This window comes from Typopeltis vanoorti, chromosome 25 (genome assembly GCF_054136105.1).
Source record: "Typopeltis vanoorti isolate ZY-2024b chromosome 25, IOZ_Tvanoo_1.0, whole genome shotgun sequence".
Lineage (NCBI taxonomy): Eukaryota > Metazoa > Arthropoda > Arachnida > Uropygi > Thelyphonidae > Typopeltis > Typopeltis vanoorti.
The window spans coordinates 72,587,617-72,650,185 of NC_143573.1; the positions used below are offsets into that span (position 1 = coordinate 72,587,617).

The 62,569-nt window shown below is 36.6% G+C and overlaps 1 protein-coding gene across 1 annotated transcript; it reads left to right on the forward strand.

Moving 5' to 3' along the window:
* The first annotated feature begins 10,518 nt into the window (after window positions 1–10,518).
* Window positions 10,519–43,341, forward strand: LOC150092846 (LIM domain only protein 3-like). The gene is made up of 4 exons (XM_090414675.1): window positions 10,519–10,762; window positions 36,499–36,760; window positions 40,532–40,657; window positions 42,351–43,341. The coding sequence occupies exons 2-4, from the start codon at window positions 36,504–36,506 to the stop codon at window positions 42,556–42,558; spliced, it is 591 nt and encodes a 196-aa protein (XP_090270801.1). The 5' UTR covers window positions 10,519–10,762; window positions 36,499–36,503; the 3' UTR covers window positions 42,559–43,341.
* The last annotated feature ends 19,228 nt before the right edge of the window (window positions 43,342–62,569 follow it).

Here is a 62,569-nt window from a genome sequence, read left to right on the forward strand (position 1 = left end):
AGGATTTCACACCCTTTCATTATTTGTATATGAGATATATATGGTTGCTTCATTATATTAACTTATATATTTGTATTTGATTATTTTCATATATACTGATGATTTTAAGGATATTGTTTGGTATTTTTCTTTCTTTTAATATGTTAAATAAAATGCTTCTTTAAACTTTGTCAAATGCTTTTTCAAAGTCAATAAATGCAATATGTGTTGCTAAATTGTATTCTCTTCTTTTCTAATTAATTATTTTCTCTTCTTAATAAAACCAGTCCCGGTCTTGGATACTAAGGCAATTACTATGAAGTAATTATCTTCGATAGAGAAACAGCCTGTTCGTGAATAAACTTTTAGGACAAACTTTGTTTGCTTACACTTGGATAAAACTAGAATATAATTTTCTGATTTTAGTACTAAGTACTTGTATTTCTAAGGTCAGTTTTCGTTCTGATTTGGAGAATGTAGAACTGAGACAGAAGTAACCATGGCTATGAGGACAGTATTACCGTGCGATTATGTTCTCTTGTCCAGCTGGTTAGCGATGAAAATCCTGGAAGGAAATATTATCCTATGAGACTGTGTACTTCACTTGAAAATACCACAAATGAAGAGCAGATGTAGCGACATAATTGTGGCTACAGAGGCACTGGATTTTAGCAAGGATTGTAGTGGTAATTTGTCAAATTATTGTCCTTCCTATTAATTTCACTTCAATTATTTTTTTTAAAATCATGAATTTTTGCTTGGTTGTAATTACCGCGCAAATAACTTGCTCTGAATGCATAATTCTCTTGCTGGTTAGGCAGAATAAAAAAACTCGACTTCACAGAGGAAGTAATTTGCACCTGCGTATGACATCGATTATAACCCATGCCATTGAAATCGAAACCTTTCTTACAAGTCACATGTCGTTCTTCCAAATGTGTTAAAAATACACCAGTTCAGCTGATGAGAGTAAGCTATGTGTTTCTACCATGTCAAAAACGTACTCTGAAGAATGTCTTCTTCCACCTTCGTATACTTTTTTCCAGAGTATTCGTCAGTAATGAGGATCAGGTCATGTGATTAATTTCAATGATGGTTGAACTTCATCGTATCATATTTCCACAAAAGAGCTTTCTCTTGCTTTTACCTAACTTGCCTGAAGGCAAACAAATATATTTCCTTCAGATAAGTTTAATATCCGTTTCTCATGAAATAAATTTAGTTTGTGGTTTCTGCCTTTGGCTACCAGCGTGATTAGCGAGGTGTCGAATAAATCCGAAACAGCTGTCTGTAAATCTTAATATGTACTTATGCTTAATGCTTGGCAATATTCGTCTTATTATGATCAGAACATATTTTAGATTAAAAAAATGACTCACTTTTTTTCAGGATTAAAATAGTTAAATAAAAGCGAATCTTAAATAGCAAACAAATTAAATATTCCGAAAACTTTATTTTAGAATTACAGAATGGATTTAGAAAAGGACGGTCATATATAGACCCGGCCTTTTGCCTAAAATTAATAATAGAGAAAAGAAGAGAATACAATTTAGAAACATACATTACATTTATTGACTTCGAAAAAGCATTTGACAAAGTTAAAAGAAACATTATTTAACATATTAAAAGAAAGACAAATACCAAATAATATCCTAAAAGCTATCACAAGTATATATGAAAATAATCAAATACAAATAAGATTAAATCACGAGCTATCATATACGAGAGAGATAAACCAAGGAGTCCGACAGAAATGTCCCCTCTCAGCAACTCTTTTTAATATTTACTTAAATGAAATAATAATAAAATGGAATAAAAGTTCACATCAAGGAATTAAACTTTCTCCTACAGTAAACTTAAACCCTCTCCTTTTTGCCGACGACCAAATAATAATTACAAATTCTGAAGATAACTTACCGAAAGCTATTTTAGATCTAAATGAGATAGCCAAAGATTATGGTATGATAATATCAACAGAAAAATAAAAAACTATGGCCTTTAAAGGACAAGATCCAGCAAGAACTAAAATAGTATTAGATAACAAGATCTTAGAACAGGTAATTCATTTAACTACCTAGGATGTATGATCACATATAAATGAAAAAGATATAAATGTAAAAATTGCAAAATATTTAAAAATAACAGGTGTAATTAACTCTATATTTAAACCAAACCTAGTTCAAAAACAAACCAGGCTAAAAGTATACAATACATTAGCCCTACCGGTCTTAATGTATGGAAGCGAAATCTGGACAATAAAACAAAAAGACAAACAAAGATTAATAACAGCAGAAATGAAGTTTATGAGAAAAACTGCAAAGTATACCCTATTTGATCACAAAAGAAACGAAGAAATTATGAAAGAATTAAACCAAGAACCAGTAATAGAAAAAATTAAAAAATATAAACACAAATGGAAAGAACACGTTCAAAGAATGAAAACAGAAAGATTACCAAAACAAGCCTTAAAGTACAAGCCATTAGGGAAAAGAAAACCAGGACGTCCTCTTAAACGATGACTTCTAAGGCCGGAACAGGCCATGGCTAGGCCTAAATCCTTGATATGCATGATGATGATGATGAAGAACTAAAAGCGAAGTATTGTTTCATTAATGTCACTCACTTTTTTCAGGAGTAAAAAAGTTAATTAACTAAAAGCTAACTAAGAATTATTGTTTTAGCCAAAAATGTTAAAACCAAGATTAAATCGTGCAGCTATTTTGAAGTTACATTAGGTTTTAGTCGGGAAAAAAAAAAAGAATTAGGTTAGCATTAAATCAAATTATTTAAATTAAACCTAATTCAATGAAGAAGACGTCGTGAAACGATCCCATCGGTTGGACAATTTTCACATGTGGCAGGGTGTTTTAAGATCAGACGCGAACTACATGACATTTTGGTTGAATGGCTTAAATGTCCGAAGCGAAACGTTTGGATGCTCGCTATGGCGTCATCAAGGACCACTCCGGGATACTGATGCCCACATGATTTTGTCAGCACATGCCTCCCTCACCCATTAAGAACCCACTTTATGCGGTTGCCAGTACTTTCCGACTGTAAATTCCCTGTAATTCCACACACTCGAGCACCACGGTCTGCATGATGCATTGCTAATTTCTGCTCAAAGTCCAAACCGCATTCAAACAGACTGCCGCGTCCATTCCGTGGTTCTGACTTAGTTATAAAGTCCTGTTGAACACAAAATATTCTGCTTCTTCATAGGGTTTAAGGCACTTTTGTAACTGTGATTATTCTCTCTGAGAGAATGTTTCAGTTAAACAGGATTTTAGTGATTCCAGGAGTACCTTCTTTTACACACGGGTGTAAAATGAAAACAGCGATTTAAAATAAACAGCTCATTAGTTTTTACTAACAGAGAAAACACATTTTACTTATGAATTAGCGAACACGGTTAGACCAACTGACTGAAATATACTCTTTTGTTGATAATAAATCATGAATTTTTTAATAGAATCAATTGCCACAGATTAACATTCTTATAAAGTCAAAAAGAAATAGTTTCTTTTTGAGCTATGATAAAACACAAAGGCTGATCAAAATAACAGATCCAGATTTGTTTTTTTTTGTATAAAAAGTAGTTACAGTAACCACGTACGATATTTGGAAACATCGGATGCTGCCTACTCAACGAAATAGTGGAATTTATACCTGGTTTAAATCAAATCTATTCTTACCACGCCTCACTTTTATATTATTTTCTAAAGTTTTTTTTTTCATACGGTAATGTTTTCTACATTTTTCAGTATGTGAATGAAATACTTATCTTTTCTGTAATACAATCAGTGAAAGGAAAGATTCGTTTGTAGGAATAAAAACTGATCTGAGAAAAGTAGGCTGACGTTACATATTGACTTCTCATAGCCTTTAAGTGGATTGCTTTTGTGCTAATTCCCTAACTTTAAAAAGTTTAGCCACTCAGAACATAACCAGTATTGTCCTAAGAGATCTATTATGATAAATATCCCACTTTCATTAGCCTTTCCAGCCATGATTTCTCTTGTGCTTCGATTTCTGACGTCCAAATTGCGACAATGGATAGGCGCCCATGCTGGAGTCGCTCTGTAATTATATTTTGCAACAAATTAAATTTCATGCTGAGCAAACTGAAAGTTGTCGCTGGACGAGAGATTTAAAGCTTGGTGCCATTTTTCTTTACTGTCAAAATCTGCAGTGGGCACTGGAACAATTTTTACTTTCTCTTGTAAAGCTTTAAAATATGTCGTCCTCCCTCGGCAAGTTTTAGAAATGGTTGGACAAACAAACTGTGAAAACCATAATACATTGAACTTCATTGAATTATTGTCCCAATTACGTTAAAATAAAAACAGCTTATTGTTTACCAAGTGTCCTAAATCTTTTAAGTGATTGTAGAACTGTCAGCATACAACAGTTAAAAGGAGACTTTTGTTTTAGAAACATGAACGATCTTCTGTCATCATCAGTTTCGCATTTGAAATTAGTTTTGAGGTCTACTAAAGCAGCAAGCCTTGACACAAGCTCTAATGTCAAATCAACACCATGTTGTCATTCCGTAGATGAATGATAACGCGTGCTAATTTCCATACTTTTAGTAAAATAAAATGCATCGAAATCAAGTGCGCAGAATTCATTCTATCTTCGGTATGATGATCTTACACAAATGGAAGGTGATCAGGTTGAAAATATTCTTTCGTTTCTTAAATCTTCTCACATCACTGATGAGAATCAAATTCAGATATTTTTCAAAAATGTATTTATTGACATTTTCCCCAATAAATACCTTTCTTTCGAAAACAGAAGTAAACATTCTGATATTCTTTGTTCATCAGATGATATAATCTGAGAAAAATGAAATTAGATTCTCAGAGAATGCTTGTTTGATTCTGAATGCTTTCTCCAAATGTTCTCATGGTTAATAAATATCCATGAGCTAATTTCTTTTTTTTTCCCTTTTCTAAAATGTCAACTCTTTTCGAAAAAAAAAACATTAAATATTCGGATCGTTTTAACATAAAAATCCATCTGCATTAATGTAAACCGTATCAAATGCTGAAAAACACTTGAGATAATCTAATGTTGTCAGAAAGAAATATGAATCGGAAGAATTAGGAGATTATTTTATCAATTTTTGTTTATTTTTTACTCCAAATTTAATTGCTTTGTTGAAAGAACCGCTCACATTATACAGTCAAGTTTTTAATGAGTTATTCTAATTAAAGATCCTAACAAGGGCGCATGGGAAACATAAAAAAATTCTTACAAATACAATCAATTTTTGTTTTGTATTGCAATTGCGTATACTGTTTCTGTTGAACTGAATTGAACATATAAGTACATATAACACTCGAAAACTCGCCCTTTTGCGGTTATTAAGGGTTTTATTTCGTCACACAGAAAAGTTAAAAGACACAGATATTCCGTGGCAACTTCTGCGTGTGTTCTGTAACGACTTGTGTGTTTTGTGATAACTTCTGTATATTCTGTGTCAATTTCTGTGTGCGTGACCACAGAGGTTATACATGCCTACACAGTATGGTGTTTGTTTTGTTTTATCCTTTAACGGAAGCATAATTTACTGAAAATAGCACAAGAATCTGACGTGGAAGGTACCGAAGTGTTTAAGAGATTCCGTCCATTTAAACAGATAATTCTATCAACACCAAAATAATTCGCACTTAATTGTATGGTATATTGCAGAAGATGATGAGGTTTCCGTAGGACCCTTCATACGATAACCTAAACTTCAATCATATTTATAACACCGCCACGTCAGATACGTGCTAAAACGGTCTGATACCTGTAACAGCCAACTCACACCTACTTCTCCAGCTGAAATGCATGACATTGTACAGAATTTAAAGAATAAAAAACCTCCTGGACTTGACGGCATAGCCAATAAAGTTATTAAACTGCTACCCCGAAAGGCCATTGTACATCTTACAACAATAATAAATTCCATGTTCAGATTCAAGTACTTTCCCTCTGCACATGGAAGTTGGCAGACATGATGCCTATTTATAAGCCTGGCAAGGATCCACAGCAGCTTCAAAGTTATCGTCCATTAAGTCTGATTTCTAATTTGGGAAAAATTGCAAGAAAAGTCATCCTTTCCAGAATTCAAGTCTCTGTAAACAAGTTAAATATCCTTCCTACAAAACAGGTTGGCTTTTGCCAGTTTCACAGCACTACCCAACAAATCCATAGACTAATTGAATTCATTACCACAAACTACAATTGGCACCAATTCGCCGGAGCAGTTTTTCTTGACTTAGAAAAGGCTTTTGACAAGCTATGGCACTTTGGACTACTATACAAGCTGATTTCAGCTGGCATTCCATTGGATCTAGTCCACCTTATAAAGTCATTTCTTAATGGCAGACGAATGCAAGTCAAACTAAATGAGATATTATCTACCCAGCGACGAATCTTGGCAGGAGTGCCTCAAGGGTCCCTCCTGGCACCGATACCTTTCTCATTTACATGGCGGACGTACCGCACAATCGAATGTCATCTATCATTGCCCTCTAAGTTGACGACACAGCTATACTAACCAGATCTATTAAACCACATCTTGTCACCAAGAAACTGCAAGAAAACTTGCTGAAACTAGAGCAGTGGTTCTCCAATTGGAGATTGCAAGTAAACCCTCAGAAGAGCACTGCCATGCTTTTCACTAAAAACTCAATATCTCCTAAAGAATACATCTTCCTATTTAATATGAAGATTCCCTGAAGAGCAGAAGCCAAATATCCCGGTGTATTGCTGGACAGAAAACTAACCTTCAGCCCACATACAAAAGCCTCATGTGCAAAGGCATCAACAGTCATCGCACAGCTCTACCCTCTTATCAATAGGAATAGTAAACTAGATACCAAAATCAAATTGCTGCTCTACCAGTTGAGGATTCGTCCCATTATTACTTATGCGTCCCCCGCCTGGAGCTACACTTCAAGCACAAATATCCCCAAACTGCAGAGAGTACAAAATAAATGCCTACGCATAATTTTAAATGCGCCATGGTACATCAGAGATGTTCAACTTCATCTGGACACAAATATCCCTTATATCTACTCTTTCCTGCAATCTCTAGCAGCAAAGTTCTTCTCAATATCGTCCTCACATCCAAATGAACTTGTACAACAAGCAGCAATTATGATGAATCAGATTTCTCCAAATATAGGAGACCTAAGGCCATCCTAATTCCTAACGAGGATCTATAATTCGCACCCACTCAGCCAGAGCACTTGGCTCATAAACTTTCCCTACACAGTAACCTTATCAGATAGCAGGGTTTATAAAAGCTTGCTTCACCCTTACAGACAGTAACGTTCTGCGTTTTGCATTTCCGTAGATATAGTTTTAATTTATTTTGAAGTGCTAACACTGAATATGGATTATTGGCTCTTACGCCTTTGAGAGTAATATTTTTAAATAAAAAGTTAATGAGATATTTAATCTTAAATTTCAGAATAATCCTAATTAGGAAACAAAATATTCTAAAATTTCAAAAGGATTTCAAATATTTCACATTCAGTAGAGTGGAATTAGATCAGACGTTCTTTATATTTATGAATTATATCAGACCATTGTGTGCATATTTGTAAAGATCATTTGAATAATAATAATAATAATAATAAACGACTTGAAATCATTATATTAACAGTAATCTTATCACAATATAGTACGTGTATTCTCTCAAAGCGCTTTCCAGTTTTGGGAACGTATAAGGTATAAAAAAGAGTGAATAAATAGTAAGCAAAGTGAAGTTATTCTTCACAATAGAATTTTTTTTTTACAGTCCAGTCTCATGGAAGAAGAGCACGCGCTGTAAGTTCTCTTATCAACATAATATACTCTGTAGTTGATGATTTCACCGCGAAAGAGACCCACTTGGCAAAGTAACGGTTACCACTGAAAATTACTGATATTGATTTATGTTTCAATATAAATACTTTAATAGCAGATAATCTCAGGTAATATGTACGGCGAAAATTTATTACTGTCGTAGAAGTGAAGAGCTCAATCATACTTCCTTCGGATTAATCGCAGCAATCAAAAATAGATTGCAGAAACTTTTAATTGAAGTGCAATTTTGGATCCACCCTAATCCTCACTCTTTCCTTTAGCATATTTAAACAAAAATACACTTTTCCCCCCCTAAATATAACTCCTAGTCTGGAAAGACTCTTCTTGAACACATAACTGTTCAAAGATCGCTTTATATTATGGGAGTTCTTCGAGGTTAAGAAAGTGTCGATATTTTGGATAAAAATATCTGCACTTAAAACCAAATAAACACCATACTGTGTTTGTATGGTTCACACAGACGTTGAGTCAAATGTTCTCCAACAATAGGACTACATCGATCGAGAACATCTGATCTAATTCCACTCGACTCAATGCGAAATATTTGAAATCCTTTTGAAATTTTAGAATATTTTGTTAACGCTAATTTTCCTGATTAGGATTATTCTGAAATTTGGACTGGTTAGATGGGCGAAGCAAGAATGCTTTTCATATTCCCGGTTATCTGTAGAGGACAATGTAAGGATAGGGTATAATTGAGCTATATAAAGCTCTGATCATGGCAGGAGGTAACAGCAATAGCCGACCCACAGTTAGAACTTCATTGGCTACAGCATTGCATCCATTACCCTCCCTGGGTACCCATTTTAGTCGCCTCGTACGACGTGTATGAACTACATTGGTGCTATTCTTATCCCGGCCACCACACCCAAGACCGGCTAACTTGGCTATGGCTGAGGAAGATCCTTCAGCCCCTCACGCCACCGACGGGATTCGAACCTGTGCCTAGAAAATAAAAACAGTCACTTGTTTCATACGTAAAAGTTACATTATTCATAACAGTTAATTCAACCATTTTTCGAGGAATGTTTGTTGTATTATTTGCAACAATACTGCAATTAATATGATCAAATACGATTCGCTTAAAATATTTTAGACAGTTTTCAATTTTAAACAATAGATGGAGACACTATCGCGCCAGCCTGTTTCTAGAACTCGAGGTGTAGAAGCAATGCAATTGAATTACTATAATGAGCTTAAAGTTACGAGATTTGTGCATCCTGATCCAATCAATAACGGCATTGGAATTAAGACCTTAAGGGGCCCATGACGATAAGTTAAGTATCCTAATTTCGGTAGGTTTATGAGCGTTGAATAAAACAAAAAAGAAACAGGAGATAACTTTCAGTCTAAACGAAGTTAATTCAAGATTTTTTATTTTTAATCTTTTTTTTTTTTTTTTTTTACAAAAATGCAGTTGCAAGTTAAGTATAGATTTCATTATTTAATTAGTTCACTCGCTAAAGAGGTTATAGATTAATATGTTAGTTGAAAAATCGAAAGAAATCGCAGAGAATAAATAAATAATTAAATAGATGATTTACTATTCCTAACTAAGATGCTTATTGACACTTTTTTACGTCCAGAAATTTTCTCCTTTTCTTTTTCTAAAATACTTTCTCCTCCTTCCAATGTAAAACATTTAAAGACTGAGTTTTATTGGTAAGATGTACGCACATGATTCCATCCATTCTTCTTGGAGAAAGGGGAAAACGAATGTTAGAATTTCTCTAAACGAAGAATAAACCTCTCCATACTAAGCCTACAAATAAATATTGGTTAATTTATTCGAGATGCTCCCATCAAGAACTGGAAATTGCCTATAAAGAACCACATTCCCTTTGGATTCATTTGGATGAGTGCAAGCTTGGAGCGACATCTTTTGGGAATTGCAGTTTCCTAAGAGATGCTGATTGGAAGTTCATACAGGGAACCGAGCGTGAATTCGGAAGGCACCATCCGGGAAATGATTTTAAGCACCGGAGTGTATTCTAATTTGTTCATTTACAGAACCCGTTACAGACTCGACGACTTCGTTTAGCGGAAACAGAAACCGGAAATTTAGCTACACACACACACACACACACACACAACCTCTCGTATTCGCATTTTATTGCTGCTTTTTTTTAAAAAAAGTAAATATTATCTCAAGCACAAATGTGTTAGGTTTTTGTTCTTAACGAAATGGAGATTGCATGAATAAGGGGTCGCTTATTATCTGGGTATAGCCAAGAGGGGGGGGGAGGAAGTACGCCAAATCTTCACCGAACGATTTAAAATGTCCGTAAACGCCGTATCCTTGCATTTAGTTCTTACGTGCAGCACTAAATTCTCCTTTCTTTTAGTGCCTCCCAAACAGCACTCATAACAATTGCACTTAAGCCTAACTCCATGTGCTGTACGCACGTAAACCTCTCCCGTATTCGAGTCGCAAAGAGCCATCCGTAATGCCACGAAATGCACTCCGGTTTCGGATAAAAGTGAAGCCAAAGGAGAACGTTTTCTCCTATGCGTGCACGCTGACGTCACACCCGCCTCGCTATCGATCGCGTTTCTCGAGAAGCGGGGGCACGTGACCGGCCGACGTCACCGTGACGTGTCGAACCCAAACAAGCGCCCAAGTGCGGCAGTTGGGAGGAGAAGGGGAAAGGATAGCAAAATCTCCGTCAGCGCGCCACTCGCTACGTAGTCGAAGGCCGAAGAGATCCAAGTGAGGACGGTGGAACGTTTTTTTGGAGGGTTGTGAGAGACGACGGAAAAGAGTGGATCGTGCTGCCAGCAGAAGATAACCTCTTGTTCGGATGTCGGCCCTGCGTACACTGTGACCTTTTTTTTTTTTGCGAAGGAACTTGTGTGATAACAGCGGACTTACGGCAAGTGGACGGATGCTCTGTGCGAAGGCTACTCGGCACTAGAGGTAAGTGCGTTGTTTTCTCCGAGACCAGTGGGCAGGCTATCGCTGTACTGCCGCACTGGCGTCGGCCACTCGTTCGCACCTTCCCTGGATTCTGGACAAAATGAAACCCGTCCAGCATCCAGCGATATTTCGGAGGTGGCGTTTCCTTTTGTTGTTCGGTGAAGATCATTTGTTTTACATGCCGAAGATTGCGGTTTGGGTGGTCTCGCGTTATGTCGTAGGTTGGGTCAGTGTCGGTCTATCGAGATGCTTAAAGCAGGTTTCCCGTTCGTGTATTTTTCTGTTAGGGATGTTAGGAAGCTTGCTACGAAGCAGATGGGTGGCGAATGGATGGGCGTACGTACGTATTCCGCGTCTATCCTCGCGAATGCCGTCGTAGGAAGCGATGGCGACTCGTGTGTGATCGAATTTCGAACTCAAAGTTCTTGACGTTGGATGGATGTGCGATGACAGACCCGCTGTCAGTAGCGAGTGTCTGCTGGAATCGATTCCATTCTCCCTCCCTCACCGAGAACTGTTTGCATCAGTCTCGCTTTCAATCGGAAATTCTTGCCCACCCTCTCGCTGCGCTTCGATACTGTAAACTTGAAAATGATCGCAAATAAACAACGAGATGTTTGCGCGTGCGTCGACTTCGTCTCTTCCCCCCCCCCCTTCATATTATGGAAACAACGGTCTTTATTAGTATGTTTAATGCCGACGTCGTCCAATAAATGCAAAACAATAAACTGCAGTCTTCCTTTATATGAGCTCCAAGACGCAGTGATTGGCGATACGCAGCGATCTGTTGTCGTCCTCACCTTGCTTGCGAGCCTTTCTTTTTCCTGCCAAAGATGCTCTTGTGTGGTCCTTTTACGACATAAGAGGAATATGAATGATGAATATGCGCGCGCATATACGGTGTTTAAATTATGAGCGAGTACAACATTATTTCTCAAGCAAAACAATGGAAGTGTTACCGAGAGAAAGAAAGAAAGAGAGAGAGAGAGAGGTTGGATGTGTTTAATAATTGTCAGTCTAATATTGCTGAGTTCGCTAGAACGATATTCCATTATCGGGCACTTAATGAAAGAGCCAAAAGGTGACTTGCGTTGCAGTATACGTGATTGAGCGCTCCTCCGACATAGAAATGCAGTTTCCTCTTCGTTTCTTTTATTTATGGATTCCAAATTGTTTTTTTAAAGGAGAATTGGCAAAAAAAATTAAAAACAAATTCTCCGACATTGCTTCCAAACACTGCGAACCTCGCAGTTTTAATCAATGTTTAATCTGAACCATCCCGTATGGATCAGAACAGATTTTTCTGACCTTCGTGTTGTCACGAGGATGCCTTTCCTACCGTTCTTAGTGTAGCATCAAACCACTTCACTATAATTAACTTTCTACGGAAAAGATGATGTCATCCTCTTCGGTACAGCTGACTGGTGACACGAAATCATTTGGTACGCGAGCTTCCAGTCGTGTGGAGCGTGTTGCCCTGCTGAATCGCTACTTCTCTTCAGATGAATAGATAGAAATACTGGATGGTAAGCGCACGCTCTCTCTTTCTCTCTATTCATATTCATATTGTGTGTGTGTGTGAGAGAGAGAAATGCGCTGGTGAGAAGTCATTTATTTAACCAGATAGACACAGACATCGTCTAATCCTGTTACATCGTGTTGTTGATAATGGCATAAACGTGACACCTTCATATCAAGGTATAACCAACTCATTCTCCTACTGCAAGATAACAAGTTACTCGGACGCCTTCATTTTTTTTTCTTTTTTCTACTCCACGTCACGATTTCGAGCTCTGAATTAGTTACCTCCTAATAAAAACAACCCCTCAGTTCCACTGAAGCTTTCTCATCTTTAATGGGAAAAAATTCTTCGGTTTTTAATTTTTCTCTAAAGGAAAAAAGGGCAAATCGAGGTAGCTACATATTAAATGTGCCTGAGGGATGGGAATTATATTATTTTTATTTATTTCCATAGTTCAGAAGTAAACAGACGTAGTTTGAGTGCTGGAGATTTATTGTCAATAAAAAAATATGACCCTCCCCCCCCCTCCTCCTAAAGATTGTTGTGCTATTGTGGAGTACGTCCAATTAACCTCGTTGTGATATGATTGGTAATTTTGGGGAAATTATAAAGAGATTTCGTCGGCCAGTGGAGTGGCCTCAGTTTGAGTTCTTGAATTATATACTAAAGCCAGTTTGGGGGCACAATTTTACTTCTTTATTTTTTTTGTCAGTAAATTGAAAGAATTCTGTTGCTAAGTAAGCTAACAAAAACATTACAGGACATGATTCCATAATGCGTCTTTTTCGTTGCTCAACTAAGTCAGAAACCTTTGCTTCAAAACCTCAATATCTGTCCAACATTTCCTACAACCCACACACACGCACACAGAGTTCACTGAGCATGGCAGTTGATTACGCTTCGTCGAGCACGAGCGTGTAGATTGGAGTGCACTCGATTTCAGGGTTAGAACAATGAACTGAAAAAAAAAAAAAAAAAGAACGATTTCGTATCTACAACCACCCCCCGCCGCGCACCCATACACTCATCTTATGTAGGTAACCAAGCACGCGCCAAGTCTTTCACGAAAACGTACACCGATCTCCTTCGAGTGAAAATTCAAGCAAAATTATATAGGGGGAGGGGGGGGAAGAAACGTAAAAACTTAAGAGTCCAATGATTAAGTCGTATTCACTAAAGTGTTTTTTTTTTTTTTGAAAATGGAAAGCATTCATAATTGAAACGAACTTCAGGATCAAAACGAACAAAGATAAACTGCAAAACACAAAATAACGAATCCCCAAACAACTCCATCTTTGACAAGTAAATGAAGAGCGTTGTACGCTGTTTAAATTTTTAGCTACATGGCAGGCGGTGAGAGGCTCGCACTCACTGCATCACACACACACACATTAATGCGGGTTCACGTTAATGGAGGAACGATAATCAATATTACAATAATTTAGAAGTTATCGCCGTAGAGATAAAAACCTCACTGTTGATTTTTCTCTTAAGAATGGCTTTATTTTATCTACGATTTTTTTTATGTGCGAACTATTTTTTGTGTCGAGTTTTTAATATAAAATTTGTTTCCCTTAATTAACTGAGTCGATTTTTATGATAGCATCATGGGCTGTGCGTAGCAAAAACCTAAAAAAAAAAATAATAAATAGGTAAAAAAAAAATGGAACGAATATTTCTAAAAAGAGTTTAATCTCTTTAATGTTGCTTTATATATCATAACTAGACGAGCACTGGTTTCGTTTGGGAACTTTGAGTTCGCTTTCCTATTTAAATATTAAACAAAAAGTTCTTGACGTCATATAGACAGGGAATTAATAATTGATTTTGCATATTTTTAATATAAATTTAATATAAAATGGAAACTGCAGAACTTTTGCTGTGTGATTCAACAATTTTCAATCCAAAAATTTTCAACAATGCCAGTAGGCATTGTAGAAAACATTACGATAATCTCGTGCTACGTGTTACCAACCACAGAGTCTGCCATGTTATGAAATAGTCAACTTCATTGTTTCTATTTTGGCTGACGAAAAAGGTAATTGTGGGTGGATGTGTTAGCATCAACTAGCTACACCGGAGGTGTAACACCCTTCAAATGATTACATTTCTTTTCTTTAGAATTGACTGGTTGAGCAGCATTTATGTTTTGGAGTCGCCAAGAATTCTGAACACGTTCTCGAACGTTCTCGTGACATAATATTGGGCGTTTAGGGCGCCCAGGCGGAAGTGTCCATTCAATGGGTGTATACCTTGCATGTGCTGGGCGTTAGGCTGTTACTAGCATGTTCGTATTGAACGAATCTAGTCGACCTAGAGAAAGCACAAAGATTTTAGACGTGATCCCCTCCCGCCTCGTGTTCGCAGCCGTGGCAATTTGCATTTGTGTGTGTGTGTGTGCGCGCGCGAAACAACACACACACACATCGCCAGAAATTCGCACTATCTGTCAAGATTTGTATTAGTGTCTCCTAACCATTGTCCTTAATGCTTTATACACAAGGAGATAATGACTCGCCAAGTTCAATACTACAAAAATAGCCATTTTTAAACGTCTTTCATTGGATAAAAGTTATTATGGCTTTAGGCATCGCTTCCGCTTAAAATGCTGATGTGTATTGCATTATAAAAGTGGGAAGCATAACCCACCAGTCTACGTAATCATGAATCCTCCTGAATAAGTACATTATTTTCGAGTGGACTTTATCTGCGTTTGCTAATCGTATTATACTCTTTAAGCAATTTGGCTACTTTCCAAAACCTTCTACTCTTGACCTCTTTCTTGGTATGTTCTTACAACAGAAAAATGTTCATCATTTGATGCTTAAATTTATGGATTCAGTCTTGAGTTTTCTCTCTATTCTTCATGTAGCTTTTGCGACACTGGAACATAAATTCAAAACATGTCCTTCTTTTAGGCTTTCTTAATGGCTTTTGAAATCGGTGTTTCTGTACGTATTCAAAAGATGATACGTCACTTCCGGTGATTCTGCATTTCAGATTTTACTTCCGGTTCGCCGTTAACTACCACCCGATTTTCATCACAAGTTCAGACAAACTTCTATGGAGTTAATCACGTGATTAAACAATTTTATACTCTTTTTTTTTTTTTTTTTCATTCTCTAGGATTCTAGTTTACCACAAGAAATAGAATGCTTTGTAATCGATGCTTGCTTGCTTCCATCTTCCTCGTGTGTCTTACTTGGACTGTTCCTATTCTAATGCACTTTTAACCACTTAAAGTTCCTGGATTAGTTTGAATTACATCCACTTACGTTAAGACTGTTAATAACTTTGGTTTGTTCTAAACTATGAGCACTCACTTTGTTTCACGATTTGTGTTAGCTTCCTACCCACTGTGTCCCTAATGTATTGCGGAGATAATGACTCGTGTAATTACTCCAGTTGTAGGTTTGTGTGCGCATCTAGTTGAATTCAAAAGTTTATGGTAAGCAGATGATAACATGACAGTGTTCTGACTCTATTTTCAAGTCATTAACTATTGACGATAAAAAAAAACAAAGATGTATACAGATTATTTGTTCATTATCATTCATTTATGAATAGCTAAATTAATTTCATATTTTTCTTTTTTAATTCTTAATTTTTTTTTTATTATATGACTGCCTACTAAAATTTGGAAGAAAAAAAATTGCCCATTCGTTTTTAATCAAGAAAATTATCTCCCTCAATTTTATGGCCCCAAAAAAGAGTCAATACAATTTCTCCAAATAAGGGTATCGGCCATTATACACAATTAAACTTTATGGATGACTTTTTATTATTCCCCTTGCTCCTTAGCCTCCTCCCCTTTTTTCTTCCTCCTCACACGCACACCCTACTGTTCTTTGAGTCGTGTGGTCCTCGTCAATGGGCAGACAATATTTAATCTTCTACTTTCTCATAACCTGTCAAGACATTTGGTCACGCCCGCTTTTGGCCTGATCACAGAAAATTAGAAAGATTAAAGGCCCTGTTGGATCGCTGACAAGGGATCAATAAAATAGTTCACTGGCGAAATTCTATCGATAGAAAGACAGCTAAGGTGGAAATGTGAAGAATTTAGGAAATGTACCACGAAGAGATCGATTGTATGGTCAATTAATAATAAAAGTAGTAATAATTGGTGTAGTTTTGCATTAATTATGTAAAATACTTTATCGATTAATATTTTCTAGTAATAAAAATAAAATATTAATAACTTTTGTTCCCTCTTACATTCGTTTTCTCTTTCTGAGTTCCATCCATCCTCAAAAATTATTATTTTATATACAATTACTTTATTTTATTTATTTATTTTTTTTTTTGATAATGACAAAACAAATTGCTGGCTCCCTCTGGTATCATAAAAGCTCGACTCGCAATTTAAATTTACAGCGGTTTTCCATATAATTATTATTAAACCAAGCTGACATAGCATACTTACATATGAGGCCCTCTTTGAAAGCCCTTTGCTCTTTTTTTTGAATTTTAGAAAGTTTCTTAAACTATTTAAAATAGTTAATTATATATTCTAAGTTATAATATTATTTCCATTTAAAAATATTCATTGCTTTGGTGAAATCAAGTTTAAAAAATATCTATAATGTTTATTTTAAATATACCATTATTCTTTTTATATACGATTATTGAAAAGCTAATCTTCTTTTTGCGAAGAGAAGTTGGTGGATCAAGAATCCGATACCCTTGGAGGGTAATGGATAGCAATGCTGTAGCCAATGAAGTTCCAACTGAGGCTCGGCTATTGCTGTTACCCTCCTGCCATGATCAGAGCTTTAATAGCTCAGTAACACCTTATCCCTACACTGTCCTCTACAGATAACGGGGAAGATGAAAAGCATTCTTGCTTCGCCCCTTTAAGCCAGTCCTTATAAGGATAAGTAAATAAATAAAATAAAAAAAAAAAAGGAGATATGAATCAATCGACCGTGAGATGCGGTGATTGATTCATTCAATCCAATACTCTTGGAGGGTAATGGATGGCAATGCTGTAGCCAATGAAGTTCTAACTGAGGTTCGGCTATTGCTGTTACCCTCCTGCCATGATCAGAGTTTTAATTGCTCAATAACACCTTATCCCTACACTGTCCTCTACAGATAACGGGGAATATGAAAAGCATTCTTGCTTCGCCCCTTTAAGCCAGTCCTTATAAGGACTTATAAGGTAAATAAATAATATAATAACTGCTTCAAAAGTAATTGTTTTTTATTTATTTTTTGAGTAGTATGGCATGCTACACTAAGAACTGATTACCTTGATAAATTTTTTTGAGAATTATTGGCGATTGTTTGTGTAGTGAAATAATTATTGGATTTTCATGAATATTCAAGTTGATGACATCGAGTACTACAACATTACTCTGCTTAACTGTTACTATATTGGAACATGGCCGTTTTGAAAGCAAATGATATATTAATCTAACCGTTTCAAATTACTTTCGTAGTCTCTGATATTTGTTTTTCCTCTTTGGATATTTCCTCTGCTATTAGAAGATGAAGTTGGAGTAGGAAGTCTCCAAGAATAATTGTACTTTGGAACAAGAAAAAAATTAAAGTATCTTGATTGCGTTTAGTGTGTGTACGTTTTGAAGAAGTTGAATCCTGTTTAAAGAAACTCTGCCTTACCTCAAGAAGTCGGTCTAAAAATAAATTAGATCACTCTCTAAATATATATTCTTCGTATAAAGGGGGGAGTTTCTAGAAACTTCACTAATCGATCTTACCGTCTCTCTCTCTCTCTCTCTATAGCTCATGCCGACTATCAATGCTGTCTATATTCTCCTTCCGATTGTTAATCATCAACTCCAAAAGAGAACCACTTCTCTTTCCTTCCTCCCCTGGGAACGAGGCTTGATGCCGTGGGCCCGAGGCTATGGCTGAGAGCTGTCAGGGAACAGTGGCTCTCCGAAAGTAGCGAGGGTTTTTTTTTCTATGTCGAGGATTGCTGACAATTGTACGTCATCTTGTTAAAAGGGGCGAGTCGGTCTTGTGACAGCACAACCGTCTCTCCCCTACACCGCCTTTCGTCGGGGACCCTGATGGCCCCGGCTTTGTGGTGGGCTGCAGCGATCGCTCAAATTGCATTACCGCCGCCGATGGAGCTGTCTCGTTAAGTGCCAAGAGACGCTACGGCACGCGGTACTTCCGCGGCCAGCTAGAGTGGCAGGGGGTAGCCAGGGGTTTCTAATTGGCTCGGCCTTCGTCGCCGGGCGAAGTGAAAAACGCACTCTACTCGGATTACCGAAGACGACTGTATTGTTATATGGAGTAGCGGTCGTTGGTGACGTCAGGGTTGGGAGAAAGAAAGTGAGGGGAGAATTTGTCGTCAGGTGCTGAAGAAATCGACAAATATGGGCTTCTTATTGGACTCGGTTTGTTGTTTCGTAGCGTCCTGCTGAAGAAACCTGCGTAGATGGACCCAACAGGCCTCGAACGAAGTAATTTAAATCTGTTGAAAAAGTACTTCTATCCATTGAACCAATAGACCATGTGGAGAGGGTTGTTTTGGTTTAATCGAGATATTACTTTGGCTAACATGAAAATGACTCAATATTAAAAAAAAAAAAAAAATCACTCACAGCCATCGTATTTTCGATCTCTCTTACATCCTTGAGATATTCACTCCACGCCGTCTGTTATGCTGTTTTTACCATTACTAAACAGTATGCTTTATTACGTTTTTTTTTTTTTATTTTGTATTCGCAAAAGAGTTCAGCTATACACATCTATTAATGCAAAATGTATTTACTCCTTTGTGAGTTTATCCTTAAATTCGACAACTACAGATGGTGACGCCGATACCCTTTGAGTGGATCCTTTGGATGTAAATCAGTTGCACACGGGTTCAAGTCCTTCATGCAGACGTCAATAAAACGGCAATGAAATCCGTGTCGATGATCATACGTTGAGAAATTTACGTGGTCCTAGAAAAGTGTTCACGAGCTACCAAAGAGTCTATCTGGTATTAAAATTTGTGCTGCACATACCGTCTCGAATTTAGACCCCAACAAGTCAAATATTTCCAAACGGTTCCTGAATGAACGCAGCTACTTGCATTTTCCAAGTTCGTCGTCTGCTAATTTCATTGTTAGGGAGATGCATCAACAGTGAAAGCAGGATTCAATCTTTTGCCAAACCCACTCATCAGAACTTAATACATTCCACAAGTACACTTAGCGGTGCGGTCACTTCTTACACAAAATGCACCCCATTCTTCCGGAATGGTCCATCAACGGAAAAGAGACTAAATGAAGGAAGTTTGCTCATCTTTAGTGCTTTAGTGGACTATTTGGCTGTTCAAGAACTCTGCAGCTATTCTATGAAGAAACCAAAGTGATATCTAAAAGAGGGTGTAATCATATTTATCGACGAATAAGGATAAATGAGATATTACTGTCTCGAAATAAGGTGAAAGATCTAGCCTCAGTGTCAAGGGTATTCCTTCAGATCTCGCATTGTGTCTTTCGAAATGCATTGACTTCGGGGTTCGCCTATTCTATTAGCATGTGTGGTAATATAAGTAATGAATTCAATTTTCCATTTTGTCCTTTCCGTGTTTCAAGGTGCATGCTTTGTCGAATAGACTTGCTTTGAACATCTTTCACAATATTGGCTGAATAGTTTGCTGGAAAATGGAAATGACCTTTGAACTTGATATTCTTCTAAGCGTTACTCCACTAACTCAATTCTGATGTTTAATACACAGTTCTGATAAGTGGGATGGCTCTTTTCTCCCTGGCTGGTGTTGTTCAAGGAGTATTTAACTACATATAGGGGGTTATGATGCATATTCCTGTGACTCATATATTCAAAAGCGCAGTTGTTCCTCCTTTCGGAATCAGAACAAACTAATATTGTAAAATCTCGCTAAAAATGTATTTTTAAAATACTTAATAATAGTAATAAAAGTTTTAACAAGAAAAGATTTCTCAATTGTCCATCCTTTATCTTTTTTTGAGCACCACAATATAAAAGGGAGAAAAAATAGTTCGGATGAAAATGAAAGAAGAAAAACTACGAAAGTGGAATGAATTCATCATTGAAATTCCTATTAATCTCTCTCCAGAGTGCATGGTCCGACATCTGTAGAGCCATCTCATTCTTGATCGTAAGACTTTTCTCTGCGTCTTGGGTATGGTACCAAGACATCAATGCACACGGGAAACTCTATTCTGAAATGTTGTACACAAAAGACAGCTTATAGTGATACTACTTCAGTTTAGCAACCCCCCCCCCCTTTCTTTGCACTGGTCGTGGACACCTGCCGAAACCAGAGATGTCATCGGACTTTAATCCCATGATACGTTTAAAGAACTTCATGCAGTCTTAATATTGAATAGAAAAAGACCCCTTATAGTAAACAAAAAAGAGACGGAATTTAAAACGCGGCATTACACAAAGAATGTATTCAATAAACTGGACAGTGCCTAGTTTCACGTATAAATACAACAATGAGTATGAGCTTAATTGTACCTAACTTAAGTATTCATCCATCATGATAGACGTGATAAATTCATTGTTAGCATCGTCTGTTAAAGTTAGTCACGAGTTAGAATCAGCAACAATGGCACATAAATTATACTTTTAATTATAAACAGATTCTGTTTAGTTTCATGTATTAAAATTATATAGAAATAGCTTATAAAATTCTGCTGTGCAGTACTGGATTAAAATTTCTCAAAAAATATAAAAAAAGCTAACAATAAGTGTAAGCTACCGATAAAAATAAAAAAATAAAAAATCGAAGTTATAAATAATAAAAAAAAGAATGATTTTAGAACAGAATTGGCTAACTATGGTTAAAATACAGATTTAATTCTAACTCACTGCCAGACTGATAACAGTTACTAGTAAAAACAAAATGTTTTTGCTATTACAAATTTACTTATTCAATTAAACAGCAATATTCTCGAACAATTAAAAGAATAATTAAATTCGTATTTTTCAGGTATTCGATTTCATCATACTTGTCATTGTAAAATGCAATGGACTAGTTCGTTGTAGGTAACGATACTCGCTGGCTTGCACTTCTAGGGTTTATAACGATATGAAGTGCTTCCCTGTGGATAAATCGTCGGAACGTGTGTCAGTGTAGAGGTTCGAGTGTGTGTCAGGTCACTTTCCAATTTGCTTGTTTTAATTCTTTCATTTCTACGAAATATTCCTTGTCCGATCCTTCTAAAAACACACCAAATTACACATTAATGTTCGCTTCAATAAAGTGAAATATTATCATTCCCTGTTTAAAGGTGCAGCCATGACCCCAGATTTAAAAGAGTAACCGTAACAATCACGGCAAGATTCATCGAAATAACCTTGAAGGTTAAGTAGTTATTTTGCAACATTAATTTTTACGCTGTCAAAGATAGTAGTTGATTATTTTAAAATATTAAGCCTGCAAAAAAAAGTGTGTGTTTTAAAGTTGTTAAAATAGCATTTAAATTGTCTGAACATTCTACTGGATTTCAAATTGTCAGGAAGAGGATGTCTCCTGAGACAATTGAGTAACATGATGTAATTGAAGTTAATAGAAAAATGAACTTAGAACTACTACTTTAACTTTCATTCTCTCTCTCTCTGGCGCCAGAATTTGAACTTATACTGCGAAAACAAGATAAGTGTGATGGATGGAAATTTATCTACTAGCATTTCATTTAAATTTTGCACCGTTTTACTTCAGTTTTAATTTCCTGCTAAGTATGTTTCATTTCTAGAATAAAAATGCAAAAGTATGTGATAAAATCTTCGCGTGTTAATAATGTAGTGCAACTCGTGGTAAAAAGGTGGAGCAAGCTCCGATCACTTTCCTTAGTATTTTCCCCTAATGCAAAGCACATCCCCTTGCGGAGATGTATGATGCTATGCATTAAAGGCAAGGGCCACTACCCAGACCGGTTTCGACCTTTATTGAGGTCTCGTCAGTGGGAGCCAGACCTAAAAATGTCAACGTGCTTTGCATTAGGAGAAAATACTAAGGAAAGTGATCGGAGCTTACTCCACCTTTACCACGAGTTGCCTTAGACTTGCAGACGCAAACTTGACTTACTTGTCTGTTTGTTTACTTGGGAAAAAGGGTTAAAAACCAAGTTTATATAAAATTACTTGGTATCTTTTAACGCATAGTATACCCAAGGTAAAAAACAACTTTCTACATATATATATACATACACATACGCACACTGTATGCCTTTAAATATATGTTACTATTCTCTCTCTCTCTCTCTCTCTCTCTCCCCACGCACGCACACAATCTCATGTACTTTTTTTTTTTTTTTTTGCAACCAACATTTTTCTTTTAGCTCCTGTTTATCTTTTTCAACATTAGTTGTATAAAAACATGAGATAAAGCGCCTTAAAATGATTTTGTTTGTTTCACATCAATTTAGAAATATTACTTTTCGCCTTGGTTTCTCCTGTAACAACAAAAAAAGAAAAAAAAATACATTACACACGCACACAAAGATAAATACCACATCATAAAATTACAGTTTCTTGCTCGGGAATGCAACCAAACTTTTAATGTTTGGTATTTCTTAATGTTCTTATTACTCACCAGTTATTAATTTTGTAGAAATAGGATATGGGGATGGGGGATAAGAAGTACTTTGTAAAACAGACGCGACTGTCATTAAATAAAAATATTTTCATTACTTATTTCGACTTCGGATTGCATAGTTTCCTCGAATGGACTTTCAGCTCACTACTCAGAGAGGGCGCTGTGGATTGCAACCGGGAAGCATTCGGGACAGTGGTATGTGTTCTTATTTTTAAACTAAGCCTAAGGAGAGGGGGGAAAAACGGAAAGAAAAAGTACATGTATTTAATAAAACTTTCGCAGCCGTGAATCCAGCGTCATAAATAATGCCGGCTAAATAAAAATGGTAGGAGGACGCTTCCCCCTAGTAGCACGTGGAGCTGATAATTCTGCAACTGTATGTGTGTGTGTGTGTGCGTGCGTGCACGCCTGTGTGTGCGTGTGTGTGTGTGTGTGTGTGTGTGCACGAGGACACTTGTCAACTCGTGCGACAACTGCATTCCAGCGAAGCACGACGAAGAACGGCTACCCTTTATGGCAGCGGCGTAAATCACGACTTAACAAAAGAAATGATGAGACCACCAATAATTATGTCGGAAACTTCGCCGTCTCCCGGCGCTGGAGAAGAATTAAAGAATGTTAATTTGCCCGCCGTAACTACGGCCGCGGTTACACTGGCGGGCGAAATGAGGAGCCGCCTCTAAAATAATACAAAACGCGCTTTTAATTGCCTCGTGCCCACAAAGATTTAAAATATGAAGCACTAAAGGTCTGCCTTGATTCACTTGGGAATTCTACACATTTTTGTTATCGCAGTTTAGTGCAGATTCAATTTTGTTTTTACCGCCCAACTCACATTCCACCGGTGCCTTCCTAAAGTGGGTTTTGCGCCTTTTCTTCCAGAAGGGGCTGCCGAGCGGAAAAGGCGACATGAGCTTCACGCAGGAAAGAGGCTTTAAAATGACCCAAAGTTCTTTGTGAAGTGTGTGTGTGTGTGTGTGTGCGCTTGGGAGGAGAGAGAGAGAGAGAGAGCAGGAGGAGGAGGAGCAGTGGACGCTTCAAGAACACAATCTCTTAGTTGCGCTAGGGAAGGTAGGATTAAATAGAGTGAAGGAAAGATTGTCACAACAACATTATTTGTAGACGTTACTAAGGGGAATTAGGGGGGGCTTAAAATATGTTTTACTCATTTAATAGCATCTGAAGAGGACTTTGCATGGCTCTGCAGAGTAAAACTACATTTTATACTTCGTTTATGCGAGGAAACACATTTTTTATATTTCAGACGTCATGCGTACGTTAGAACATATCACTAGTATTTCCAAAAGCTTCGCGTTTTTTTGTGGGAGGGGTGGAGAACAGAGGCATTCATTATAAACACTAATATACGAAAGAGGACACTCCCTGGTGGAAACTTTTTCATTCTCACGCATTTGTTTTCTTCCAAGGGGTGCAAATTGATGTCAGTGATGACTTAGTGCATTTCTCGCACTCCTTTGAAAAGGCACCTCACTCAATGGAACATACGTGTCTATCAAATTCATTTGATGTCTCTATTGTTCTCCTGATGCCATTAACGATTATGAGGGGTTTTTTTTTTTTTTTTTGATATTTCTCCAGTCCAGGTTTTCATCCACCTCTGGAAAAAAAAAGCCCATGGAAATGTTTGGGGAATCTCAAGTGATTAATCTTTACATAAGGAATTTGATTGATTTTGGCCCAAAGAAGTGAATTACCATCATCTGTTGTATCTTCTGACTTCTGGAAGTAGGTTGGTTGACAGTTATCTGGATTCACTATTTGAATAGTGGCCGCACTTTATCCTCAAATGCTGCAAATAATGCTGGTGTTCCACCCAGCTCCTTTCCCTCTATAATAGATCAACGACCTTCTCCATTGACTCCATTTGCAGTTAGTGGAGAAGATCCATTTCTCAATTGATAGTACCCTTTAATTTTTTTTTTTTTTTTGTCGTCTGTCTGTGATACTATTGAAAAATTATTTATTTTCATTTTACTAGAAAGGGAATATTATTTCTTAAAAATTAAATTTTACGTAAAGAAGAAATACAAATAAATTTATACAATAAAAATTTTGATTGTTGATATCACGTAAATTATGCAAGAAACTTTTTAACTGTGACGTAATGCTTCCGTGTTTCTATGGCAACCATAGTTTACCTACGTGATGAAGCAGTTTGTACATGGTTTATTGTGAATGGACATGAAGTAGTTAGTATACTTTTGAGATTCCCCCCCCCTAAAAAAAAGATATCCTGCTTTTTTACATCATGTGATCAAACAATAAAGTTCTGTGTGACTACCACAGTAAATAATGAGACCTTTAAGTACACAACTAGAAGATATTAAGCAGTATCCTAACAAGGATGATCATCCAACACTAGCGCTTCTAATTGGCCTTTCCCACCAGCAGATCTCTGTTTATATTCTATTTAATTAACACCAAAGGTGGAAATATCCAAAGAAAGCGTGCACGGGCCTTACCTGACAGAATTAATCAATATTAAATCCTGATTAATTCTGAACAATGAATTTTCCAATCATCTCTGTCCTTCACTCTTCTCCATACAGAAGACTTGGCTCTCCTCAACGATAATTAAATAAACACAATACATGTCATCCTTTTCCTTATTAATCCAGCAAAACAAACTAATAAAAGAATCCTCTCGGTAGATACAAATTAAAGTGTAAGAAGTTGAAGCTACAAAGACTCAGACAATTAAATGGTGGTTATTGTGCTGCTGTTATGTAGGGTTCCGATTAGAGATTTCGTCTTCTGTATGTGTGGGGGGGGGGAGAGGGGTTTCCATTAAGATTCTGTCCCCTAAGTAATTATAGATGGTTGCTCGGAGTAACCTTGTTGCCAGCATACGGAACACCAGGTCTAATTATTATATAGAAACGTCTCGTGTTTCTACTTTAATTGGAGTTCTTTGGCATCCTCGCAATTTCCTTGCGTACATAATTACGTTATCCGCATATGCCCTTCTTTGTAATGGATTTTCTGCCAATTGTTGACACACCATCCCTTCTGATCGAATCTGGTAATCTTGTCTTTGATAGGAGATCCAGTAACCCTAATAATACCCTCCCAGAACACGAAGTCGGAGTGACACGACTTCCATTAGACTTCAGTAATATTTTATTCATGTGAGAGTGATGGCATATCTCTTGTTATTGATCTCTTTTAGTGACGGGTTGAATTCCTAGAACTAGTTTGTTTCTTTAATGGCTATATAAATGCTATATTCGACCCAAGCTAAAGAGGGTGGATTATTTAATGGGCTAATGTGCCATACATGTGAAAGTAATGTATAAGGCAAATCTAATATACGTGATGAATATTCGATTGCCTGGATTAGCTAAGCGTGATTTGCCCATGTTTTATTAAAAAAAAAAATATTCGAACTAGTTTAGAGCACCAAAGTAGTCTTCAGTTTCAGACACAGAAAATTCGTCAGTGTTTTTTTTTTTTTTTTTTTTTTTTTTAAGACGACGATCTATGCACTCAATGTGCTAAGTTGGTATTGTATAATTTGTCACATATACATTTAGAAACTGATTGTTCTATATTTATGTAATAAATGTATAAACTGCAAAAAAAAATCATTTGAAATGACTCTGTATTGTAATAATAAGTTGCTTTTAAATGCATTTAGTTGTATTTTAAAATTTAAAATAAGTCTTTTAATTTTGTGTAAGTTTTAATTGTGTAAGTCAACTGATTGTTAATAATTCATTCTTTTCATGATATATATCATGAAAAGAATGAATCATTAACAATCGATTGACTTACACGTGATTAGATTCTTTCCTTGATAACCACAATATCTCGTCATTGTTGGCGATTTTGCTGCAAACGAAAAAATGCCAACAATGAAAATTTATCCTATTGAAGATAACAAAAATGGCATATTTTACGTATGTGGGTTAAAAATTGCGATGTCATGGCGATGATGCATAATAAAAAACAAGTTTTTAGTAGTCGAACTGCGTATATTTTTATTTTATTTTATTTACATTATAGAACGTGTCATTCGCTTTCTATTCTAATAAGACATGAAAGCCAATCTGATAAAATAAATCTAGTTAAACAACTTATGGTTTCGATCAGCAGAGAGACAGCGAAGACAAAGAAAACAGACGCAAGTAAAGATGTTTACATTTAATGACGTCATTGATTAAATCGTTAGACGCATCTGCAAATTATTCATTTGTTTCAATTGTCTTACCTGAAGGCATCAAGTAAGGATTTCACTTCCTTGATGACGAAAAGAATTCAGACTTTGGTTTTTCCTACTGCAAACAGTCGCCCTTTAATTTAGTTTCTTTCATATGTGTACTCGCTCTCCACTTTAAGTGTTATCTTTTAAAATTTCGTCAAGAGGGGGAATAGTTGAAGGAAGTTCATCCTCCATGCCGTTCCGGTAAGCGTTCCTTTAGCATCCCCTTCCTTCCCTGCAGTCGCCGAATCGTGTCTCAGTTGGTTTCCGCCATCTCAAGATTTTCAGCTGCGTGAACACGATAATACAATCATGTAGTCCCATGAAACCACTTTCAGCACCTTAAAAAATTATCTCACGATTCATTAATCCTTTTACACAGGACACGAGCGGTAAGTACGCCCATCCACGCTAACGCACAGATAATTAGTTCCCCAGAAGTTTCTTACGCCGTGTCGCGCACTTGGACCTGTTTTTGACGTTGGCTCTGACTGAGTCACACCTGCACATGACAATTACGGAGGCTCGGAGGCCACTACAATAGTTAGGGGTGCTGTGTAGCTAACAATGGCCTATAGCGAGCTAACCGAGATGAGGTTTTGCTTGCCAACTTACCCCATTGTTAAGAATCTGGCAATATTCTTTCGTTATTCCTTTCATGGCGAAGGAACTGGGTTAAAAGAGTGTTGTATTCACTGACAAGTGACACTCACAGATGCCAACAGAACGCTATTATCCTTCTTTAATTCGAAGAAAAATTAAATATTTTGTTTTTAACTTTATCGCGAGCAGTCTCACTGTTTAAATGGCTTTCAAGGGTGAACGGGTTGAGTCAAGTGAGGTCTGTGGTGGGAATGACGCTGCCGATTCAAGCAAACTGCTAGCAGAAGCTGCACAGCTAATTTTATCTTTTACTATCGTTATGAGTGGTGATATTTTCTCAAATTACCTTTCGCAAACTCCTGTGGTCTTCTCTAAACATTGTTATGGGAATTATTTTCAGTGCAGCTATTGGATGATAGAAAATGTAATTCTCGATGTTGCTTAACTACAAATTTTTGTTATCTCAGCATCCGAGAATTTTTTTTTTCTTTTCAAAATAATCAATTAACTTTAAAGTTATTGTTCGTGTTTTCTTCGCTATATTTTATAATGGAAAACAGTGAACAAACTTGGTGTTCTGAGAGCCATAATCTTTCTTTTCGTTAACGCATTTTTCATTTTGTTCCCCAGTAATTATTCATTTGAATATTTACTGGGAAACAAAATTAATTATTCAGACCTTTGGATATTGAAATCATAAATCCCCTAAAAAGATTGAAAATATCATAAATAAAGCAATATCATTTCATAAGTCCTTATAAGGACTGGCTTGAAGGGGCGAAGCAAGAATGCTTTTCATCTTCCCCGTTATCTGTACAGGGCAGGGGTCGCCAAAGTCATTTGCTCGTCGACCCCTTCAAGCGTTTCTTGACTTTTTATCGATCCCCCCCCCTATATTTAACTATTACGTAATTATAATAGGACAAACAAAAGACGCTTATGTGAGTTTTTAGATTGTTTATTTTATAGTTACAGTGTTTATTGTATGTATAATATAGTATATATTATTATATTACTATTACTACTACTATCACTAGTAATATCACTGGTATTACTACCAGCGCTGCTCAACTCTTCAACATAGAGAAGTTTAGTTCGTGAATGAATAACGATTGAATTATAATATGTATGTTGATGAATTTTAGAGCATTAACGCTCACTTGTATGTCGATGCGCAAAAATGAGACTGGGGTCGAATACTTGTATCAGTAAATAAGAACCACGCACGTGTTGCAATCTCGCTCCCACTGCGCCGGCCGGCAGGAACCACCAACATCCGTTTATTGGTAAATATGTCATTTTGGCCTACTTGATTGTAGGCCAATAGTATTTTCATAAGAACCTGTAGGATGGAGTAAGTTTATTTCATGAACTTACTCCATCTTACAGGTCCTATTCATGGATCAATTTCTCAAAACTGTTATTTTATATTTATTTTTATTTTTTTTATAAAAGGTCTGCTAAACAAAAAAGCAATTTTTCATTAATTTTTTAATTATTTTTTAAAATATTATTTTTACTTTATTTTGCGTTTTAGTTTCACCATTTTAATATTTATTATTTTCATTTATTCTGCAATATTATTATCAAACAATCGTTAAATAACTGATGTAATTTTCTTTCCACACACGACGCATGCGCAGTAATGAGCACCCTATAAAATAAATCAATAAATATAAAAGGCGACCTGTTTTGCCAGTCAAGGTCTTTTTCGATATATACATAGAAAACATTTCGAAATTGTAATTCAGGTTTGAAGCCATCTCTCTGTTTGCAAACGATACTATTCTGAAAAAAAAAAAAAAAAAAAAAAAAACACTCGTGGAATGACCACTACTATGTTGTCCTACATTACTATACTCTTCAGATTCCATAATCTACCGTCAATGTTTACGAGTATTTCTCTGTTGTCTTTATCCTCAGAAATCGATGTACTTCATCTTTACTTTTTTTCCCCGTAACTGTTGTGTTCACAGATGCCCAGTCCATTTTCTGTTGCTATAGTTTCCTTTGCTATTATACCCATAGTTATGATTGCTTTCTGATCCATATGTTTGCTATTTCATCCTCCATTTTTATTTGTTCTACAAAGAAGTCTTTAGTTTCGTGTATTAATCTTTGTGCCTGATGATGAAGACGGAAAAATAAATTTTAAAAAAATGACCTCGGCCTTGATGCTCTCCGTATCTAAGTAAACATTTTTCACTCAGCATCCAAATTTTTTATTTAATTTTTTTACGGTGATGCAGTCATTTTCCAGATCAAGTTAATACTTATGTTATTATTGTAAGATTATGTTTTGATTCTTATTTTAATCACAAACTTCTTGACAAGTGTATGAAAATATTCATCTAAATATTCAATTATTTTTAGAGCTTACAAGATAAACTATTTTTATAATAAGATTTCAACCAATATACATTCATGAATGATATGAGAACGAACGTCATCCCAGGATGCTGCAACGATAGTTGCAGCATCCTGGGATGACGATTGTCCTCATAGTCACTGGATCATCTCATTCCCACTGAACGCACCGCGATCGCTAATTCTGACCTGATGACTGTTTTCGATCAATATGACCCTATGGTTCTGGACTCTTCCAAGAAGAGAATCCAAGCACTTAGCGTGGATACTCTTGTTACCGCCCATTTCTCCTGATTTGAATCCCATCGAACATTTGGGATCGTGGAATGCAACATCAGGCGGACGCCAGTGCTTCACTCGGTCGCTGTTTTTCGAGATGTTCTTTTCTTCTGTCTAGTTGGTCCAGAATATCTCTCAGGACACCTTTCGTGGTTTAGATCAATACTTAAGATAGTTGCAAGTGGTTATCTTCGCCAACACGCGGTTATTTAAGTGGTCAGAATGCTTGGCTCACGAGTGTCTTAACAATGTTCTTCAAAAATCACCATTTGTGAAACATCTCCAGGCGAATGTTTGCACAAGACTTCCAACAGTTGGGTAACATCTTTAAACTTTTTAGTTGATTATTTTAACGTATTCAGAGTTCATAGCTGATACAGAACGTCGCATTATTATTTGTTATTCTGGAGTCTGATGAACTGATCTACACTGCTTGGAAGGAAATCAGCGGACAGCACATTGTGAGGAACAAACAGCCATGGCGGCCACCTTAATAAGATGTAGGACCTCCTTTCGCTGCGATGACTGAAGTAACCCTTCAGGGCACACTTTCCACAATCGTACGATTGCGATCAATGGGAATTTTGGACCATTCTTCCTGTAGGCGTGTAATGAGGTCCTGGACCGTGGGAAGAACGTCCCTTGACTTAATCAGACGCTCTACTTCATCCCACAGATGCTGATGTTCCATTGGGTTGAAATCAGGACTGTGTTGAGGCCAGTGAAGTGTGGTAACGTTCGCAAACTGTGCAGTTACAGCACAGCCTTATGCAACAGTGCATTGTCTTGTTAAACGAAACAATACAATAGTCAGTTGAGTATAAACGCCACAAAGTAGAAAACATTGCATTGTCCAGAATGTTCAGATACCTCGGAGTTCAATGTTCGTGGCACCACAAACTGAGGTCTGAGGCCACACCAGGAAAAAATAGGACCAGCACCATCACACTGCCACCTACGAATTTCATAGTCGGAGTTAAGCACTCTGGTAAGAAACGTTCACCGGGCATCAGCCCCACCCTGTCCATCTGCTCGGTAGAGGATGTAGCGTGATTTGTTGCTCCATAACACATCTTTCCAAGCTTCCACGTCCCACACTGAACATACACCACTGAAGACGACGCTGCATGTTGGTTCGGGTAATGCGAGGCTTGCATATTGCGGTCCTACCATGGAAACCCATGTTGTGAGCCTCGGTTTTCAATGTTGTTGTGCAGATTCGTGTTCCGCTACGTCGATGCCCGGAACTCAGCATTCAACGTGTCGGCCGACGAATGGTTGTTTTTACATATTATCCTTCGTAGCACCCTATAGTCTCGTTCGGCGAATCGTTCACTGCAGGCAACACTTGCAATTGACTCCTTGCGCTTCCATCTCAGTATGGTATCCCTGATTGTTGACTTGGGGTGGTCCAATTTGTCAACAGTTTACCCAATAGATGGGTCTTCAACATGGCATCCTATCACAACAATGCCTTTTTCAAACTCCGTCAGTTCTTGCAGGCATTTCACCCGAACACAGTTGGGAGCATCATCATCCTCTAGTTTATACTGGCTACAAACACCTGACTGGATTCATCTTGCCCCTGACTGTGTCCGTTGACTTGTTTTCAAGCAGTGTGTAACAACATACATTACGGTACAGTTGGCAAGCATGCGATCCAAATATTGTTTAAGTTGGCTGCATCGCTTCTACTCACAGACGAGTAATTTTTAATGTATCAATCAAATGCAGTAAACACTGACTTTGAAAACGAAGCAACTTTACATTTGGTTATGATTGCAACTATTTCTGCTTTCGAATAGTGGAGATCGTATTGCCCGACTGATATGCAGCCGAGATGTGTTTGTACAAAGTTATTCCTATTAAGCTCTTTTAATGACCGCCATTTTAAATATTCTACATTAACGAAACGGCGATAGAACTTAGATATGTTTGCCTGTTTGGGATGCTCGTGTTATAGACGTAGTCATACACATTAGTTGTCATATAATGCGATTTCATTTATGTCAGACCTAAAATTTAGCTTTCGTTGATTTATACGAATCCTAAACAAATGTTATACCCTTTTGATGTTCGACTGATCCAATTACTGAAATCATCCTGAATGTATTCGATGAAAAGGGCAGAACTATAACGTTGTCCAGGATTCATAAAAAAGCGACAACAGCTAAAGTAGAGTTCCATCTTCGTTTAACTAACATTAAATTGGAGTATAAAGCGAATATTGTATTAAGAATGACTCTAATTTAAGTATCTGATTAAGTTATTCTTATCGAGATACAGTAATTAATTTTTAAACGAACAAAGAAACAACTATCACAATTACTGCTTTTATTAATTCCTCGTAACAGATCCTAAAACATTCCTATCATCTCAACGAACCTAAAATATCACTTACTAATGAATTAGTTGTAGTTAAAAATCATACGATAATAAACACAACTTATTTTTCAAAATTCATCTATTGAGTTACATTTCTCTTTGACACGATGGAACTGTCTGTATATCAATTTAGAATTTAAAATAATTCTGGTCTAATACGTATCTTTAAATATTCAGCATTCTTAATATGTTAACGATTCTACATGCACAGAAAGAGCAGTCGCTTTTCAGAAAGGATACAATATTTAATAATTAAATTTAATTGAGGCACTTTAGAGAGAAATATAATATATAGCTCTTGGTAATTACCTTCGCTTAAAATAACGTTCGACATAACATGATATCAAATAGTCCAAACTGAATCTCGCGAAGCGAGCAGGTTTTTTTTTTTTGTCATTACTGTGACCACACACGTGCTTGTATCTTAGCAACGACAGTTATCCTCGAGTTATTCTTTTTCATTAAATTACAAAGGTAATATTCCATCGCTATCCTCCACTATGCTACTATCAAACATGCACCAATGATTGCTCAACTTGACTAAGTATTGTTGGAATATACAATTCATGCAAGCGCGTGCATTGATGGTCACGCAGAAGTGATGTATGTCTAAAACAAACTTTTTTTTTTTTTTTAGATTCTAATACTGGTAACACTGAAAAGCTATTGGGTAGAGAAGCCAAAAAAAAAAAAAAAACAGAAACTCGTCAACAAAATAATAGACAGAAAACTAAAAGGAATGAATTTCTAAATGTATATACGTGTTAGAAAGGGGAGAATGGAGGGGGGGGGAGGAGTAAGCAATTTGCAAAAGTAGTTTTGCGATCATTTACAACTCTCGACCCAAAAGATTTGAAGCACTATTTTCATTATGAAATGTCCTCATCATGTGGGCTTATTTAGAAAATGACAGAAACGTACTCTGGCTTCAAGCAAACCCTCCCCAGTGTGTTTCCCCCCAAATTACCATTATTACAAATGAAAATAAGTTATTCATGAACAAATCTAGCACGTTACTCGATTTGAGTGCCTTTGGTGGTTGGATGAAATTTTCATAAGTCCAATAAAATGTAATTTATGTTAAACCATTAAGTTTCGTTGATTGCAGTAACAGCGTGGTCGCGAGCGGCTCTATATTAGTGTAATTGAATATCGTTCATAATTTACTTGATGAGATGGCGAGGCCCCGTACATCTCTAGCAACGACCGTAAACAGCGGGGCGACAGATTGCAAGTGCGCCTCCCGCCTTTTACCTCCGGGGGCGGTGGCACACAACTGTAACGGCGTTCCTGACACGGCCGCTGTAAAAGCCATAAATAGCCCCGGCTACTACTTGAAGCACCGTGAATTATTTACACACACTCACGTTTGTTAAATTGGCACCGCTAGACGGACTCGGGGATCACGTGTTATTTACGATAAGAGGAAGACATTAAAAGGATGTCTTTAGGAAGGGGAAAAGAAAAGCAGCGGCTAGTCTTGTACACGGGAATTAAAACCGGGAGGGGGGGGGTGTACGTATTCACCCGCACGTGCGTTCGCTTATATATACAGCATTTGAAAAAAAAAAAAAAAAAAAAAAAAAAAAAAAAAAAAAAAAATGGGGCAGAGAAGAGAAAGAGGGAATAGCTGAGCTGCCTCGGCTGTTCTATTCTTACTAATTAACTTGGTTACCGTGTCCGACCAGCGTTAGTAATTAAGAGTGTGGGTTTGTGCCTCGAGCAGTATCACTGATGGTTTTTCCATGGATTCGGTGTCTGTAACTTGCAATAATTCTACTTGGTGTCTTTTGTTGCTGACGCTTACCGGACCGTTCTCTGGTAATCCTTTTTGCTGGAAATCATTAAACTCATTCATCCGACCTCCTATTAAATCCACGGCAGTCGGTCGGACATGTTTTGTCCACAAATTAAAGCGAGCTCCCTTTGACTTGTTGTTCATTTGCGAAATAGGATTATTGAAACCCTTCGAATGTCTTAGCCTAATGCAAGAAACCTTGAAGAGCACTTAGCGTTTGTCCTGTCGAAGAAAATGGGATTACTGGCGAGATTTTTAGTCAAATCTCGTGGGAGGAACGTGTTTTGAAATATGCTTTTTTGTTCCCTTCCCCCCCCCTTCATTTTTATTAACAATGCCCAGTTTGGAGTTGCTGGAACTTCTAAGTGGATAAGTGGAGGATCAAGAAAAAAAAATTAAATAAAATTCTTAATAAATTCGCTATTAAATGAGATCGAATTGCATTGTTCACTAAGAGATAATGGATGAGAGGATATTAATGGGCTTAATAACTGTGTAACAGTAGGGTAGTCAAGGATTGACGGAGATAATTTTGTTGGATTCACAGATGGAAGGATCGGCCTGCAATCAGAACATAATGGATGCCATTGTGGAGTTCTGTGCGTATTAATGCCATTAAAATACGTCAGTTCCTCACATGACTTAAATTCATTAAATGATTTGCTGTAATCGGTCGTGCATCTGGTGATGGAGCCGGTCGGGCTGGGATTTAGAGGAGAGAGTTGACGATGCAGTTAGAGACATATCTTAGTTCAATTTGAAAGAAATTGTGGCGAAATAATTTTGCCAGTATAAACCTCAAATGTTAATAAGGTATTAGTGGCTAAAACTAGAACAGAATTTACGAATTTCTGTCACGTGGTTGGTTTTCAAGAACTCATGAAGTGCACAATAGAAACAAGGACAATCTCGTTATCATTTTCATCATGACAGAGCATCATTAGCGATGATCTTCATCCTAATTAGGATTATTGCTAATCCGAACAGCTGTGGCCTAGAAAAAAATCGAGTCACGTGTCAGCTGCTTTGCAATTTATAAACCATGGCAACCCATAATCGAATGAAAAGTGCAGGAATTGTTAACGGGATGTCGCTGTTTGTTAACTTTTATGCAAATTCGTGATTAGAACAGCTGTTTAGTCAATTACTTGTGGGTAATTGACTAAACTTATTTCTTGACTAAATTTATCTCCCTTGACTTTTTTTAATCTTCAGTAAATTATTAAAATTATAAATTAAAAAAAGCAAAAGAATTGCAATTAAATTCGACCTCTGACTGAATTACAATCCAAATATTTTCACATTTGTAAAATTCATTGATGGAGTCAGTAGTAACGATGTTCATTGGTCGAAACGACTTCAATTTGAATCCCGCCTGTGGCTCAAATAACCATCATAAGGGCTTCGCAACGTTTTGTCTTCTTATGAAGTCTGAAGGTTTCCCTTCAGCAAATACTCTCTCATAAGATTCGAAAGAAAAAAAAAATGTTATATGACTAATGACGTACATTAAAATTAAATGAAAATATCATCGATAATTTCTTCACTTTAAAAGGAACGACTTGTTTGCAGTAATAAGACGAATTTTAATTATGCATTACGATCCACCCTCAGAAAAGTACGCCTAATACTTGAAAAACTGGACTAACCATTTGCACTCTCTTCCAGTAACGATATGCAAAGCGTACAAGTCTCTCAGTACAATCAATTGAAAGCAAATCTTGCAGCATTGTAAAAAGACATGATAATCATCACGATAAAAGGTACTACAGTGACAGGTGCTGCTATAACAAGAGCGGTCACTGTATTTATTTACTTCAACATTGTTGATTGTGTATGGTTAGTAGCAGCGGTAGAGCTACTTGAAATAACTGCATAAACATGAAAAACAAATCACCAGAATATTTATTTAGATGTTTGCTTAAATTGAGGTGCGTGGAGAACATTTATTTTATGTATATAATGTAACATTTTAATCCTAACAGATTTTTTTTTCTTTTGACAGATTAAATGGAGATTAAAGCTGATCCTCAACAAAGTCCAGGGACGGGAGGAGGTGTAGGAGGCCCCGGACAAGTTTCCACTCCTAGTTTTGACTGTGCTGCTTGTCAGAAGCCAATACGGGAGAGATATTTATTGAAAGCGCTGGACCAGTTCTGGCATGAAGATTGTCTCAAATGCGCATGCTGTGATTGCCGACTGGGAGAAGTCGGATCTACCCTTTTCACAAAGGCAAATCTAATCCTTTGCAAAAGGGATTATCTCAGGTAAAAAGATACTCGACTTCCTTTTAATGGTTAGGCTATTTTTATTTCTTTTTCTGCTCGCACCAGAGATACGAAGAAAGTTCAAAGTAAATGGATTGGAAATGACAAACAGTATTTAATTTAGGTTCGATCTCTCTAACCTTGGAAGTTTATATAGTAAACGGTTTCGGATTACTTTTCACGTAAGTTGGTTTACTGTTGGATACTCTTCACTCAGTCCTTGCAAATGAGACACGTGATCCTCTCTCTTTAGCACCTCCGCACGAACAAAAATTCGATTCATAAATGATTTATGGTTTCTTTACATCAATTTCATCAGTTTTTAATTGTTGTGGTTTGGGTTGAATTATTGCCGAGGTAGCTAAGGCCACGAGGCCAGTTTTATTTGTCAATTGCACGCGATTTTTCCATTTCTCAAAATGAAAAGGCTCGGTTTCCAGGAGCAGGTTTTAATTCTTTAAGAAGTAATGAGACCTGATTCAGAACTCGATCTAGCTTCAGTCGGAGACTTGCGAATCGAGTAGATAAGACATTTGCTTTTAAAACCATTACAGAGGGTTTGAGTTGCATCGTAGCATAGATACGTAGTTTCCAATTTATTATGATAATATAAATCCTTAGGCATTATGCAAATTTTGTCTGATGTGACACCATCATGATATTGAAGAACTTTAGTAATCAAAGTGGGTGTAGAACGAACTATATGTGAACTCCGAAACAGGATTTCTGGCATACATATTTTTGGCTACAAATGTTTACCCTTTCTTGAGCGAGGTGCTTATTGAACAGAAAATTGGACCATTTTATGATTCAGTAGAATTCCTGACGATGTTTGAATGAGTACTGTATTGCTTTCAGTAGAGATAAGCCTGATTATTGAATTCGACATCCAGAAAAGAAATAAATCACTTAATGTTTACAGCTAATACAGCCATACAATGCAAAATACAAATGCAAGATCCATCAAACGATTCACACACTCGTAACAGAATCCCTTCAGCTTGATGAATAGATTTGACACGATGCTGAAGTTCTGATCGTTGCTAAACTTTGTTTTATGAAATTAAAGTTGACTATTGTAAAATTATAAAGCAGGAAATTCTATTGATAACAACGGTGTGTTTTAACTGCTCAGCGACGTAGGAAGATGATCTGATGTAGCATTGAACAAAGAGTTGCATAATACTCTCAACAAAGTTATATCGGATCGCCCGGATGTTCAGCAAAATCCGCTGCTTCTGGTCCGTTATATCAGAGGTACGAAAGAAAATCACTATGAGCAAATGGCTTTGAAATCTGTTATAATAAGCGAATATCTAATATAATCAAGGCAATTACCAAAAGAAATCACATTTGGGATTTGCCTTAAAGCTAAAACGTTCGGTGTACGAAAACATATTTCATAAAATATGTTTTGGCTGTTGAAACTTGACTGTTGTTCTAAGAACAGATGCTACAGTTCGGTAAAAGGAACATTTTACTCAACAGTTAAATTTTTCGAATTAAAAAGGGTTCTGGTTTACAAAGGAAAAAAAAGTATAGAATTTTTTTTTTTTTTTTTCAATTTAGTTAGCGAGCATTTTAAGGTGGCCCTGAATGATCTCAAAAACATCCCAAAAATTTGATTGTTCAAAGCGGATAAAATGAAACAGTCGAAATGTACCGTAACAAAATGGCACAGAAAGATGTTGGATATTTTCTTTAAGAACATTTCAAAGAAAGCAGCAGAGAAAGAGTGGGGGGGGGGGTTCAAGGCAACAGCAGAAAAGTTTAAAGAACAATTAAACGAGATACCAGTAGAGCGTGTGTGTGTGCGCATATTTCCATATATATACATAAACCGGAACGCCAAGTATGACGGAGAGTGGGACAAGAGACCAACGGCTTCTATCTAACTGTTTTACACAGCATGTGGCCCATCATGCAGTCTCCTTTATGGGCGGAATGTCCTGGAGGCGGGTCTCTGCTCACTGAGTAATGTCAAACTTTCACGACACTCTTATTGCGGTTATTTTCGTAATGCGACTATATGATGCTGAACACACCTCGACCCCTACGTTCCAAGTAAATGTCAACACCGTGTGATGCCTGCTGAGGGTTATTATCCAGCCGCGGCGGAAGCAAGTAATGGGAAGTACCTACACGAATCACTAGGGTCATTTCGTGGCTCCTATTACACGCATCTTTTACTGGAAATGATTTGCGAGTCGTTTTTTTTTTTTTTTTTCCGTGTTTCACTTGAGGAAATCAGTGTTGTTAAAAAACTGTTCACAAAGAACAGTGGCCCGTTTGTAGTGCAGTGTTTTTGGACTACAGAGTAGCTATTGTAAACCTTCTGCTATTGGGAATGCGAACCTATTAAGTACAAAGAAGAAATATGTTTCTCCGAGAGTATATATTTTCTTAGTTAGGCATTCATTTTTCTCACAATGAGAAGGAACAATCATATGAAATATGTTCCTACAATCATTTGAACAATGAGAAGGAACTCATCAATAGCATTCTTGCATAATGAGGTACTAAGTTCACCAATTGAACTTAAAGCCATTTTTGACTTATGCATTGTAGACAGATTAATTTGGCTATCGGAAATGGTTCTATTTAAACCAAAATTTAAATCAATCGCCAAATATTAGTGAACAGCTGAAAAAAAAGCCAAAAGGCTTCACTTCGGAGATGCGAAATTATTCAAATTAAGATATTGAATCCAACATTATTTTAAAACCGAATAAAGAAACTAAAAGAGTTTCGTACCGAATATAGAAACTATAAAAGTTTCGGTGGATCCGAGTTGCCCCTGTCATGAAAGATTTGCTTACCTTTGGATCAGCCGAAACTTTTATAGTTTCTCTATTCGGCACGAAACTCTTTTAGTTTCTCTATTCGGCTTTGAAATAATGTTGAATTCAATATCCACTTAATTGAATAATTAGTGAACAGTTCCCAAATGACAAATTTAATTAAATTAGTCCAACAAGAGAGCAATTATAGGCATACAGACAAAATGAATTCAATAGGTTCTTACCATTTTACAGACCTGCCGATTTTATATGCTAAAGTTGCATTAGGCGACTTATAGCATTCATTGTAATTACATATTCACCTATAACAATGCTATTTAGTGTTTTTTTTTTCCACAAATCATTATTAAATATATAGTCATCAATGAATGTCAATTCATTATCGGAAAGAATAGAACAAATAGAAAGTACCTTATTCTATTTGTGAGAGGGAGGGGGAGGATCACGTGAGCAATCTCAGTTACCCACCTCAAAAACAGTTTCAAAATAGCAAAAACTATTTATATGTATGTAAATGAGTAGAAAATATATAAATGCAGATGAGTAGAAAATGGTATCTAATATCGTTTATTTATTTATTTATTCATTCATTTTTTTTCTCGCTCTTAACATTGTCCATGCTATACGCGTGATTAAAATAGGCCGAGTTTGATGAATAACGACAGCCCTAAAGATACGACCAGAACTGAAAAAAAATTGACCTAAAGTTGAAAGAGAAAGGTTAACTATGCGGTGGATGTTTAATGTACATAAGAAGAGGTCCCACACGTGATGGTTCAGTGGTGACAGCGTTTGAAGGGCGAACACCAGTAATGGAATGCGATTTTCTGAAAGAAATATTTTATTCGTAAAAAAAAAAAAAAAAGAACTGAGATTATATTAGAATTTTTCAAAGAAGTTTAAAATGAATTTTAAACTTGTAATACTTTTATAATCATAGATGTTTAACCGGATTTTTAATTTCTTTCAGATTGTTCGGTACTACGGGTTTGTGTTCCGCGTGCAACAAAACCATTCCAGCCTTTGAGATGGTAATGAGAGCACGTGGAAATGTTTATCACCTGGAATGCTTTGCCTGTCAGCAATGTAACCACAGGTGAGTGTTTCCTTTGCGTTCAATTTTTATTCTAAAAAGATCTTAAGTGAAAGATCTTACGTCTTATAGTGTACGAAGTTGTTTATAAAAATTAATTTTTTGATATCTTAACTGTGTGAAATGCAAACACTTAAGGAGTATGCAATTAGGACGTTATGTATGTAATTACATTATGTATTAACGAAATCGCAATAGCAGCATGTTTAACGTTTATTCAGTTACCACGTACACATACCAACACGATTTGTTCTGCATACACAATTTAAAAACGATGTCAGTTGAATATCAATATCGTATTTAATTACGGGGGCGGAGACGTTGTTAGAAATAACCCTTCTGGGAGAACGATAATGTAATTCATAGACCATAACAAAAACGTATTTCTCCATTTTGAAATTCACTTCCTCTCGTTCCACAAGACATACATTTCAATTGTTATTGGAAATGCATAAAATATAGATCGCTTTCATACATAAAATGAGTACACACATTATTCACTTTTTGAACTATCATACGATGTTGGAAATGTCAATAGAATTAGCGATAAAAAGTAACAATAATAAATAACATATCCTTCCTGAAGTTTCATAAAACCAACACGTCCACATGTGCTTATACATTAACAGAGTTTCAACTTGTGCATCAGTTCAATGCAAGTCTGAGAAGATTAGTTTCTGCAGAATCATTTTCAATCTTTATAAATTCCTATCCTGATAACTGATCTACTTCAAAACAAATTTTCCAGTTGGACATAGTGTTACTTATTATTTACAGATTATTTTTCAGTCGCACTGAACGCTGTTTAAAGCAATATATAAAATAATGTCTAACCTTAAAAAGGTTAGACATTGTCACCATTTTCAGGCTTCTACCTATTGATATGCTGGAAATAAATTCATAGAAAAGTTCGTCCATCTTTTTGGATGTTGTGTACAAAGATGAAAATCTCTTCCCTTACTGATGTTGCTAAATTCTAGCCTACTACAACAATTACATGATATTATCTTCCTGTTTTTACATATTACTTTTTGTGGCATTCTGAGAGAAACAAGGCATGATTTCAATACATCTTCGTAGACAATATTGCATTGCCTTGTTTAAACACTAGCCTTCTTGCATATTTCTGTTTAAGTCTGAAAGAAGTATTTTAGATAAAATTTTATGCATTTCCAAAAATAAATGTGACCTATTTTTTGCATAAAATCCAAAAACGGTTAATTCGTTGTAAAAAAAAATGCCATTATAGGCCTAAATGTTTTTTGAATATCTTTAAATGGGAGATAAATTTCAACGTGCATGGAGGGCGGAAGTTATTTTTTTTAAAAAATGTTTCATGTATGGTCTGTATAGCATGGTTTCCGTATCATCTCGCCTTGACCCAATCATGGTACTACAATCTTCCATAGGTGATATATTCAACTAAAGAAAAAGTGGAGAGGGTCATCTTTATCGACAATCTAATAAACTAATAATGTAGAACGTTTTTATTAACGATTGCTTTAACTCAAGTGTATTATACTCACACTACTATCATCCTCTAATGTTCGTTCGAATCCCACACTCGCAAACCATCATCTGTAACCAAAGATTTAATTTTGTTTCTTATGTCGAAAGATTAAAATATCTTTTTTCATTACCAAATAGATTACGAATTTGAGTCTTTATGCAAGTAATTGTTATGTTTACTCTGCAGGTTCTGTGTAGGAGACCGATTCTACCTGTACGACAACAAGATCCTGTGCGAATACGACTACGAAGAACGGGTGCTGTTTGCCTCCATGCCATACACCTACAACAGTCTCGCCCAGATCAAAAGGCAGACACAGGAACTGGAGACCGGCGTTCGGGATGACGGCTCCAGTGGATACGGCAGCGGAGACTCACCGTACGACGGACGGTAATAACTGTAAATAGAAAACTGACCGTGAACTGTTTCGATGGTCAGTATGCTTTGTATGTATGTGGGCATTGCGAACTTCATTGTGCAGCCAAAGTATCTGCGAAAGCTAAGTGAAACGATATTTCAGGTCACACTGGTAAAGTAGGGGAATGGAGAAGGTATTCTGATGGACTGTTTATGTTCAGGGTACTGTGCAGTCGGGCTGATACTGTAGAGATTACTGATGAGCTGCCAGTAGGGTGAAACGAAACATTCCGGAGTGCTTAGTGACTGTGAGCTTGTATTGCACTGAACTGTGAAAGTCGTCAGGGCTCGGTAGCATTCTGTGTTTTTCACTACACACTGTTTCCTACCTCCACTGATGAAAATAAAGGGGGTGGAAGGGAGGGGTCCTATGGTCGTAGGTAAAAACCAAAATAACTTTTGGTATGCTGTGCAAGTTGCTTATTTGCATACAAAGGGATGTTTGGCTCCTGACAATTGTTCTCTACTTCTTAGCACCCAAGACCATGGCCTCTCTTCTTCAAGGATCGATTCAGTTTAAACGTTGATAAAGATTTGTGTTTAAGGCTTTAATAACACCTCAGTCATGTCCTATTTAAAGGAAAATACCAATAATAAACAAAAAAAGAAAAAAACCAAAACGGGTTGGTTCTTACAACGCCACCGTACGACACTTTGTAGAGATGTGTAGTTATTATTCTACCCCTTGTATTGTTGTGCCATGTATTTAAAGGAGTTGTATAGACATTTCTTAGATATGTAAAGCGAGACAATAAATCATGTTTTGGTTGAGCAATTTGAAGAGTATATCACTTCATTGACTTCTCCTACTACGTTCCTTTTCAACATCAACATTTACTGCCTTATACAATCTAATATTTTTGTCGCAATAGACTGAGCGTTACTATACAATTTACACAGAACTTCAGGAGTACAAAATTGAATCTATTATTTTCTTTTGCGTTATTTTTAGTATTTCAATGCGTATTTTTATGTATCCGACCCAAGAAAGATTATAAATTTCTTTTCCTATTTGTAAAATATAAATTTATAAAATATGATTAAAAAAAGGCTTTAGTTGTGTTCACAAAATATTTTTTTCTTAATCTTTCGTATCCCCACCTGACAAATTTCTGCCTGAAGATATAGGAATTCATCCATATGTTCCTTAATAACATCCATATTTTTATCCTCTTTATATCTACAGTGCATCACACCGTAGATATAAGTTTATGCTGTTTTTCAGTTTAAATGCATAATAGTTAAATTATCAGTGAGAAATAAAGCGTTATACCTAAGTTATAGTTTCATCTAAAATTAAATATTTTAATGGAACAAAAATAAAATCTATAAATCCTTCCGAAAGTATTCTGAAGACATAAATTTAAAGCGAGAATTAAGACCATCTGTTTTCCATTTAAATCAATCCTGTGGCACATACAGTACTAACACGTTCTCTATACAGTGATTCAAAAATCTTCACAAAATTTATAAAGATTTTTATTACATTTTTACTTAGTGTTTCAATTGCAATTTTTGGAATTCAAACTGAATACAGATTTAAACAAACTTATGCAGTTCGATTGTAATTTATCCTAGCTGTAGTCATGCATGGAATCAATAATAATACTAGCGGTGTGTGTGTGTGGGGGGGGGGAATTAATAAGAATATATACTGTATAAAAGAATATATGAAACTACGCTAAGACTGAAAACAAACAAAAAGGAAACCAAAGACACTTTACCAGCATAAAAAGTATATTTTATTCATAGTATAGTTTTATTGGGAAAAAGCTTGCTTGAAGCAAATCATACCCACATTTTATTGAGGTCCTTATAAGGACTGGCTTAAAGGGGCGAAGCAAGAATGCTTTTCATCTTCCCCGTTATCTGTAGATAGAGGACAGTGTATGGATAAGGTGTTATTGAGCTATTAAAGCTCTGATCATGGCAGGAGGGTAACAGCAATAGTCAAGCCTCAGTTAGAACTTCATTGGCTACAGCACTGCCATCCCTTACCCTCCAAGGATTGAATGAATCAATCACCGTATGTGTAAGTAAAGGTGATATCTCAAAAATATCGGACGATCTCTAGGCCACTCATTCGTGGGCGAAAGACCGTCCAAATCTCAGCGTTGGTTCTACTCAGTGAAACTCGACTACCGAGTAGAACCGCTCATTCCGAAGAAAATAATTCACCGGCAAGTACCCCTCAGCGGGCCGTGCCGGAGAACACTTTCCCCGGTAACTCAATTGCTCCCTTAGGGCAAAACCTAAGAGAGCGAACTCATTTACCCAGGATAACAGCCGAACCTCAGTTAAACTTCATTGGTTCAGCATTGCCATCCGTTACCCTATATGGGCATCTCATATAAAATCAATCACCGACTATGTAAGTAAAGGTGAAATCTCAAAAATACGGACGATCTCTCTCTCTCTCTCTCTCTCTCTCTCTATATATATATATATATATATAGGCCACTCCATAGTGGGCGAAAGACCGTCCTAATCTCAGCGTTGGTTCCACTCAGTGACGGGCTCCCCGACCACTGAGCAGGACCGCTCAAATTCCGAGGAAAATAATTCACCGACAAAGCCCCTCAGCGGGCCATGCCGGAGAACACCTTCCCCGGAGACTCAAAGTGCTCCCTTAAGGCAAAAACCTTATATAGTCCTTATATAAGGACTGGCTTAAAGGGGCGAAGCAAGAATGCTTTTCATCTTCCCCGTTATCTGTAGAGGACAGTGTAGGGATAAGGTGTTATTGAGCAATTAAAGCTCTGATCATGGCAGGAGAGTAACAGCAATAGCCGAGCCTCAGTTAGAACTTCATTAGCTACAGCATTGCCATCCATTACCCTCCAAGGGTATTGGATTGAATGAATCAATCACCGCATCTCACGGTCGATCGATTCGGCAAAAACCTTAAAAACAACGTGTTTTCTAATAGTACTCTTAATTATAAATTAAAAAGGTGTATTAAAGAACTGCAATTAATTTTAATTTAGATCATAGAATTTAGAGAAAGAATCGAAAATGAATAAAAAAATAAAAAATCCATATGTTTTTTTAAGATTACTATAGAACTAACTTTTTATAAAAAGCGTAAATCCTGAAAACTATTTGACGTCTACGAAAACATCAGAAATCTACTTTAAATGACAATTGTTACATCACGGCTCATAGCAATTCGATAATAACAACCTAAGCGTTCCAGAAAAAAGATTTTTTTTTTCTTACCCAAAACAACGTTACATGCTTAGCTTTATGCCTTGGATTGTACGAAGAAAACAGGCAATCCAATCAATATCACTTCGATGATTGTTTAGGCGGTTGTTGTTCGAAGTAACGATTTTGGGTTCCATCATAACAATCGCTTCGGAATATAAACTAAAACATTACTGATTCAGCCTCCGATGCTCCCCCCTCCATGGCGAACTTCTAAAAAATCTCTTCTATAAAATCGCTCACTTTGTTTTCTAGTTGAATTTTTTTCCTCTTTCATTCATTGATCGAACGTCTTACTTTAACTGGACCCTTATAACATTCTAGTAATGAACTGTGGTTCCGTGGTTTATTAAGATAAAAAGGCAACGAGATCCTTTCTCTGATAGAATCGAGTTCGCTTCCTACATTACTACATATCCATTTATGGAGTTGCTTCCTCTTAGATCTAGTTTTCTAGGCGATTTTTGTTCAATATCTTGTAAGTACCGTTAAACATAATCTTCTCTATAACCTTAAACGAAAGAATAGCTTTAAGAAAGCAGAATATAATGTAATTTCTGGATAAAATTAATTGAGATAAGTATTGGAATAATTTTCTTCGTTTGAAAAAAATCCTTTTCTTCAACTCTTTTGGCTCCAAATAAATTTCAAACACTAGAAATCTGCACCTTTTGTGATCTTCAGTTTGTTGCGTATCATACGATTTAACTCTTGACTTCGCTGATGCATTTTTCCTTATCTTTTCAGTTGTTTTTCCTATTTAAAAACTATTGTAAATAATGTTGCATCTACTCGGTGTTTTGTCTCATATCGATTTCTTGATCTTGTTTTCGTGTTAGTCGTACAAGATGTTATTAGTCAAACTCTATATCTTAAACTCTATCTCCTGATAGAGCTTGCCTAAGAATTTCAATTTCTTCGCTATCTGAATTCGAAAATCAAAACTTCGTTATTCGATTCACAGAAGTGTTGCTGCTGACGCTTCTTCTTTGTCCTCTTTTCCATCAATAAAACTCTTTAAAAATTTATTCAAAAAATTTAAATGTTCTTTAACTTTGTCTATTGCAAAAAGTATCTTTTTTCTATGATGCGTTGTAAATAAATGGTATAATATGTGAAGAGTTTCCTTGGTAACCACATATTTATTCTGGTCTAGGATATATTAGTCGCGATAATATGTTTTTGGCCTTCGTGTCAATTTAAACGTTAATATATTTGCAGTAAAACAGATCTGTTCTTTAAGTATTGATCTAAAACAGACATGGTCTCCATTGTTTATAACTTTGTCTTCTTGTATAAATCCGAACATTTGAAAAAATAATTTGTATTATAGAATCAATGTGTCGAAAACAGTTCGCTATTACAGTTCCTTGGAAACAGTAATAAATGTGGTCATAATTTTCGTATTTTAATATGATGTTCGTATTTTATCGTGTGGTCTTAATCCAAGAAAATACAATTGTGGTCCATCATTCTAAGTATCAAAAAAATGTTAACATATTTCGATAGGCATGTGGCTATTTACAAGGATAAAGATAATCAAAGAGACGCACTGATTACTGCTCAGATGACCGTTACCCCTTTGATCCCCTGGACCAAACCAAATCCCAGAAAATAATGGAGAATCTAAGCCATGCGATTCGAAGTTTAAAAATGCCATTAGAAAAGTCGTTTTTAGCAAAAAAAAAAAAAAAATCTCTCAGATAACGTAGAGTTCATCTTTGGCAAGAAATGCATTATTATAAGGAATGACTGACTTGTCCTGTAGGCCAATTAGTTGTAGCCACCTGCATCTTACATCTATCCCTCTCAATAGCAGGAACAAAGCCTTCCAAATGTGGTCTGAATTTGCTATCGGCCTACACTCTCTCCTCTCTTTGTAGTGAGCGGAATTTCTATGAGGGAGAGTGTAATTTTACGGAACTGAATAAACTGTTTTCGACAGAAACTTGTGAAAACGTGACGCGAATTGATGTCGACTCTCCTGTGGCTGTCCGGTATGCAGTGATGCTGTATGCGGTTATTTTACAGTGTTCGCAAGGCGAAGAGAGAAAATGCAATAGCGATAGGCCACTCTGTGTGTGTGTGTGTGTGTGTGTCGAAACCAGTGTTTTCATATTCCCCCTAGGAAAAAGATGTCAGGGATGTGTAGTAATAACTATTGATGAGCATGCACATGAACTAATCCCACATCATCACTCTGCCTTGAGATATCAAAGGGTGAATATAAAATATGGATAATGGATAAGGACAATCCCCCCCCCACGTAATTCAAACATGGGAGATTTATGCAGAACCATCCGTATTAAATGCAGGTACATCTGGAAGGATGTACGTGCATTCAACGGGACCAAGGGGGGGGGGGGGGGAATGCATGACAAAAGTTGCAAATGACTCATTTCAAAAGTATAATGTTCAGGTTGGTAAAAATTAAACTGCGTGATTCTCAGAGTGTACGTTGATAAGAATCAAACTGAATAAATAAAACAGTATGTACTCGTAGTGAATTATCTCAGTACTAACCGAAGTATTCGAACTTAAAGTGCTGTCGTATTGTCTTGTCTGTCTTCTTTATAATTGCTGATATGCTTAAAAAAATCTTGACATGTTCATAGAACGTGTTGTTAGAATAAGTAAAATTTTTATCATGAAACTAAATGTTATATCGTCTTCCCAGCTGTTTCTGATGAAGAAGGTAAACTATGCCGAAACAGAGCTCGCGGCAAGTCAATGTAGAATATTTATGGATTTATGATAGTCTTAAATTTTTGAAAGTTTTTAATATATTTAAAAACGCATAGTTTTAGGTTAAATTGAAGAAAAAAAAACGAAAGTAATCTCTTTCTTAACCTTTCGTTTTCTCCAAGTCTGCTCAACGATGGTTGTGTCAGCCATAGTGACCAATGATAAAAACAAATGCGAACTGTACAGCAGCTTTTACTTAAATTATAATTAAACTAAAACGCTGAACACTAATGAATGACTTATTATCCATCCCGACGAGTGTGTATACGACTCCTCCTAATCAAGACCAAGAGAGAGACACACAAATGAACAAGAACTCTTACCAGAGCGAACTATCAGTCGATTCAAAGTTTGCAAACACTCATTTAAGAACACGAACTACGCACATAGTTTTCAAATAGACCACCGTATACTTGAGGAACTAACTTAATTGAAATACACATGCAATATTAAAACTTGTTTGTCTGCAAAAATCAATTTTAAGAGGTTTTAAACAACACCACGAGAAGAAACACTTCCGCTAAAATAATTGCGAGTGTTAATTGCCATTTGAGACGAAATTTTTATTTCTGTTGGTTAAATCGCACACACCTTTATTTTTGAATTTAATTTAGAATGTTTTTGTCCCTTTAAATATCTGTCTGAAGAGGTTAATCAGACGCAATGTGTGACAGTTTAATAACCCTAATACCAGTAGTTGTCAATGCTTAATTAAAGTGTAGGTTCTGGGAATTAAAGAAGTTTTACTTTTTTAAAATCAATAGAAGCCTTTAAGTTTTCAATTTAGAGCGATTTTTTGTGGGGGAAAATTGTTTGGCTGCAAGTAATTATATAAAAAGAACTTTTAGCATGCTTGCGTGTCTCCTGAAATGCATCTGCAGAGTTGGATACGTGGTTCTGTCTCTGATCTTTCATTATCTGTTGCTATTTTCAACTGTCGGAGCTCATTACTTTGCAGCAAACAATTAAAAATTTTCCCAATACTGGCTGTCCATTAGTGCGAGCTGAGGAGGAGGGGGGGGGGCGGGGTAGAGACTTGTTTCGTTCAACCAGGTATAATGTGCGAGTGCTTTTGACTTTATGGCTATACTGAATATTCTTCGCCATGGCTCAAAGGACTCATATCGCACTAACTAAATTAACTCCTCAGAGATGCATAAATATTAATTTATTTTGGAAGCACGTGATGGTGACTCATCTCCGATAAGTTTGTAATGTAAAGTTGGTCAGTTGGCGCAGAAAGAATATCAGTGTGTTTGATCTGAACTTCAAAAGAAAAGATAATAAAATGGTTAATATCTGCATTCGGGTTTTTACACAGACTCACTGATATCTGGTCCAAATATTGGGCCAGATATGGTCCAATATTTGGACTCAGAGTTTTACAACAGATTGCATAATCAGGAAATTTTTGCGATGACGTCACATCTGAACACAGACGTACGACAGGAATGTCTACCTGCCTTCACCTGTGTAACCATTCATAAATAACATCGTTTTAGAATATATATCACGTTGATTGACCATCAGACACCACACATTTTCTTGCGTAGGCTGACAAAATATCTTGTAGTCCTCTCATTGCCAAAATTGGGTTGTTATGAAGCGGGGTTATTTGGTTATGACACGCTACTGAATGCATCGTATTAATGGAAGATGAAGTGGGATATTTATCGGGTTCGTGTTTTGCTGCTAACCAAAATGACCTTGAATGGAAACAATACGACACGAATTTCCACGGTTATTACCTCCTCCTGCTCAAAAAATCCCTTCTTGGATCATCATCAACAGTGTTCGCTACTCAAATGAAAACAATGGATCCCAATATTTAGTGAATTCGTCGGAAGTGTTTGAATTGCATCTTATATCCCTGTACAACCAGTTTCGACAAAGACAGACCCGGTGTAGATGAAGTTTCTCTTAAGTTGTGATTAAATACGAAAACTCGAAGCTATTTTCCCGAGAAGTATTTGACACAAGCAGCGAGAAATTTAACAGCCATTCTCTATTAGGAGGATGTAATATTATCTATTGGAGAATTGATACGAGAGCAGAATTGATAATAGTTTTTGTGAGCCATGCTTTTATTTGTGACATCCAAAAGGCAGGGAATGTGTTCCAATAGGAACACGCTGTTTCGAGAATTGAATGAGCCAAGAACTGTCATCTGTTTACCACTGAAAAATTCTTGGTTTTTATTCCCCTCTCAAGTCCGCCATTCTGCACAGAACCTGGCGTCTTCTTGAGTTCTACAAAGAAACCTGTCCACACTTGTGTATCAACAAGCCGATCTTTTACCCCATCCGCCAGTGCACAAAAAGACGGCAGACACACCGTCTTGACCCGTTATCGATGACATTATCGCTTCTCACCTTCTTGCCACCAAGAAGAAATAAAAAGGAAGAAGAAAAGAAATCTCTCCAGCTCCTTCTCAACAGCCCCCCCCTCCCTCCCTTCCCGTTAAAGGCAGTTACGCTATATGTACGCTGCCTTCAACTGTGCTCTTCTCCCTGCTTCCGGTGCCCATCACCTCTTCTTGATGGCGACCGTGTTGAAGGCTGAGTGACCGCCGTCGACCAGCAACGGCGTCCGGTCAATGATGGCCATTACGACATCTCGTGAATGGAATGATAACTGTTAACAGGCTGCCCTGGGTCGATAACGGTGGCGGGAGGTGGCGGCCCATCTTACGGCCGGTTATCTGCGACCGCAGCGTGATAGAGCTGATTGTTTGCTGCCGCAGAAACGCTTGCTTCGTGTGTGTGTGTGTGTGTGTGTGCCTAGTCGAACTGGCGTCTGTTGATTTTTCCACGTTTCGCCAAGTTGTGTGCGTGCGTGCGCGCGAGAGAGAGAGAGAGAAAGGCGTTTTCTTAGACGGTACACGTGAGCATGTTTATCTGGCTCGTGCCTCTGCTGCATAGATTTTTGAAGGGTTTCCGTGGCTCTCGTTTTGGTCAGCGAAAGATGGAGGTCGTTTCCTTATAAGAGAAGCTTTGGGAAAACAGTGGAGATAAGGGAGCGCTTATTAAGGGAAGCCATTTCAGGCAGTAGGGGTAAAGAAGCAATAAGCCACCCAAGGAGAATCTGACAGACCCCATATTGCTGTCGTTCTGGGGCGGGCAGCGTTTTATCGAAGATTCTTGATTGCTGCGCAGCGGGCTTTATGAATAACGCCACTTCCGGCCTGGGAGTCGCAGGAAATTAAGTGGGCCGTTATTGAAAGATTCGAGGGTGGTCGTGTCGTTCTCACCAGTCCACACTTGTTTATTACTTAGCTGGTCATAGTCCGCGTGCAGTCTTTTGGGTCGATAGAGAACTGACGTTTTTTGCGTCAGTGTTTAACGTCAATTAGATTGCTTTGTTTTATGCCGAAAATGGAAAAAAAAAAAAAAATCGGGGATTAAAAACGCCGAGATTGAAAAGTTGAACAGAAGTAATTTATCAAAGAAACAATAACTGCGTCATTCAGGATTTTAACCAATCCCAGAGCGTTTTCAACAATGACAACAGAAAATCGTTTTATTAAATTTAGAATTCCCGACAAGAATTCTAATAAAAATTATTTCATAAGATTGCGATTAACATAACTTCTGTTGACTCCATATTATTCTAATACCACTGCTGAATGCATGGTAAACAATAAATATTTTAAAAGATATACTGAATACATCATTGAATTCATAGTTGATTATATGATTCACATAAAATAAATAAAGCTCAGAAGGTTATGTTTATAGTGAGATTGGAAAGGATTTGTATAACTCATCACGCTTGATTCCTCTGCAGTTGGTCTACTGGTTCCAGTAGCCCAACTGGAACCCCCGCAAATTATTAAATTAGTTTTGTAACAAAATATAATAAATATAAGGGATCCAACATTCCATATTTGAATATACTGTTACACACAGATGTCCAAAACTGCAGCACCTTAGAATTATTGGTAGAAAATATATTCTGAAAAGAATTACAATAAAACTAATCAGCTTTTATTCTTTAATATAGAAATAAAAGATGGAAAATAATATAAATAAATCTTATAAATGAAATAAAAAAATATCACTTCGCAAGTTTTGTGCCGCACATTATGGACTCAGCGGCCAAGTGGTTGCTACGTTGCCACCGAAGACTGTAGGTTAGAATTCCAATAAGGCATAGATTTTCACGAAACCCTTGTTAATTAGATGATTTTTTTCATCTAACATGTAACGCCAGACATCTTATATTACGCGTGAGCTGACATGAAAGAAATCCTTAGATGTTTAGAGTAGGGCTCTTTAGTTTTTCTTCGTTCGTCAAGATGCTAGAGGTTTCCCACTCTTCTGGGATAGAACCATCTAAAAATCAGCGGGTCACATCGCTGTTAGATATATTTTTTACCGCAGACTCTACGGAATGAGGATGTAGCTCTTCATTATTGAGAACTGAAATTGGCTTGTTTATTTGCCTAAAGTGATTAAAATAAGCAATTGGATTTTATTAACCAATCAGAATTCTAAAATTGGCATCAAGTTTTCTATAGCTTTCAAGTGAAGGAGTGGATTCGAGTTCCGTTCTAAAGATCTGGATTAGCGTTTCGCCATCTTCAGAAATCGTAAATTTAAGATAATTATTTATTTCTGGAATTTTTTTTTTTTTACATCAAATGCACGTTATCTTTTGGATTTGGCCTGTGAGGATTCACAGCCAATTCAAAACCACACATCGTTTTGCTAAGCAATAGTTTGCTTTATAACAATCAATAAAATATTCTACAAATTCTCTTTCTTCCACATGATATGCTATAAACAAAAGCAATATAATTTGAATTGAAATTTGCGTTTAGATTATGTAGGTAAATATATGGGACTACAGATTATCCTTTGAACATAACTGCTGGATTACATGAAACTAATCAGTGAAAATTACTTTTTCTACTCGCGGTCTACAGAATCTGCATTGTCAGATTATCATAAAAGAGCAAAAATATTATCCTAAATCCTAATTTATCCTATTTTTTTTTTTTTACCACAGTCAAAAACGCTCTTGAAACCGAACAATCTTCAGCTGCAGTCCATTTTTGACTGAAAGTTTTAGAAAACAATGAGATTCCAAATTATTCGGAGTTTGCCATTATTGAAAGTAATTAAAAACAAGGCTGTTAATTATATCCATAACCATAATTATTCCATTTTTTTCTTTCTTCGGTATTACTGATGGCGAAAATGAATTCCATTTCTAATTTCAACACTAATAAGTAATCCAAGGCTTCTTACGATCAACAATCAAAAAAAAAAAAAAAAAGAGAGAGAGAATACATGATACCCAATTCCATTTAAATAGTTTATGTTCTTTCCAATTGCGCCAAGCTGTTACTGGAATTCCTGCCATTACATCGCACACTTTATTTGTATTCTAATAGCTGTTATCAGCGGACGGTGAAGACATGCATGTATCACAGCACTTAAGAACGTCTTAGCAACGCCATCCTCTACACATCGGTGTGATAGCAACAGATGGCAAAAATGAATGCTAAAATATCCAGTAGATGGAGTGCAGATTAATTACAAATATCATTATTATCTCTTCAAGGCGGTATTTTACAATACTGATTTTTTTTTCAATAAGAAATGCATCCATGGAGGAACAGAGATTACAACTTAGTATCTATAAGAAGTGTGATCAATGGAGATAGGCTTGAAAAAACTAGATAAGCTTAATGTTTTAAATGTGAAAAGCACAATCTACAGTCCTGGTTTTACTGATTCTAGCAATATTAGCGTGTGTTGGCTTGTAGCACGAAAAAGGAGGGGTTTTGACTACGTAAAATGAACCAAAAACTCATAGATCTTAATATATTTCTGCGAGTGTGTTGCTAGGATTGCTGAATGAATAGACTTACTCAGTGAATTAACTCGGGGTCTGTAGGACCACTTGGGAAATGAACTAAGCTGCAGGGAGAATTATTCACAACTTTAGATCTTTAAATGGCTTAGAAGAACACCCCCAGAAAACAGTGCACGATTAACTACATCACTATGCAATCTAGAGCGGAGTTTATGCAATACAACTTTATTTTGGAAGGATTAATTCAAACACGAGATTTAATTCTCTAACAGTCGAGTGTTAACACAGGATGTTGATCTTCATTACCTCGCAGGGATTCCTACGTTGTTTGAGTCAAGAGATTTTTTTTTTTAATTTCGGAAGTGCTTTTAGAAAAGAAGCGAGTTACTTTAATTCTCTCAAATTGGGTTTACTTACATTCCATATAAACATGTTTTAGCTCGGGTGTTTCTCCAAAGTATCCCACTACCTGTCTGTTAGTCAGTAGTTTAAAATTAAGACTCTTAGGGAGTAGTTATATCCTTTGAACAGCATATGCGTACTGAATGTTTACCCCATTGAGTAGGATACAATGCTAAACTCTGCACTTATATCTAATAATACTAATACTTCAGATGCAGCGCTTTTTTAGAAAAAAAAAATCGAAGGTTTAAGCGCTAAATGGTCTTCCCGCAGGCGTGTACTGAATAGTTTTCCTATAAGTGGTGCACCAAAAGGTTTTCCCATAAGTGGTGCACCAAAAGGTTTCCCCTATAACTGGTGCACCAAAAGGTTTCTCCTATAAGTGGTGCACCAAATGGTTTCCCCTATAAGTGGTGCACCAAATGGTTTCCCCTATAAGTGGTGCACCAAATGGTTTCCCCTATAAGTGGTGCACCAAATGGTTTCCCCTATAAGTGGTGCACCAAATGGTTTCCCCTATAAGTGGTGCACCAAATGGTTTCCCCTATAAGTGGTGCACCAAATGGTTTCCCCTATAAGTGGTGCACCAAATGGTTTCCCCTATAAGTGGTGCAGCAAAAAGCTTCCCCATAAGTGGCGCACTAAATGATTTCCGCTATAAGTGGTGCACCAAAAGGTTTTCCCATAAGTGGTGCACCAAAAGGTTTTCCCATAAGTGGTGCACCAAAAGGTTTTCCCATAAGTGGTGCACCAAAAGGCTTTCCCATAAGTGGCGCACCAAATGGTTTCCCCTTGAGTGGTGCCACTGTGAACCAAATAACTATTGACTATTCCCAAATAACTATTGACTTTTCTGCATTTTTTTTTTAAAAAAATCTCACAGGTTTTCTTACAAAAATAATACCACGAGGAAAATACTCGATTAAGCAGAGGAAATTTCTGGTATAAATGAGTTCCACCTGCCATCCTTTTCCGTGTCCTGGGTACAGATCAAGAATCATTTGGATAATGAAGGAAAAAATACTGAGGGAAAGAGAGAGTTTAAACTTTAATATATCATGTCAGCATTTAAGAAGCTTAATTGCTTTTAAATAATTTATCGATTAATTGATTTTTCCCGAAAGCCTTTTCTTCGTTATCCAATGTAATTTGGAACCAAAAAAACGTTTTATTGTCTCACGGCAACTTGAATGTTTTTGGTGCATTCCTCCCTGATTAACGTGATACGCAATTTATCAGAAGCAAACAAACAAACAGGAAGATTGTAACGATTGCCGGTAACCTTATATTTTCAGAGCAAGAGTTGTGAGCGAGCAGTGAATGCAAGAATCTCATTAAAACTAGATTGGAAAGAAAAATATGACTGGATAATGAAGGTAGTCTAACGTCACTAATGGATAAAACCCTCTCAGTGGGAAGTAGGGCTTTAATTAGACGTTATTCTAGTCCCTTGAAAAGGTGTGTAATTAATAAACTTTTAAATTAATTAGGATAGAACTTGTGCTGCTTAGTGGATTCCCAGGAAACCTTAATGGATTTTGGATCGGCTCGAAGATCTTGAGTAACGGGAGTTTATATTTACTGCGCAGGGAAAGTCGTCAACGAAATTTAACACCACCACCATAGCAAGCCGAAGGAAATGGTCAGCTTTTCATCTACGTTACTGACTTGTAGACGCGTCTTAATTTCGTAAATATATCTTGTCTATTTACCATTCGCAAACTGAAGGAAGAGGGAGTTTTGCAAATTACTCAAAAGTTCGTGTTTCCTTATTCAGTTTTATTTATTACCTAAATGCTGCGTCTTGTTTAATGTATGCCTTCTTTAGAAAACAGTAGGATTTGATATCCTGATTTTGAACCGTCTACTGCGCATGGGCTAATTTCGGTCGTCTGAAAATTGTGCACGTAACAATGAAAATCGTTTTACTCATTTTATATGAAAACAAATGAAAAGTAACTATTGTTGAATATTAACGAAACTAATCAGCAAACGTTTAAAAAGATGGCAGTTTAGAGTCCATTTACAGAAGTCCATCGCGATCATACCCAATCTTTAACTCGGCTTTAGTTCTTTTCACTGTAGTTGAAATATATCTGCAATCGGTTTTATTGACTGATGGTCAGAATGATGGTGCATGAGAAAACGATACGCATTTAAGAATACTATGATGCTACAACGCCCTCTTGTGACGGAAACTTTACAGTGTAGCTTATTTCCTTTTTTTTTTAAACTTTGAAATTCAACCTTAGTTGTTCGAGATATTATTCTGATGCTATCCGTAAGAAATGCATTCAGAATTCGATAGATAGCTGTAAGAAAACACTCTTAAAAACGGTTTCTCCAATAATCAATTGCTACTGTTAACAGAGAAATAATGGTGCCCGAGTTAAAATCAAGGGTATGCAACTTAATGGTTTCTATGTTCCATGCGGACGAACGAGATTGTGAAAACCATTTAAAAATAGTAGGGTTTTTTTAAGAATAAAATCGTTTGCTGCATTCATGATGCATTTTATCTGAGGATGAAGGAAATGTATACCGTATCCACTGAAAAAAAAAAAAAAAAAAAAAAAAAAAAAAGACTGATATTACAGATTCGTTTATTTGGTTTTTCAGTAAAACACGCTGTAATTTTTAAAACGTAATGTTTTGCTATTTCTACCTGAATCCTTATGAAAAATGCACACTCGTAAAAATTTTCTATTCTACGCGTCTTTTATACATAAACAGCTTCCATAAGTATTCGAGGTCTGGTATCGTTCCCGATTCTAATTACACTCCATTTCAAATTGTACGCTCTTAGCGGTTTTTAAAGGTGGAAATTTTTTTTATATCTTTTGCAAACTACCAAAATAAAGGTTGCAGAGCCTTTAATGTTTCAACTACTAATTTGCAATGTTTTCGTTTTTTTTTTAAGCATAGCAGAAGTGGTGTAGAATATAAGTAAGCCACCTTTTTTAAGGGTTATTTCTTTTGAGGGTACTTGGGATTAGATTACAAATGGCAAATATCTAATATCGGTTGCTAAGAAGTACTTACCTTAATGAGCACTTCTGTTATGATGGTTCGTAAACACGGGAGAGAATTTGTAAATTTGACTTTCGCTGCAGAAATTATCGTATCAGACTGACAATTTACAAGTCCTTCATATTCGTGGATGAATTCTTCAGATCACTTGTGGGCTTTAAAGTAGAAAGAACTGGGGAAAAAGTGTGGGCTACTTTTCCGGTTTTGTTGGCTCGTATTTAAATATTGCTGAGAGAGTTTACGCTGTACTTTTTGCATCCCAATTCCATGCTCATGAAGTTGCATATAAGGGGCTCAACAACTGTTTTGTAAAGAATTGTACTAAGAACTTGGGTATAACGAACTTTAGAAAGAACAGAAATGTGTGTGGAGCACTTTTTTGTATTTCCAGTTTCGATGGCTCATATTTTAATATTGCCAAGAACATTTGAGCCAGCTCTTGAAGTTACACTTAAGTGTTGTACGATTTGATATAAATCGCATAGTTTATTGACTAGCACTTGGCCTTCGAAATATTTCATATCTACACCAGATATGAACCTCCGTAGCTCAGTCAGCATAGAGGAAGCCCTTTGATCGGAAAGACCTGGATTCGATTCCCGTCAGTGACGTGGGGAACCTTTATCTGGTCTCTTTCGACGAAAGGTGAGTTAGTCGGTCTCATACGGATGTATGGTTTTTTTCGTCCTAAGCTCGGGTTTTTCATTCCCCCCACCCCCGAAAACATATGTCGGAACCGACATAAAACTATGTCGGAACCGACATAGCTATCAGGCCTGTGACTGGGTTTTAAGTATTCCTTGAACACACACACACGGATTACAGTCAGGAATACTTAAAACCCAGTCACAGGCCTGATAGCTATGTCGGTTCCGAGCCTGGATAAAATTACGGGGAAATGAGATGGTGCCGTGCCTCCCCCTAAAAGGGCCTCATGGCCGTTGTATCATCATACGAAATACACCAGATGTGAATCTAGTTCTTTTGAATCCAAGGGTAATTATTAGTCATCCTTATGACTTCGCAAGCTTTGAATTGACTACTACTGAATAGATTTCAAGTAGTGGTGTATCTCGAGCTTCTGCCGTCCGAGGCGATCCCTGAGTTTGCCGCTCCTCTCAATACACACCAAAAATACTATAAAAAGTCAAACCACTTTGAGGGAAATAAATTAAAACCCTGTGTTTATTTTTGAAGTAAAACTTTAATTTCAACATTCTAAAATGTTATTTTTCTTGCTTTTCTGTTAGCGAAATCGTTGATGACATTGGCGAAGTCAATTTCATAGTAATGTAGGTAATTCTTAATCAATTTTATTTATTAAAACTCCCCTCAAAACTAACAATACTTACAGCAATTGTGAGGAAAATTCGCAGTAATATTACAATATTTGGAACTGAGTTCTCAAGACTGTATTTTAGAATTAACTGCAAAAGTTCAAAAAGATTCGAAGTGCCGCCCAGGGCGGATTTCCCCCTCCGCACCCCCCTAGCCACGCCTCTGATTGCAAGAGTTTGTTTTCCCTCACATTCGCTATTCCTAGTTTTCAAATCTTGAAAGCGTTGATGCATCTCTGTTGAATTTGGTGATGAAATAACGTTAGATATATTTGAAAATCGTTAAAATTCATCCCGAACTTACTAGTTTGAATTGATTTCTGCTGATGTTTAGGATTAACCGTAATATTTTGAATACGTTTTTAGCTTCTTTACATTCTTACAAACAATAAGATCCTTAAATAATCATTCGAGATTGAAAAATTAAAAATTAAAGTGTACTTTATGATAATATTAATAGCAATATTATTATAAATATTATAAATTATATATTATAAATATTATTATAAATATTATTATAATTTATAATAATATTTATAATTTTCGGCAGCCTAGTTGGCCGAGTGGTTAGCGCATCCGCTCTCTAGCTAAAAGGTTGCGGGCTTGAATCCCGCCATGGGCATGATGTTTGTGATTATCTGTGGAAATAGTAGTGGTGGTGGTCGGCTGTAGATGGCGTTGGTGTAGTTGCAGTCAGTTGGTACAGTTGTAGAGCAGGTGCCCTCCCTCGATGAGTCTTTGGACTCCCTGGAGGTATTATATATAATAATAATTATAGCTGATTAAATTTGGAAGTGTTAAATAATGCTCGAGAGCACCGAACTAATAAAAAGGAACCCTTAGAAAAAGAGTGAATGAACTTATTGAGAAATTTATTTTTATTCGTTTAACAGCTAACTTTAACCTTGTTAGCAATATATTAACAAGCCTTTAGTGTCTATTTTTCTTTCTTAACTTCATAAAGTGGGAGCCAGACCCAGAGGTAGAAGCAATGGAGAAGACATATTTACCTATACGAGTTGCCAAAAGGTATAAAGTAATCACTTTCAATCAAATTTATGAAGTTAAGAAAGAAAAATAAACACTAAATATAGATATTGCTAAGAATGCTGAAGTTAGCTGTTAAATGAATAAAAATAAATTTCTCAATAAGTTCATTCACTCTTCACTTCTCCATTGTTTCCCCCTCAGTATCACCACCTCTGGGTCTCGCTCCCACTAAGACAAGGAGTGATGAGAGCTTGGTCCACCTTTACCACAAGCTGCCTCAGTCCTGAAGATACTTCAGGCGCAAACTTTTTTTTGCTTACACTTGGATAAAGGATTAAACTAAATTTATTATAGATATATTCTTGATTATATAGTTTGGGATCCGAGTAATTCAATATTTATATGCTCCCCCAACAGGCTTTCGATCTCACTTTCGCTGGTGGAATAAACATTTTGTTGCATTTTGCATATTAGAGAATCATACTTCGTAGATGTTTCTTTAAAGAATGTAAAAACGTTTTAAAAGAATTGAACTAAGGTGCTTCAATTCTTCTTTAAATAATGTTGGTGTTTCTTGCTTTAATATGTTATTTTTCAAATGCATTACGCCATAGACGTTCAACCCATTCCAGCATATTTCTTGCAGTTCCTTTGTATCTCATTTTTGTGATTTACAAACGCTTCAACTTTACGAGCACTGGAAAACCCCTTTGAAAAGGAGGAGTTAAAAGTGACAGGCTGATGAACAATTGTTCATCATTTTGGTCCCAAAAATAGCCAAGAGAGAAAGGTGTGCGACAAAACGGAACGTGATCACCTTATATCCGCTTTCTACTCGAAATCTTCAGTTACACAAATTACCACAAACTGAGTCGTCTGAATTTGCAGTTGTAATCTTCATAAACAGTGTTCATCGTTAGGAAAAACATAGACGTGCGATTAGATATACAAAATACCTCAAAGACCTCATCTAGATAATTTCACGGGGAGAAGAATTATTGGAAAGCCTGAAGAAGGTCACAGAATTACTGACATTGCCAGAGAGTTTAGAAATTCACATAACGTTGTATCCATGGTCTGGACAGCGTTTCAAACCAATAGAAAGCGTTCCAGATTTGCTAAGAGATTCCCCCTCGCTCTAACACGGAGCACGAAGACCGATTTTTGGTTATAACGCAAAATGTAATCGACACACCACGACAGGTCAGCTTGAATGTCGACTCCATTCGAGCACAGGTACGCGAATATCTCGACAAACTATGGCAATACGTCTGCTACAAGTAGACCTATACGTCACATGGCCTGTAGTCTGCGTCCCTTTATTCACAGCTCATCTTAGAGCACGTTTGTTTTCAATGGTGTTGTATCCATATAAACCAGACAAGACATTAACGGGCTAATGCACTCTTTATAGATAAGAATCCTTTTAGCCTTTCTTCTGGTCATAGACGACACTTGATCTAGAGTTAAAGTGATACTTTTACCATCGTGAGAATGTTCTTGAAAAGGATAGATACAGCGGTACTGGGGTTATGGTGTGGAGAGTATTATGCTTAATGCGCAGCAAGCTAAAAGTGCTGTAAAAAGGAGACTATGACTGGTGAACGAGATTGCAACGAAGTTCTTCGACGTCATGTTCGATTGATCAGTGGTGCTGTAGCCGAAGATTTCATTTTTATGGATGACAATGCCACACCGTACACAGCAGTGAAGATATTTCTGGAAACCGAGGATATTAATCCAATCGAGTGGCCAGCACGCTCCCCAGATCTCAACCCCACAGCATACGTTTGGGACGCAATAGAGAGACGCATTGCTGCTCAAAATTCCCCTCCAGAAAACAAACAAGGACTTATCCTTGCTCTGAAGGAGGAGTGGGCCAGTTTGCCTCGAGAACTCCCGAATCACTTGGTACCGAGAACAGTATGACGCATTTCATTTCAACAATGAAATGTGTACTCGAGTACGCATTTCATTGTTGAAAATTCCTCGCTATCATAGATTTTTTTTTTTTTTTTAGTTTTCTATTTTAATACGATGAAAAATTGGGATTTGGCACATTTGAGAGGTTTTTTCTTTCGTGTTAGTAAATAATTTCTTGTATTCAGCCTCTACAGTGCTGAAAACAGAGAAAACTGAACATACGTAATAGAAAGTCTTGGGAATATTAAATATAAAACACATCAAACATGTCAGTCCATGCAACCGGACTTTAGCTGGAGAAATCCAACTAAAGTCCGGTTACATAATTTAACGAGGAAAAAAAAAAAAAAAAAAAAAAAAAAAAAAAAAAAATTCTTTAGCGTGTGTTCAGATGATTGCGCAATGTTGTGCACATTTTGTCATAAAGAGAGCATCTCGAGCTGCTTAGCAATCTAAAATTACATCCGCAATGATGGCTTTTTTAAAAAATATATTTAATCCTAGTTAATCTAGAAGTGAAATTTTCTAGGG

Excerpts from the sequence above, each read along its gene's own strand:
- LOC150092846 (XM_090414675.1), top strand. The coding sequence starts at position 36,504 with ATGGAGATTAAAGCTGATCCTCAACAAAGTCCAGGGACGGGAGGAGGT. Across the intron at positions 36,761-40,531 it reads TGCAAAAGGGATTATCTCAG|ATTGTTCGGTACTACGGGTT; the intron begins GTAAAAAGATAC and ends AATTTCTTTCAG. Across the intron at positions 40,658-42,350 it reads TGTCAGCAATGTAACCACAG|GTTCTGTGTAGGAGACCGAT; the intron begins GTGAGTGTTTCC and ends TTTACTCTGCAG.